At 34.8% G+C, this 58,837-nt stretch overlaps 2 protein-coding genes across 3 annotated transcripts; both read right to left on the minus strand.

Annotated features, from left to right (window-relative positions):
- Positions 1 to 1,863: 1,863 nt before the first annotated feature.
- Positions 1,864 to 41,715, minus strand: LOC124364942 (cyclin-D1-binding protein 1 homolog). 2 transcript variants are annotated; one of them, XM_046820781.1, is made up of 6 exons: positions 41,279 to 41,697; positions 37,345 to 37,407; positions 35,399 to 35,657; positions 31,191 to 31,338; positions 14,663 to 14,956; positions 1,864 to 2,188 (listed from the first exon to the last, which is right to left on the minus strand). In XM_046820781.1, the coding sequence occupies exons 1-6, from the start codon at positions 41,343 to 41,345 to the stop codon at positions 1,994 to 1,996; spliced, it is 1,026 nt and encodes a 341-aa protein (XP_046676737.1). In that variant the 5' UTR covers positions 41,346 to 41,697; the 3' UTR covers positions 1,864 to 1,993. The 2 variants fall into 2 exon arrangements, with proteins under 2 accessions (XP_046676737.1, XP_046676736.1); XM_046820780.1 differs by lacking the exons at positions 1,864 to 2,188; positions 14,663 to 14,956 and adding an exon at positions 22,707 to 24,485 and having other exon boundaries at positions 41,279 to 41,715.
- Positions 41,716 to 46,926: 5,211 nt separating this feature from the next.
- LOC124365270 lies at positions 46,927 to 57,828 on the minus strand. Its single transcript, XM_046821233.1, has 5 exons — positions 57,521 to 57,828; positions 51,216 to 51,332; positions 49,995 to 50,243; positions 48,640 to 48,831; positions 46,927 to 47,032 (listed from the first exon to the last, which is right to left on the minus strand). The coding sequence occupies exons 1-5, from the start codon at positions 57,759 to 57,761 to the stop codon at positions 46,935 to 46,937; spliced, it is 897 nt and encodes a 298-aa protein (XP_046677189.1). The 5' UTR covers positions 57,762 to 57,828; the 3' UTR covers positions 46,927 to 46,934.
- Between the last annotated feature and the right edge of the window lie 1,009 nt (positions 57,829 to 58,837).

Raw genomic sequence — 58,837 nt, forward strand, 5'->3', positions numbered from 1 at the left:
TAACCCCTCTAAAACTACCCAATTAGGGTTTGGGAGAAGAACAGGACAAATTAATTGCTCACCAGAAGTTAACTTGGTTGAACAAACCAAATTCCTCGGAATTACAATTGACTCAAGCTTATCCTGGACACCCCATATTGACCAGCTATGCAATAGACTTAACTCAAGCCTATATGCACTCAAACAGGTTAAAGAAATTGGTGATCTGACTACAGCACGTACTGCCTATTTTGCTCTATTTGAGGCACATATAAGATACGGTCTAGCTGTATGGGGAGGGACATCAAATGCTAACATGACCAGAATTCTAATCCTTCAAAAAAAAGCAATAAGAATCCTTGCAAACCTTCATTTCCGGGAAAGCTGCAGAGAGGTCTTTGCAACATTAAAGATCTTGACAGTGACCGCTCTCTACATACAAGAAGTTATTTTATATGTTGACAGAGAAAACCTATCAAGGCTTGAAGACCTGCACTACTACAACACCCGCAACTCAACTATGTATCCACTGCCCATTCACCACTTAGCACAGTATGAAAAAAAACCATCCTACATAGGAAGAAAGCTGAGCAACTGTCTACCGATAGAAATAAGAACGAAGAAGGGGAAACAGCTAAAGACTGAACTCCATAAACTGCTCTCACACCAGGCCATCTACACACTTGAAGAATTTTACCAAATAACCAATCCTGGACATTAATATTCTACTCTAAATGTTTGATGTCACCAATTAGGTTTATTAATTTTTGACACTATCTCTGTACTTGATGTATATGAATAAAGAACATTTTGACTTTGACTTTGACTATAACAACAGAGCTGAAAATAAATTTTAGTTTATAAACAGCTGATTACGTCATCCGTCCACTTGCTATAACTATTGAAAAAACAATCTCTGCTGATAGGAAAGATTCTGATGTTTGCAATGGTGCCCGAATCACTTTGATACGAGTTTACATACTATAATAAATGAAATAGTGACTCCATGAATGGTGGTGGTAATCGCAGATTGCCAACCACCGCAGGACTGTCACCGACGAATAGTTGTTGATTGCCAACACTAGTGTTAACAATGTCAAACAATGAACGCTCCTCCCCCTCACTTCAGAAGAGAAGACGGCCTTACCCGGAGTCGACCTGACTACAGCAAAAAAACTTGCAGTACTCACTACGCCGCCGTGACCTTAAACGGTCTGTACCACCAGCAATCGAAAACACATTCATCCCAAGTAAGGTAACGTTCAAATACAGTTTAGTTCTCATTTCATGGCATCATAAATACTGTATAGTGAGTAAATTTAATTTAATGAGATTTTATTTCGACTACTCACTCTAAAAGTATATGTGGGATCTGTGTACTTTAAAACTGTTTTGGCTTATAAACATTTGTTATTTTAGTTATATAACACTTAAATATTTTGCACACTTGCCATTTATAATATTTCCTGTCAAAAAAGTTACTCCCATTCTAAAAAAATTTTTTTTATATTTGTAAGAGCGTCAATAAAACTCATATTATTTTTGTTAAAAAAAAGACATGAGAGACAATTTTTTAAATAAGAGCCTTTTCTCTCTATGGTCCCATAGTTCATGTGCTTGCAGTGAACTCCTGCCATTCCTTCTGAACATACTTATCAGTTGTATCTGTAGCTAAGCTATGCCATCATTGAACGTATTTAACATGTATAAAATTATTGAATTGCCAGTCACCTGTAAAATACATAAATTAGCTTGTATTTTATATGAGTATTTTTAAATGAAATAAATATTTAGTTCGGTATTAGTAGGGTTTCCGATTTAAATATTTAAGTTCAACTTTAAGGATATACAGGATACTTTAGGTGAAAACTGGTAACAATCTTCTTAGAAGTAAATAACTTTATTTACAAGTACTTTTTCCAGTTTCGTACAAATTGTAAAGGTATTAGCAACATTTGTAAAGGGTTTAAATTGAAAAATAAAAACACAAAACTTTCATTTCCTGACCTAGAGCTTATGTAGGTTCCGTTGTAAGTGTAAGATTGCTAAGTTGTGGCAAAAGGCCTGCAACACTGGGGTCCAGCTTCTTGTGGTTGTGGCTGATGAAAAGTAGGAGTTTGTTGATAACATCTTTGTTGATCGCTTGCTTGAAGTGAAAGTTTTCCACAGTCATCAACATATTGCGGAGCAGTGCTGCCAACTTTCCTGCCTAAGAATAAATACTTTGTTATTGTACTATTACAGTATATATAATTATATTTGATTATAAATTGATAGAAAACTTTCAACCTTTTTATTTAAATATCACTAACAGTTCAATAAAGAGAATTTCCAATATTTTCTTTCTTTATTTTTAATTTTCTCAACACTCGTAAAAACTCGTCATAAGCTACCTAGTTTTATTTTGTAAATAGATAATTTAATTTAAATTCACAGGAAAAACCACGAAAACACAATCTGTTACTAGATAAAGCAAACAGAATCTATCTACTTATGTAAATCAATAATAACATTGTTCTGGAACTTAAAATATTATAAAATTTTGAGGATTTTAAGATTTAAAAATACCTATAGGGTTATGTACATTATGTATATACAATTTTCAAAATGCAAACTTAAAAATTAAATATGCTTCCACTTTGAAAAAGTCTTCTAAATTAACTAAGACAATAATGTTTAACTTTCTAAATATGTTATAAATAATCTTTTTGCCATCAGTAAAATCAATATTCCTCATTTTAGTCTTAGAATTGTCACACATTAGATTCTTTAACTTTCAAGAAAATTTAATCAAGCAATGTGATTTGCAAAATTAAAAAACAACAAATGTTAACAAAGTTTGAATGTGTACTTCTATCAAAATAATTAAAATCATATTAAATTTAACTATTTAAAACAGTAACTAACAAAAATATATAAAAGCAAAATTATTCTTCATTTTTTAAACTTCAATATACTATTGAAGCTTGTGCAGACTTGATCAAATCCAATAATTCTAAAGTCTTATTACAATTTTTAAATACCAGAATACAGAATACAGAAAGCTTTATTCATGATCATCAAGAACAGAATAGTTGTCAATCAATAATAAAAATAATAAGTTATGAAACATAACATTGAAAGAAAAGAACAAAAATTAACAACAAAAACATTACAAGTCAGGTACCTAATTTATAGCACTAAGTTTCGAGGATTGAGGCCTACTGTCTTCCTCAGGGGTAAGAAACTGAGTACATGGAATATGATTAACCAAAATGCGGTTATCCTATAAGAATGAATTTTTTAAATTAGTTACTATTCAGATAAAATAATTTTAAAACCGAAATCTGCTAACAGAAAAGTTTTTATAAATCCTTTTATGCATTATTAGAAAATGAAAAATTCTGTTTGACAACAAAACGTTTTTTAAGTGTGTTATGGAAGTGAACAAGTCATAAATAAGTACACTCCTAGAAGCCAGACTTTTTGTCTGCTGTAACAATGTTCCTGAACATGTGCTGAAATATTGTTTTATTTTAACAAATAAATATGTACTATTTTTTAAACTTTCCAATGTACTTAGATTGAAGATTCAAGAATATTGTTGTAGTGTGGAATATCATTAACTTGTTTCGCTTTATCAATTAAAAACATTTTCAGACTAAAAAGTGAGTACTGACTGTATGCGCATACATGTGCGATGTCACTGCTCAGTGTTTAAAATTCATACTGTAAGCAAGTTTTTAATGGTTTTTTACCTTATCCAAAATTTCAATTATATGGAACAGGCTTGGTATGTTACGTTTTTGTGGTTAATTACGGAAAATCGGGTCCCTAGTATACAGTATTATCCAACCCCTCTTGAACAGGCTACTTAATCATACATTAGTTAATCAGGAGTTAATCATGCATTTAGAATCACTATATCGATCTTAAGGTTCATTTCCACTATGCCTCTGGTTCTTTGCAAAATTCCTTTTGCAACAAGTGACTTGAGGTTTGCTCCATACACCTTGTCACTGTGTTTTCACTACCTATTTAGAATTTAGTACAATTCTGCCTGAGCAATATGTATGAGCCGCTGTAACCATAATCATTTAAGCCAGAACAGAAGAAGGAAAAGAATTATACCTTATTATTGCCTATCAAAATATAATTATACCTTAATATATTTTGGAATCAATAATAAATACTAGGCGGAAGAGTGTTAAATGAAATTCATGATCTTGATAGAGGCCAAATAAAAAAAATTTCACAAGGATGTCAATCAGCAATTTTTTGCTTTATAGGTGTATTCCACCCTCACGGGTCAAATCATGCAAGCCATCACTATGAACAGCATCCCAGTTGATAGAGGAGAACTTTACGCCTAATGCTAACTGGGCGTCATCCTGGGAATCATTCGATGGACGGAACAAGTTCTTGATATCCGATCCTACGAAAGCAGCGGGTGGCTTGGAAATTCCTCAAAAGGGATGGGTTTTATTGAATCGTTTTTGAACTGGGGTTGGGAGAAGCAATCACTGGAAATTTAAGTGGGGTATTACTGACGACCAGACATGTGATTGTGGCGCAAACTCTCAGACAATGGAGCACATTGTAAACGACTGCCCTTTGCGATTGTTTTCTGGTGGTCTGGCTGGTCTAAGTGGTTTAGAGGATGGGTCTCTAAACTGGCTCAGTAATTTGGATTTAGCTTTGTGACGGGAGATCTTAGTATTATTTTTAATTTATGACTCAAGAACTTTATTCTTACGTACTTTTTAATAATTGTAATTTTTAATTTATTTATTTATGGATAGCTGCCTTTGTCCCCCATACGAGATATATATATATATATGTATATATATATATATATACCCTCATGAAGCATTTGTGGGAGATTTTGCATTTTTTATAAAATAAAGTTTTGTGATTATGCAATTTGCATTTTATGATCATGACTCCTGGAATCCAAAACCACCATAACCCGACAATGTATATATATAGTATCAGACTAAACTTGACACAGATACCAAGGTATTTGCACATAGCATGGATGAGTTTATTAGCCAATCTTAACCAAAAAAAGGTTTCAAAAGGTCAGCTTTAAGCCATTGTGCAAATATTTTAACATGACTATTTCTCAACATATACAGAAATTGGCACGTTAAAAAAATATTAAGTAATTTTAAACAACTTTTTTATTCAAGCTTATTTTTTAATATCTCAAGATGTGATTTTTCAAATTTAGCAAATGGAATGGTTACCTATAAGTTGATATGTATCATAGAGCAAAACAAAATAGTTTTTGATGCTCAGTTTATTTTCAACAATGTTAGTATTTAGAGATTTTAATATTTTGTGTAGTTTTGAGATAACAGTACCAGAAAAGTTCGGAAAGTATACAATATAATTGATTGTAAATCTAACGTACGGGTTTTATAAAAATATATATGCTGATCTTTGTCTTATATGGTTAAAATAATAATAGGTTTCTAAATATTATCTGTAAATAAATATCATTTGTACTACAAGTGTTGTACAAATGAAATGTCTAAACTAGTAATACATTAGTTTGACATTTTTAGATGACTGCCATACATGAAATTTGCTTTTCTTATGTCTAGGTCAGAAGGGATATTTTTTATCAAAACCAAGATGATGTCAAAGTGCTGTTACATATTTCATTTGTTTACGATAGAAATATGACTTTAGACCCTTGATTTTATTGACTGCGCTTTGATAATACAAACATCAACGTATATGTAGGTATCAACTGTATGCACATAAATGTTTATTAAATAAATGATAATGTATATATCAAAGGAAGTTTCTGAGTTACATCTCAGTATTTTATCCAATTTTTAATAATCAACCTGCGTTGCTCACCATAATTATGGTCTTTTATGGTAATCATTAGTATGTCTGTGATTTTTTACATACTCTATTCCCTATTATTGATCGATAAAAAATAAACAATGTACTAAATGAGAAGTACTATGCGGCTACTTCCGGTGAACTATGCAACTACTTTTAAGGCATCCAGCATTGCAAATGCAGGTGCATGAAATGAGGCGTAGCAGAGACGAACCTTAACCTATCTATTCATTTACGATTAAGATTGTTATTTAAAAAATGTTGATGCATATCTAAGTACACATTACACCAAGCATGTCTAGTCCTGATCCAGAATGGATTTCATAATAATTAACTGAAAATATTAATAATTCCATAATTTCCCTTGACATTTCTTCTCAAGCCATGAAATTAAAATAAAGTTGAAAAGAAAATAGTTTATAATGGGCTAATTTATATAATATGCAAAGTAAGTTTGTATGGATTGGTAAAATAGGCAGATTGATGAGAAACAATGATTGATTGGATGGTATATTGATAAAACAATGGACCAGTGAGTTTAAGTGGTTTGTAGGAAGTCAATTGTAGGATAAGAGATAGAAAGAAACCCTTATGTGATCTTCAAAACTAGTTATGGTATCAGCATAATTTGGCACAATTTTATCTGATGTGTGGACTATCTGTACAGAAATTCACATTTATACTACTTTACTGCCTTAATTTTAATGGACTTTGAGTAAAGTATAAGGATTTTAGTTTTGAAGACAGTTTTATAATTCTGCATGTAGTCAGACAAATATTACAGTACAACAACAGGATGTATTGATGATATTAATAAATATTTCTATGCAGTAAATTGATGTCAGTCTTTTTTTTTGTCTTTGGATGGCAGTTTTGAATCCAACGTATTTTGCTAGTGCTAATAATTAAGCTGATCTTCTTAGTTTCATTGGTGTTCAAGTGCTCTAATGTTGGATTTATCTCTTCATTTTAATCGAGTGAGTGCAACAATATTATAATCTTTAAATATGCTTTGCTAAATATTTCACTATTGATTAAATTAAAACAACCTATCTCACTAACATTGAATGTGCAGGATAGCAGACGATTACAAATTGTTGCTTAAATTGTCTTCTTCTTTTATAGTCATAGACTGTGAAATATAGAGTGTATATTAGCCCAGCACGTCTTTTATGCATGATGCCTACAGTTTGCAATTCGTATGAACTGTGCATGTAAGCTACTTTATCACCGTGTTGCCTGCATGTTGTCTTACATATTTTCTAGATTCAATTTTCTAGGTGTTCAATTCTGAGGTGGACTGAGTAGCTTCAAATTGAACGTCAACTCATTATAAACTGTAGAATAATATTGACACGTATAAATATCCTCAAATAATAAGGTGGGATATATTGGTCTATACAAGATGTCCTTTATTCCGAATAAGCAAACTTGCACTGTTTGCATGAAAACAGTCCTTGATACTGAGAAAGGTTTACAGTGCGATCATAAATGTGATCAATGGTTTCATGCCATGTGCACTGATGTCACAGAGTCCGAATATAATAAATTAGCTAACGACAGCCGTCGAAAATGGAACTGTGGTCGTGCGGATTGCATTGTTGCTGACCAACACCCCACTTCCCTGCTTATCTCTCAGATGGGTGAGATCTTGAAAAGATTGGATAATCTTTCTGGTGTTCCTGCGGATATCACATCCATAAAGAGTGATATCTCTGCTATTAATGCTACCATTTCTTCACTTGAACCACGTATCTCTGATGTGGAGAAACGGGTGGAATCTATGGAAAAGGAGGTAAATTCCTTGCGTTCCATCAAGTCGCAATCTGTGACTGTTGAAGCTATCTTGGAAGAAACAGCTGATCGTACCCGTCGGGCTCACAATGTGCTTGTGTACGGGGCTTCGGAAAGCGATAGTAAGAAATCTGACTTGAGAATCAAATATGACAATGATTTGGCCACCATTCTGATTAAGAAGTTTTGCCATTCGAATGGCCCTCATCATTTCAGAACTACTCGCCTGGGAGGTGCATCTTCTAAGAAACCTAGACCACTCAAAATAATTTTCGAGAATGTTGGCAATGTCACGGAACTTATGAAGAATTTCAACAAGGATGATCTAGACCAGATGTTGTCCGATATCAGCATTTCCCGTGACAGAACTCTTGCCGAAAGGCAGTTCCTGAATAATCTACGAGAGGAGCTCAAAAGCAGAGTGGATGCTGGTGAACCCAACCTCACAATAAAGTACCGCAATGGTGTACCCAAAATTGTTAATGAGGCTCCAAAAAACTAAATTACACTAAGCGCAATGACCTCTCTATCTATTACCAAAATGTAAATGGATTGCGCTCTAAATTACATGTCTTACGGGAAGCGATTGCAACTTGTGTATATGATGTATTAGTATTGACTGAGACCAACCTTCATGAAGATATTGGAAATGAGGAATTGGGTCTGTCAAACTATTCTATCTTCCGTAAGGATCGTTCGGCCAACACCAGTGACAAGTCGTCAGGAGGGGGTGTCCTTGTTGCAGTCGAGTCCTCTATCAGAGCTACCGAAATACACCCTTCAGCTCAGGGTATTGAAACTTTGTTTATTTCCATCAAATCGTCTCTCTCTTCTCGATTGCTAATCAGCGGTGTATATATACCTCCGCAACAGCCTGCCAATTCCTATGCTCAGTATGCCGACATGGTAGATGAGGTGATTGCTTCCGAGCTTGACCATGAGGACATTGTTCTAGTGGGAGATTTCAATTCCCCTGAAACAAACTGGCTGGATCCTAAGCTTGTGGGGGCTACTAGGGCTTCACAATTTATTATCGATATTGCTTCTACTCACCACTTGGCTCAGGTCAACAGAATATCTAATGCCCGAGGAGTACTTCTTGATCTTGTTTTTAGTTCTCGTTTCCTCCATATGGTGCCAGCTCCTGATCCCCTTTTACCAGTTGAGAATGCCCACCCGGCACTTAGTACCACTATCAATTTTAGAGCTGATTGTAATCATGCCGGTGAGATAACCATCCCTGATTTCCGTAGATGCAACTTGATTGATATCTTCAGGAGGCTTAGCATAAGTATTGGAACCACCTATTTTGATATTGACAATCCTAATGAGTACTTTGACCAATATGTTGATGGCATACACAGGGTCGTACTTGAATCCACCCCATTAAAGACTATTGGTAGACGGAGGTTTCCTTGTTGGTTTTCAGCTGACCTGAGACATCTTGTGGTTAAAAAGAAGATACTTCATAAGATCTATAAAAGTAGCCTTGGACTCAATGATTATAATGAATTTTGCAAGGTTAGAAATCAATGCAAAGCCCTCAGTAGAAAGTGTTATTCTGACTATATAGGCCACATCAATTCTGCAATTCCCACCAACGTTAAGTCTTTCTGGGCTTTTGTGAATAACATGAAGACAAATATTCAGAGTGTAGATGAATATTTTTACGAAGGCAGAAAAGAATCTTCTCCTAAATCAGTATGCAATCTGTTTGCTGCCTTTTTTTCTTCTGTCTTTTCTTCCTCTGATTTGCCACCTTCGCCATTAAACATTGAGTCACCTTTTCATATTTCTACCTGTGTTCTCAGACAAGAAGATGTGAACGCCAAGCTAGCGTCTCTTGATCCTTACAAAGGACCTGGACCTGATGAAATTCCATCTAGTGTTCTAAGATATTGTCATGATTTGCTTGCTCCTCAGCTGACAGTCTTGTTCAACCGTTTGCTTGAACTGGGAATATTCCCGGAGAGGTTGAAATCTAGCTTCATTGTCCCTATCCACAAGTCCTCTGATCTTAAAAACATAAGCAATTACCGTCCTATTGCAATCCAATCAGCTGTTGGGAAGGTATTCGAAAGCTTAGTGTTGGACCAGTTGTCTTTTACATTCAAGAGTATAATTTCGAAGGAGCAACATGGCTTTTTGCCTGGAAGGTCCACTTCAACTAACCTTATTCTATACGAAGATTACATCATCTCAGCATTTAGTGACGGACTACAGGTTGACAGTGCATACATTGATTTTGCTAAAGCCTTTGATAGTGTCAACCATGATCACTTGATTTATAAACTCAGAACCTATGGCATAGATGGCTCCTTGTTGAAATGGTTTAACTCCTACCTTATTAACAGGAAACTTGTGGTTAAGTTTGCGGGTGCATTATCTGAACCCTTTCTGGCCAAATCAGGTGTACCCCAGGGATCCCATCTCGGACCCTTTATGTTTAACATCTTTATTAACGACATTGTTAGTGCAATTGGTCTTAAGTGTTTATTATTTGCTGATGACATCAAGGTTTTCTCTGCAATTACGGGTCCAAATGACTGTCAGCAACTTCAGGATGGTCTCGACAGGATTGAAAAGTGGTGCTCCCTGAATTGCATGAGGTTGAATGTAAGCAAGTGTGCAGTTGTTACATTTCATCGTTCAGCTGACCCTGTTATGATCGAGTATAAGCTGTGTGGTACTGTGTTACCAAGAAAAACTCAAGTAAAGGACCTTGGTGTAATTTTCTCGGCTGATTTACGGCCGGACAAACACATTGACCATATTTGCAACAGAGCCTCTAGAACACTAGGCTTCATAATCCGCACTTCTAGAAATGGCCTTAGCACTAGAGCCTTGATGTCCTTGTACACTGCACTTATCCGCTCCATCCTGGAATATTGCTGTGTTGTTTGGGCCCCTTATCAAGTTGATGATACAGATCGATTAGAGAAGATCCAGAGACGCTTTTTGCGGATAATAGGAGTTAGGCTGGGCTATGATTATATGGCAGCACCTGTTGACACAATAGCAGAGTCTCTTGGGCTGTTGTCCCTTTCTGTGCGAAGACAACTTGCTGATGCTGTCTTCCTGCGTAAACTTCTCACCGGGCAGGTTGACTGTGATGATCTTCTTTCAAGGATTAGTTTCCGCATCCCTGGATCAACCAGATCTCGAGACTTGTTTTTTCGTCACCAGTATTCCACATCCTACGCCTACCATAGTTGTCTGCCTAGACTCCAAAGAAGAGGAAATGCACTGTCTTCGGGGCTGGGATATGATTTCTTCTTTGATTCTGAATCAGCATTAAGAAGACTTTTTAAGTTATAAACTACTTACTAATATTTATTCTTACTTGTTATTGTGTACCAATTAGTCTTGATCATATGTTTACCATATCATGCACTTATTAACATTATTTATTGCGTCCAGTTCACATCTAAGTTTGTGATTTGTAGATTAATTGGTCATTGTTGTTGCTTATATAGTTATTATTAAATATTGTCATATGTTATGTTATTGTTTAAATTATTTATATTGTTGTTAACTTATTTATTTTTATCACTGTTAAATTTATCACACACATCAAATTATTGAATTTTTATCTATTTATTATTGTTAAAATATCATTATTATTGTTATTATTATTATTATTGTTGTTATTGTTTCTAACTTATTTATTTATACATTGTTAAATTTGATGCTTTTTTTCTGTTAGTGTAACAACATAAGTAGATTGGTTGAGCAGTGTATATTGTTAGTTGCTTTTTGTTATTATTTAATTTACTCGTTATTGTTATGGATTTTAGTTGTTTTTGATATTCTTATCAATGTATCTGTCACTTATTTAGACTATCTTGGTAAATTCTCATTGATATAATATAATTATTAAGTAAGTAGTCAAGTATTCTTGAGTCTATAATTTGTTATTGAATGGAAATGGTGTAACCGTTGATACAATAAATAAAAACAAATAAAAACAGTAATTGACAAATTTCAGTTATGTTGGATATACCAAGTGTTTAGCACTAGTTTGCATCATGTAAATGGAAAATTTCATAAAGTAAGCAATCAATTGTGAACAACCACTTCCAACAGGATTTCTTCTAGCTAGTTATTTTTTTTATATAGAGTCACAAAGTAACCAAGTTCTAGAGAGTATGGGATATATGAATTATTTTGGAACTGTTACATTCTTCAGTTTTGCTATCAAAACTCCAAGGGAATGAGCTGTTTATTATTAGAAAAATTATTTATGAGTTATCCATTGTTTTCTTAGGAATTGTTTTAATCAGGCCCACAACGATGCACCTTAGACATCTGTAATAGCGTTGATAATTTTTTTTTAATATTCAAAGAAAGTTCTTTTGGAGCTTTCCAAAAACAGTCTTTATAACTTTTTTCAGTAGAAGAAACAGTGTTTGCCTTTTTGTGTGCACTCTCAAACAGCCAATTGTTTTAGCTGTTCTATTTATTGGTTTCTGATGGTATAATAGGGGATCAAATCTACCAAGACAAACCTTGGGGAACAATGTCCACCTAGTAAACTTATCCTGAACTTCACAGACAAAATATGGGTATGAAATTCAGGAATCAGCAAAACAAGCCTTAAAGTGCCTTCCTGAAGGTCATCCCAAAAGTTTGATATAACAGCAGACACCCTCAATAATATTCCTGATTGTCTTGAGTATAAATCAGCACCAGTAAGCACTATGAATTACATAAACTGAAAATTATAATTTGATTTGTGGGTAGATAAGCAGCAGAATAATCTAATTTTTAAAATGAACACATATAACTAACTACGGAAAATCATCACACTAAGTACCTAAAACTTTCAGCACCATAACTCCTTTTCTGCCTAATTCTTCATATTGACTCTAAGTGTTTCCACTCCAGTTCCGCTCTTCCACTTCAATCCACTTTGCTCCAACATACGACCAACTGATTGGCATTGCCTGTCTAATTTTTCATAGTTATTTGAGTTTGTCAGGCTAAAAAAACGAAACATGCAACCCTGCGTAACAACTGGCCAGTTACTGACTAAATTTGGAGAGTAGAAGAATAATAAAGCATAGGCAATGTTTCCCATCCAAATCTAACAATAGTAGTAGAGGATACTATTAGCAGGTGAATGCCTGGTCCGTAACCTCAAAAACTCTGAAAAATCCCCTCCAATTATAACAATTCAACCATAGGAAAAAAAAACTACAAAAGAAAATTTCAAATACATAAGAAAAGAAAATTACTTGCTCTTAAAAGACATGGGTAAGTCTCTTTCATTTGGCTGCTCGAATCCTAAATTTGGAACCATCTTCCCGTGTCATTACAAATTTATTGTTGCGTTTCTCCTTTTGTGACCAACTCTTGTCATCCAACTCTGCCAAATGCTGATGTAAATATTTCGATATTTCAAAAGGCTTTTGAAAGTAGGCTCTCCTGTATCTCATGCTATGATGATTGGAAGTTTGAATTGTTGTCTCGTTGTTGAGATTGTGCTTTTGTGACCAGCTACATCATCCAACTCTTCGGTAAGCTTTTTTAATTTGACCGCTCTAATCCTAAATTTAGAACCATCCTCGCGTGTCACTACACATTTCTTGTTGCGTTTGTCCTTTTTTGACAAGTTCTCGACATCCGACTTTACCAAACACTCATGAAGATGTTTTGGTACTTCAAAAGATCTTTGATTGTTGGGTCCACTGGATGTCATGCCATGAGGGTTGGAATGTTGAACTGTTTACTCCTTGTTGAGTTCGGATGTTTAAACAGCCAAAAAATTCAATGACCAAAATTATGAATCTCAAACTAGATGAATATAACACAATTGGATCCTGCCTAATCTAGTAAAGAAATCTTAATTACTTCAGAGTACTATCTAGTCCTTATTATATTGAAATTTCAAATGAAGTGAGTAAAATTTAGGAAAAGTATAATTATATGATGAAGTCAATGCCAAATGCTGCCTATACCGAATTAATACAACATTCAAAACCTAATAGACTGTTAGTCCAGCTCAGAAAGAACCTCTCATTAATATTTCTCAGCTTAAAATGCATTACAAAAAAAATAATTTACAAAAACCAATTCTTGGAAGATATTTTCCTACTTGCAGATAATATATTCGACAGAACAGCTTTAATATAGTGTGGGTAGATCAACTTGCTGGTTAGGTTAGCAAGGGTTTATTAGACACAGGAGGATCCAGTATTGTTTTTAGGTTGTAACTTGTTAAAGCACAACATGTAAAAGAAATTATAACCCACATACACATAAATTATAATCATAAAATTCTATAAAAACAAATTATAGGTAAAAAATACATAAAATCTTCAAAATACACAAAGTATAAAAAAGTGTTAAATTATGCCAACAATAAGAACTTGATGACATTGTACATGTAATAAACTGTGAACAGGCATAAACTTGTGATAAATAACCAAAGAATGTCTCCACAAAACAAAATACTCTTTCCAACCACTCTTATTGTGCTTCTACAACTCAAGACATATATCTGCCACAGCCATCATGTTAAACTACTATACAATAACTGCCAAGCTATAATATATTTAGTTAACACAACAGCAGTTGATGCTGAAAATGGAAAAACATTCAAAATCTGTGTGGGATAATACTGAATAAAATTTACCACAGGCAACCACTGCTGATATATAAGTGTGATTTAAAAAAAATAACACTCTCCTGAAGTAGTCATGAAAATATAACTCACATGAAAACTTATCTCATCATTTGAGGTAAAATTACTATTCACAATTTCAAAAAATATATTCTGATAAGATAATAATGAGTATTACAACATTTCCAAAGTGACAAAATGTATTATGTAGTATTATGAGACATTGGCTCCGTAATATTAAGCAATCAACATTTTTATTGCCATAAAATAAAGATCACTGACAAAGTCTGAGAGCTTTCATTATAAATGTGCAGCTTAAACCTCCCTAACAAATTAGTTTGTTGACTTATGTGAGTAACATAGTCTGTCTCACAGGGTGCATTTGTTAATAAAATGTCCCATTAAGATCTAAAGCAAGAAACTTACATTTTCAAGAGCTTTAGGAACATCGATAGGTTGATACAGTTCAGAGACAAAGTCATCCAGTACAGGACTGATGGTGCGGGATGCAGTGGCTGTAGCATCTAACTCTGCACAGTTCTGAGGGGTAGAGCATGAGCCACAATCGCCCACCGCTTTGTGCACCCTCTGAAGGCAGACCTGTGTCACCTTCACCAACCCAACAGCCTTTGTGACCAAGTCCCTCTCAGAGTTCGTCCATAGTTCGGAATTATAAACGTCACCCAGCTCGCTCATCATCTCACAGTTCTCCTCGATCGTCTAAAACAAAAGTTACATTACAGATGTGTATAATGCTATCAGTAGTTTAAAAAATAGTAAGAGTTTAGATATTTATTTATGGTCTCAATGCCCCTCTAATTAAGTTAGCCTCTAACTACATTGCTGTGGTGCTGACCTACTTGTTTAATCTTTGCATTGTCAACAATTAACTTTCCAAGACTATTTAAATTAAATAAGGTGGTTCCTGTACATAACAAAGGCCCAATGGATTCTAATGTTAATTATAGACCTATTTCCATAATTCCTGTAATAGCTAAGGTTTTTGAAATGTTACTTCACAAGCAAATTGTACATTATATGGAAGAAAATAATGTGTTTTCAGAGAGGCAGTTTGGTTTTAGAAAAAACCGAAGCACCATTGATGCTATTCAGGATTTTGTAAATAATTGTCTTGAAGACATTGAAGATAAGAATAGTGATATTTGTAGATCTTTTGATCTGTCAAAAGCCTTTGACACTGTTGACGATACCATCTTAGTTTCTAAGCTTCACTACATGGTTTTGACACTAGTGTAGACTTTTTTATATCTTACCTTAGTGAATGTTATCAGTCAGTTTACTATAATGGTTGTTTTTCTGAAACTTTGCCAGTCCTTCAAGGTGTGCCGCAGGGATCCATTTTGGGTCCTTCTCTTTTTATTCTTTACGTGAATGACCAACCTGACAATATAAATGGCCGAGGCATTGGTAGATACATGTTTGCTGATGACCTAGGTCTCAATGTTTTTAGTAAACTTAAAGTTGAAAATCAGATGTTATTGGACAATATGACTGGTGAAATAGTGAACTGGTGTACAGCAAATAAATTATGTTTAAATCCCGATAAGATTTGTTGACCTGATTTTTGACATTGGTAAAAATGGGCAAGATATTACATCCACCAAGTTCTTGGGCATAAATATACAAGACAATCTAAAATAGTCTACACATACCGATCATGTTGCAACCCGAGTAGCTAAGGGTTTGTTCCTGTTAAGAGTCTTAAGAAATAATGTTTCCTGTGATGTATTGTTAAGTGTTTACTATGCCCATATTTTTAGTCACCTCAACTATGGAATCTCTATATGGGGTAATTCTACATCTGCTAAAAGGCTCTTCGTTTTACAAAACAGGCCATTAGAATTATAAGTAACATTTCTAGTCAAGAGCAGTGTAAACCCTTTTTTAAGAAACTTGGCGTACTAAAATTGCAATCCATGTATATTTTATCCATTTTATGATTGTTGGAAGCAATTTAGATAGATTTAAGGAATTAGCTGCAGTTCATAATCATGATACAAGAAACAAGCATCGCAAGTGTATCTTTAGTTTAACTCAGAAAAGTTTCCAATACCAAGGGATTAAATTTTATAATGTACTACCTAATTTTATTCAAACTATGCCTGTCAATTTGTTCAAGAAACACATAAAACAAATTTTTATAAAGAACTGTATCTACAATGTAGAAGACTTTTTAGATATAGACGACTTTTTAAATTAAGCATGATGTAGTTTATCGACATCTTATTTGATTATGTTTTTACCATTGTTACACTTTTTATTAATGTTTTTGACATAAAAGATTGCATATTGTCTAACTGTGATATAAGTTCATTAATGTAAATTGTAAACTTTGTTACTTAAAACAATTATTATATTTGTTTTTAACTTTTTTATTTATTTATAAATGTGTTTAAGCCGTAATTGTAATGGTTTGAATTTTAAATGTTAGTGTTGAAGGTCTTTGTTTTACTGTTGGTACTTAATTGGTTTTTCCTGTTTTTGTGTATTTCTATTTGATAACTTGTGTATTTTAGTTGATAACTTTTTTTATTTTTAACTTTAGAATAATGTTTATCTTTAGATTACAAATATATCACCCACCTAAAAGAACATAATTGTATTGTAATATAGTTTTTATTTATATTACTTGTTTACTATGTTCATGACAACGTCTATTGTACACTTGTGTATTTTAATGACAGTAAAGCTTCTTGATTCTTGATCAACCTTGTGTAGGTATGCAACAGTAAACTGGATTACTGATTTAAATAACCTTCCTTTGTGAAATACAAGAATGGCTTTTCGTGAAAATGTCTATCCACACAATGTGTTTACATGGCCAAATCAATGTTCATCCAAAAAATAAACTGGCATGCAAATGAATGTATGAATGTATTTATTCCATATCTTTTTCTTTAATTTCAACTTTCATTCACAGTAGATATTTTAGTAAAAGCTATGATCCGTCAACAAAAAATGTTCTAAAATTGCCTGTTAGTGATTTAGATTTAATTTTTAACATTTAATGTATATGCCATTAAATGAACACAATTACACAAATGTCACCTCTAAAAAATTTGTTGTCTAAAAATGGTGGAATACTTCATATTTAGAAAAATTACAATATAATACATAAGAGATCAAAATAAATAGACCAAAATGCATATTGTATTCGTGTATGTATGTGTAAAACTATTAATATTAATCCATGCTGTTTTAATTTTTTTATATAGCCCACTTTTTTGGATTCATCCCTTTAAATAAACTCTGATATTAACTCTAAATCTGGCAATTCAAATTTTTAATAGGGGTGTTTTTATATAATTTCTTAATAAATAATGTATACACTCAAATCATCAAGTATAGCTTATTATATGTTAACCCATGAGGTTGTCTGGGACAGCCTCTGTCCCAGTACACTAGGGTAGTTGATTAGAACATGGAACCCCTGATGTTCTGTGCTGTTATCTTATCTTATCTTTATTTATTTATTTTTTTTTTTTTTTTGTTCTCTTAGGACAAGAAGCTTATAAATTGCACTTAGTCCTGTAAGAACCTTTGCGCTGCTTCCGGAGTGATAGGATATTCAGGATGGGTAAGGTTAGGGAGTAGGGGCCGCCTCCTATCGAGATCCATGAGGAAAGAATTAGGGCACTACATCTCAAAGTCATCCCAGAAGAAGGGGAGGCCAGCTCTGAACCAGCCTCTCCAGTCAAAGTAGGCAGGGGGTGGCACACCCTTGTTGAGGTTAACAAGAACCTCTGAGGTAAGGGAACAAACCCCACCAACTCCAACAGTCATCTTCCACAGTAGACTAGACCTATCGAATTGCCCATGAACCCCAGAATCTCAACATTTGCGGTTAGTGATGTGCCGCTACTGGACATCCATAAGGTTGCCCAGATTGAAGTGGCACATCGGTTTTTGCTGTGCCCAGTGGTGGGTTCAACTGGTAGGTATAAACCAGCCAGAAGTGATCCCTGCTGGGTATCTCTTTATTTATTTACTCAATAGCCACTTAACCTATTTACATCAATTTTTCACCATTTGCTTAGTAAGAGTTACATTAAAAAAAAGTAAAAAACATTGAAAATTGTGATTTTGTACATATACAGATTTTTGTTGTAATATTTTTATGATCTGTTACATAAATAACTTGATTTATTATTGAAAATTGACTTATTATTTTCCCAATTCCTACACCACAGCCAACTAAGATTTAATATTTAATAAACATTTAATTCTGTTTATTTTACAACAGGACAGCAATTTTTTCTTAAAAAACAATAATGTCAAATTAAAGGTTATTGATAATTGATTAATTGAAAAATATATGTGATTGGCTCAAAATATTGGTAATTTAGTTTTCTACAAGGAATGGCCACTTCAAACCAATCAACTATGTAATAAGTGAGCTAGATATGCAATTAACTGGAATAATGCGTGGAGCGTGACCACGAAATCCCGCTGGCTAGCCGGGTCTGTACAGTGCCGTTACTCACGGGTGGCCCAAGTCAAATAATACAGATGCCAAAAGGTTAAAATAAAAATGGAAAAATAAAATATGAAGTATTTATGTTAGTGTTGTTTTATAATACAGCTGTAGCATTTATAAACAAAAACATTTTTATACATAATGTGAGGTAGCAAAAAGTTGCCATATATTGTTTGTTACAGTATTTACACAATTTTTTTGAATAAAAAGTTTAGGATCTTGGATCTGCGGATCTAATCCCTAGGGAAACTTCAATTATAAAATAAATTATCTATCCTCTTGGACGATAGCACACACCCAATCAAAATTTTCTTGAGTAACAGCAGAATGTGACCTTTCTAAATGTTCATCATCTTGAGGCAAATTACAGCCCCTTCGAAATTCCAAATAGTACCTTGAAATTCTAGCATAGGATGTTGCTTCAGAACCTAATGCAACTTAGAGCCATTTGATGCTCTCCTCTTTAAAATGCAAATCTACTTTAAAATTTTTAAAAATCACAGCCACAAAATTGATCTTTCCAAACATACGGCACAAGTACACTGATGAACCAAAGTTGCTGTCAGGTACTGACAGGTTTTCTTATCAGATAAGAATGATAAGACTACTGCAATATGCACTGTCTGCCGTAACCCTCGTATTAACTTCAACTCTAATCAATACATGACTGTAACCATTACGTCATTTGACTCAGATTTAATCAAATTTATTTATTCAGTGTTAAATAATGATTAGGTGAAGTGAAAATACAAATAAAAATTTATTAACCAGTGAATTTTTTCAAAGGAAAGGTAAAGAAAAATTTTGAACAGCTATTTATGTATATAATGTTTTTATTTCAACAATAATAATTCCTCCAAGAGTGCATTTAGCAAATAAAATACAGAAATTAAATTACTCAAATTTTACAGCCTTTATTTAAGCACTTCTGGGTTATTATTGTTAGAAATTTTTATTAGAAGTGAAAAATCAACTTCTCAATGAGTTAAAACCAAAATCTTTTGGAACTAAAATTTTATCAGTATTACACTCTTTTATGAAATTACAATTATACTCATACAAATCTCTTATAGTAAAATCTCCAGAAATATGCTTACACAGCCCTGAATCTTAACCCTGAATTTAAACTTATTATTGCCTGTAGTAAACATTTGCCGTCTATCCAACTCTAAACCCGTATTACTATATTTGACTACCCAAGACCTTTAAAATGATATGTTACAACACTAAAAGTGCTGTTTGAAAATTTTAAGTTATTCCCCACCTCCCCTTCCCCTGAACATAAAAAATTTGAAAACTATCATCATTAGTTTAGCCCTTTGTAGTTAGTAAAGAGTGCTATAAACAGAATTCACATATCTAAAATAACAACAACAAAAAATTAGAGAGGGTGCAACTTACTTTTCAATCACACTGTATGATAGAAATATTAGGAAGAGTTCACAGCCTGTTCAGTGCTGTCACCAAGCAGTCAACAGTACACCTATGAATTCACAGTTTCTAGACATGGCATGTTTGTGATACTTCTATTTATGGTTGTAAAAACTCGTTATTGCATGATAATAGTTCAACTGGGTAATTATTATTTTTTTTTTTTTTTTTTTTTTTTTGAGGGAGAGGCAGGAAAAATGTAACGCATGTGGCCAGCCTGTAGTGTGGGACTCCCCTAAAACGGGTTTACCCACTAAAAAACCTCCTCTACTCTTTAGGATTCTAACCTGGGATTGTTTATCACATTACTTCAGGCTAGGCCTAAATTTGGCTTAAGCCCGTGGGGCTCGCTCCTTATCCAGCCGCTCTGTCAAGGGATCTGGGCCACTTCGCGGTCCAGATCGGGTTTCTTTTCCAGGAGGATGCCCCGGACCAACTGTGACAAACAATCCCAGTTCCCCTCATCCTCCATTATCTTTCCGCAGACCGTATCCACTGAAAAAAACCCCGAGTTTTCTTGTGGCCTCCAGGCGGGGCCTTTCCCAACCCGGACAGCGGAAGCCGTAACCTGTCAGGAACTGCGTGAGGTAGTAGTTCACCTCGCCATGCCGCCTTTCGACCCATGGTTGAACCTGCTCGATGAGTCGCGCAGTCCATCGTCCTCGGGTTTCGTGCTCCCAGCTGTGTTGCCACTGCTGGAAGGTTCGGGCACGCTCTTCGGATCTTGCTGCGTCCTTGCCGATCTCGCCTTCCTCTCCCCTGCCAAGAGCTTGACAGGGATGACTCCGGCAACCACCAGGACGGCAGGCTCGGATACTGTCCGATAGGCGGAACACACCCGGAGCGCAGGTTGACGCTGAACCCGGGCGAGTCGCAACCTATAACATTCCTTGGTAAGAGCATCTGCCCACACACCTCTGCCCCATAAAGGAGCACGGACTGGACTGCGGACATCAATAACCGTCTTTTGCTGGACCGAGGACCCCTGACATTGGCCATCAGCTTACTAAGATAAGAGACCACCTTAGCAGCCTTGTCCGCCGAACGGAAGACCTGGTCTCTCCAGCTTAACTTGTTGTCCACCATGACTCCCGAGGTACTTGGCGGCACGCGTTGACTGGACCACTTCCCTTCCCACTCGCAGCGGGAAGACGGTGTCAATTCTCTTCTTTGTGAGAATCACGATCTCTGTCTTGCTCAGAGCAAGCGAAAGACCGTGATCGGACATCCAGGCGTTGACCACTCGCATGACCTGGTTCAACTTTAACTGGGCCAGCTCAACGTTGCGTGCGGCGATGAGAGAGCCGCAACGTCATCGGCGTACCCAAGTAAGACAGTTTCCTCTGGCATCTCGGATCTCAGGAGGCTGTCATAAGCGATATTCCAGAGATCCGGGCCGAGTATTGAACCCTGCACGGCACCAGAGGTGACTTCCACCGTCCGCGCTCCGTCTCGAGTGTCGTATATCAGACGCCTAGAACGGAGGTAGTCCTCGATTAGCCGCAACAGATACGTTGGAATGCGGAAGGTGTCACGAAGTGCATCCAACATATCGACCCATCTCGCCGAGTTGAAGGCATTCTTGACATCAAGCGTAACAAGAAGCACTACTCGGCGGGTAATTAGTGTGGGGTTGGTGTCATAAAAATAAGCAAATGTGTGTCTTCAAAACAAATATTTAACTTACATATTTACAAAATCCAAAAGTAGCAATTTGATTTGTAGGAAGTTAAACCATAACAGTTTTAAAAACACAAGTTCTTCACATAAAAAGCTTCTATCATCAAAATGTAATGCAAATTTAAATTTAAATTAAACTTATTCTTTTATATAATGAAAGGATAATTAGACCTACAGATTACATAGTAATAAGTTTTTTAGTATAATTCACGGAGAATCTTTCTAAAAATGGAACATTAACATTTTTGTGGTCTGGAACTTTAATTAAACGGATATTGTTCAGAGATGTTTTGTTTTCACCTATGAAGAAACTTAATACACATTTCAAATAGCAACTCTTGCCTCCTTTAAAACCAGGTTTTTTAATAAGAGCTTAAATCTGCAATGTTCTGCTGAAAATGGATGGTTAAGATGCTTCATCAGCTGTCTATTACTCATACGGATCTTTCACAACATGACTATTTAGCTTTACATCAGTTAAGTGATGTATTCTATTCATTTTGCTTGAAATTTCATTTTAAGTTGACACTCATGATTAAATGTTGTGTTAATAGGATGTTGTAATTTAGCAAGTTTTATAGCACATATGTTACATCTATATAATAATAATAGTTCAGATTGTTTTCTTGACTATAATAATCAGCCAAATTATCTGGCCTGACTCCTGGATCTGAGGTTGCCAGTGATCTAAGATTACTCTTATTTACATGAGTTTGTTTGGCTTTTCATTACAAACATCTCAGTAATGCTCTGGTTCTGCAAAAATTTTGGAATGCTGAAATCATCCATTATTGCTATTGTCATTATTTTCTTGTCATTACATCTATGAAAAATGGCGACATGTCAAATAATGATGCTTAATTCACTTGAAAACAATTTAATATACAAAATACAGGTAGTTAAATAGAGCACTACAATCAAGTCTTTCAATGATTCTTACAGTAAATTTGTCCATTCCCAGCAAAACATTCACACAGTTTTGTTCATCTCTCCTGTAAATCTTCCAGTTTTCATTAAACAGTCCTGGATTTCTAGGAACAATATTTTTTTTTAACTGCAGGATTGAGCAGTTTGATATATAAATTTAAAACATATAACAATTTTATGAGTGATTGCAAGTAATATACTGTGCACTTTTTATAAAGAATTCCCTCCTTTGAATTGTTGAGGACCTCAGTTTTAGGATATCTCAACTCTCGGTTGCTTCTGTGGAGGCTCCCAATTGGCTCAAACAACTGGATCCCTCCCACTGGATACTCTCCCCTCCCACCGGGTACTCTCTTCCGTGAGTCCAAAGTGTTATAGAAGTATTCAACACTTCTTTCTGTTGTGCATAAATGTTCAGTTTTTGTACTTATACTCAGTCTGTAATCTTGACAAATGCTTCCTCCAAACATCACTGTACTTATGTGAAATGCTTATGTTACAGAGTGAAATACTTCTTTGATCTGTCAGCATCTATGGTGCAAAAATATTTGTAATACTGCTTGAAGCATGATCCAACTGCCAATATTGATGTGACAAAAATATTTTCTTGATAATATGCAACCTATTCAATCGTTTAAGCAATTTTGATCTTTTTTTCCTCCAGTAACTTTTTTTATTTATGTTCATTTCAGGGGTAATATGGTGGTTTTTACATTTCCGGTAGGCTGCAGTAGCATTCATTAGTTCTGCCTCTAGTGTTTGTATATTAGGAGATTCTTTTTGCCTAATTTTTTTGTCCACCCATTCTCTAAAATCTATATAACCAAATACACTATGATCAATAATGGAAATATTTTGGTTTCGATTTAAATTTGACCAGTTATTAATTTGGCCACTGAATACACTTTGTTTAGGCGTCACTTTTAAATTTTCCCTTTTAATTTCACTTACATTTCTTGACGGTAACTTGTCTTCATTTTTTGTTGACTCGTTGATATTGAATGTACAATTTTTATCAGAGAGAATTTGATTAAGTATATCAGGTTCAGAGTCCAAAACCTTCTTTATGCTTAGCAGTTCTGAAAGTTTCTGTTTCAAATCAGCATATTTATCTGATTTTTGAGTATCTGTCATGTCTTTGAATATTACATTAACAGATTGGTTTTCCAACTGCTGAATAACAATACAAATTTCATCAATTTCAGATTGTAAAACTGATGAGTCAATGGGTTTATTTAAAGCAACCTGATTGGTAACCCACTTTTCAAAAGCACTGCAATTGCTTTCACAAGAAGAATATACATTACAAGGTGCTTCAACTAAATGTGAATCCAATATATTACATGTTCTATCTGAAGTAGCTGAAGTATCTTCATCACTGTGAGATGTTGAAAGTCCAGAATTATCATTTTTGTTCTCTTCAGAACAGCGCAGAGAATCTTCAATTGCAGTTTTAACCTCCCCTTCTTTATCAGTCCTATTTCTGTCCTCCAAAGACTCACTAGCATAAAGGGATTTGGTTGACTCTAAAAGGTATTTTTTTGTCCATCCACATTCTACAAATTTATTTTTGGGTGAAATACTAGAATTTAAAAGAGTATTGTTTGCTTTATTTAACTGAGTCTCTTCTAAATTTCTCAGTTCTACTTCAGTGTTTATAGATTTTTCATTAGAGAGTGTTTCGATTGCCAGTGCATGGTCTGAGGTATTCACCTGGAACAGAAATATTTCTCCTCATGACAATGTTCTTGATGTTATTGAGTATTAAAAATTAATACTAAGATTCCAAATATGTTTTGGTGTTTCTTTAGAATTTAAGGCTTCCTTGAGTCATTTCTTTTTTTTTAGTTATTTTCTAATCCATATCTACTGATATCTTTTTTTTCAAATCCTTCCGACTTATTAATAATTCTGAAAAACTGAAATCTCTTGTAGGAGAATTGATGTTTTGTTTTAATTTAAATTTGACATTCGTTTTATTTTCAAATTGAAGAATCAAGAATTTTATTTTCCATTAAGTAAGCAAGTTACAATAGGCATCATCACATATAAAACAAAGTTAGATTACAGGATATCACAGTCCATATACTATTCAATAGTATAAAATGCCTTACGCTTGACTCTTAAGCCACTTGGCTACCGTAGAACTATATTTTTTACTTGGAAGTGATCTATCATTTTATTGTACATCAAAATCTTGTTGACATTTAAAACTATTGAAATATTTATTCAATCTAAATACTAGGTTTAATAAGGTTTTACTTTAGTTTTGTATTGTAGTTATGTATAGAATTATGATAATTAAATTTGTCAATACTTTCTTTTATATAGTTTAAATTAAAGTTAATATAAATACAAGTGAGAGTCATAATATTAAGTTGTTGCCAAATGGTTTTACATGAGTCAGATTTGGATAGTCCACTTATTATTCTTAGAGTTTTCTCTTGACAAATAAAGGCCCTTTGGCTGAACTGGAATTACCCCAAAGTCGTATTCCTTAGAATGAGAATATCTCTAATTTACAATCATCAAGATTGAAAATTGTGTCACTTGATACAATATAAATGTAATGATAGTTTTAGTTTTGAACTTGCTGTGCATGGTAAAATTCAGCCAGTCCAGAAATTCACTTATGGTGTAGAACGGTCTTTGGAACAACCCGCCTTGAAGTCTTTCTTTTGGGTGAGGTGACCGGGTCAGCTCTCTTGATCACATCAGAAAAACTTGCCTCCAGCGTATGAAGGCTTCGATTGGAAACAATGACTGTGGTGAATAGACAGAACAAAACCTCTCACATTTCTCGTCTGGTAAGCGTGAGTGTCCTGATGGCGCTGCAGTTGTTTTGAGGATGCAAGGCAGATCATTTCCAGCAGATAGACATTGGTAACTGTCAAGATTTTCTATTTTAAAAACATCCCTGCAACTGTCCCTCCAGTCAAAACCAGCCAGTATTCTGATAACCTTTTCTGAGTGATCAGAACACGCTCCATGCAGAATTCACAGTAGCATGACACAAGACGATGTATTTCTAAGATGGTACTCGAACAGAGAGTTGTAAGCTGTTCTCACCGCATCCTCTGTGCCAACATACTTATGAATGGTTGCTATTACTCGTTTAATTGCAATGAGGGCACAGTTTATCAACATGATCCATTCACGATAAACAACAACACCTAGGTGTTCCACTGTATTTACAGAGTCAAGATTTGGAATGCTTACAATCCCTCTTTCATGTTGCCTAAGATCATTACTTTGGTCTTTGATTCATTAAAAACAAGGTCATTCGCTGTGCAGTACTCAACAGCAACATTTAATTCCCATATTTTTCTGTTTTTTTCCCATATTTTTCCCATATAATTCTCTTCTTTTTATTTTGGTAAGAACAGAAAGCCACTTGAAGAACAGTTATACATCCCTGTATAACTGTTCTTCAAGTGGCTCTCTGTTCTTACCAAAATAAAAAGAACCGTGTCATCGGCATACAAAATATCGGCATCGTAATATGATGTCACTGTAGGGTCCCACGTACGCCCGGCAGCCAGGTGTAAACAGGACAAACAGACCAAGCCCCAGGACAGATACCTGTGGTACACCTCTGTTTACAGGGAGTCTGTTAGATTTATGCAAAACATTGATCCCTTTCATGCTCTGCTTGAGCTCAACAAGTTAGTCTCGATCTCTTCAGTAGCTTACAAACCACGACAGAGCTGTGTCTTTAATGCCCAGGAATTCAAGCTTTGTCAAGACAATTGTGTGGTCCAAGCAGTAGAAGACCTTCTAAAACTTTCCTCTTCTTCAATCCTATCTCTCATTTATTCTACAAGTACAGTTGAAATAGACTTTTTTGGGTAAAATCCATATTGCCCTGAAAAAAGTACGTTATTTGACTGTTCTTACCAGTATTATTTTCTCAATCAACTTGTAAAATGTAGGTACCAACGAAATGGGTCTGTACTTTTCTATCTTGTGTCTGCTGCCCTTTTTATTTAAGGGTGCAACTTTAGAGGTCTTCATGTTACCCGGAAATAGACACCGACCAAGGCAAACATGTAGCAACAGAATCAAAAATTTGTCATGGCAGTAATTTAGGATTACTGATGAGAAGTCATCTAGGCCAGCAGATACGGGGTCTGTATAATAAGTAACCGGACTGACTTCAGGAAATTTTTTATTGGCAAAATATATATACAATTTTTCTTTAGAAATCTTTAAAGTAGTCTCCATTGGAGTCGATAACACGCTGATACCGTATTTTCCAATCCCTGAACGCTCCCTGGAAGTCGACAACCTCGATGTTGTCTAGAGCCCTCGTCGTAGCATGTTTTCCAGAGTCCCGAACCGCGTCCCCTTAAGGTGTCTCTTGATCTTAGGGAACAGAAAGAAGTCCGGTGGTGCCATATCCGGGCTGTACGGAGGCTGTGGCAACGTTGCCCTCGACTGTTTTGCCAACTGTTTGGTGACGAGCAGGCAGGTGTGCGACGGTGCATTGTTGTGATGGAGAATCCACGAATCGGCAATCTCCGGACGGACTCGGTGAACCCGGGCAGTTAGTCGACGGAGCACCTCTCTGTAGTACTGGCCGTTTAAAGTTTGACCGGGTGGCACAAACTCTTTGTGAACAATGCCTTTCACGTCAAAGAAAGCAATGAGCTTCACCTTCAAGCAAGCAAGAAAGCAAGAAGTCGACTTCACCTTCGATTTGCTCATGCGCGCTTTTTTCGGTCGTGGTGATGCCGGTGTGTGCCACTCTGAACTCTGCCGCTTCGTCTCAGGATCGTATTCAAAAACCCACGTCTCGTCTCCTGTAATAACGTGGTTGAAAAACTGTGGTTCGGTTTGCAGTCGATCAAGGATTTCCGAAGCGACAGCAACACGACGCTTCTTTTGCTCACCAGTCAGGTGTTTGGGTACCAGCTTCGCGCAGATCTTCCTCATGCCCAGACCGTTCTTAATAATGTTTTGAACGGTCATCTTATCAATTCTGACCTCATCTGCGATAGCCCGAATGCTCAGACGACGATCACTGTTCAACACATCACGCACTTTTTGCACATTTGTGTCCATGTGACTCGTTGATGGAGGAGAGATGCGCTGTTTGTCATGGACATCATCGCGGCCCTCCTGGAAATTTTTGTGCTACTGAAACACCTGAGTTCTGGACATAGCATCCTCACTGTAAGCCTCTTGAATCATTTGAAGAGTTTCCGTGGCCGTTTTCTTGAGTTTGACACAAAATTTAATGCTAAAACGTTGCTCGATCGTACTCTGCATTTTCACTCCGACGGGGTAACTGAACATGCACTCCGCTCTCGCTCGATACTAACTCTCCAAGCGCTTGGAGGCAACTGCTGCAGCCCGGTTCCCTTTCACTAGACCCCCCCACCACCACTACAGCACCAGATACCGGTTAGCAGACGCTTTGACGGAGCGGGGCAGGTTCAGTCCGGTTACTTATTATACAGACCCTGTATATTGCTTTCCATTAAACAAATAATCCCGAGTAGCTCTCTCTCAGATGTTGGCGCCCTTGAAGATGTAGGACTTTGCATCTCCCAGTCCCTGAGCTCACAGTGATGTTCACCCTCTCCCAGATTTTCCTTCAATGTCCCCTCCATAATATTGGTGAAGTAGAAGTTAAATTGGTTGGAAATACCTAAATGGTTCTTCAAAGAAAATATTACATACTCCGTCTTATTTTCAATTATTAATGTGACCAAAATCATTCACAAGAATTAAGAACAAAAAGGATCCCACTACTGAGCACTGTGGCACTCCTGCTGTAAGATTTAAAAATTTTTATTTTTTAAACAAACCAGTTGCTTTTTCCCTTTTAAATAACATACCAATAATTGTAATTCTTTGTTCGAAATTCCATATTTTGACTTTTTAAACAACAAAGGATGAGAGATGGTGTCAAAGGCTTTACTCAAAAATATTAGACTTGAAACAACAACAAGTTTATCCTCAAAACCATCGAGAATAAATTTGACTGTTGCTTCTATTGCATTTACAGTGGAACATTTAGGTTTAAAACCAAATTGGAAAGTATGCAGTAAATTATTATTTACAAAATATTCATGAAGCTGTGCTACCATACAATATTAAATTATTTTACTTAAAATAAGCAAAATTGTAATGGGCTGATAGCTTTCTGGATTTGAAACATCTCCTTTTTCATAAATGGGTGTAATTTTAGGAACTTTGAGACAACATGGAAAATTTTCTTGGGTTAAAACTAAGTTGATTAAATAAGTGAGTGTTACCACAATTACATCAATTATATTTTTCAGGGCATAATTTGAGAGACCATAGACAACTCCACTATGGGAATTACTCATTTTGTTTACAGCAGATTGAACTTTTGTTTCATCAATCAATTTCTATTTAAAACTATATTTTTGATGTGACTGAGAAGAGTTTGACCAATAAATCAGAGCAACTTTTATTATTTACACCAATATAAAAAAACAATCATTTAAATTATGAGGCAAGAATAACAGGTATTTCTAGTTCTGTAACTGGGTACTGATAACACTCAGTTTTTGCAACCTTCCAAGCAGCTTTAAATTGATTTTTTTATTTTTTTTTATTTTGAAATAAATTTATTATTAGATACAATTTGTGCCTCAATGATAGCTTCCTTATAAGGTTTATTAAAATTCTTAAGATTTTCCTTATTCATAAATCAAAGGTATTCTTCACTCTGTCATATAAAGCTAAAATTTGATTTCTCATATTATTCAACTCAGCAGTAAACCAGTTCATCTGGTTAGACTTCTTAGGTTTACTTTTTTAATTAACAAAAACTGTGTTTCTCTGTATATTTTATGATTTCGCTGGACTGACCAAAAGGACTCTTGAAAGTTATTATTACGATGTCTGAGAAATGATACAAATTCTTTTAATGAGTTATTTGTATATGAACTGTAGATATGGAACAGTCCTAAATAATAAATATTTATAAATACATTTGAATGGTCTCGTTCAAAACAATAGGTCTTGTTTTTATTTATTGCTTACATTAATTCTACTAATAGGGATCAGATTTAACACTAGAAATGGCAATGGTACTCTGTATTAGCAGCTCTATTTCAATAGCCACACGTATGTCTCTTATAATGTATCCCATTTCATAGCTGTTAGTCCAAATGAGAACATTATGTCAATTTATTCACAAATATTTGCAGAACATTATAATAACAATAACCTATTGTTTCCATGTAAATAATTTTTTTAAACAAAATTTTTAAAAAATATATTTTTTGGAAATTATTTTTGTAAATATTTTATTGGGCAACTGCCCTACTGTAAATGTATAACTTATTCTATAACATAATCTTATGACTGCATTTATAAGTATGTAAGTATGACAGATAAAAAAAAGTGAAATATTAAATTTGAATCCTACTATATTTACATATGGACAGTAAATACAAGTTTCATCTTTGACTCAATGTCACTGGATTCCACCCTGTGTTTTGCTACCTCCCCGTCAAACAGTTCTAGCAGGGTTCGAGCAGACGGTAGCTCTCAGGGTGAACTCCACAATTACATCCCGGCCAAAAAAATTTCTTTTTCAAGTTTTATACTCACATATGGCACACAAGCAACAGTTCGTCTTAAGGAGTTTTGTGAGTTAATGATCAGGGCTAAGGACATCACCAGGAGGAACAACAACTTCTCTGACTCGCACAATTGTGAGAGAGCACTTACTAGGAAATCATGTGTGCTTCATGGTCTACCTGTCAGGTTTACCTCAAAGTCAGAATACATTTAATCATCACTAGAAATAGGATGCTCCAAAACAAGCTATTTAAGATCACTTGATCGGTCACTAAAGTTTTCACCCATAATGAACAACTAAAACTATAACCTAAGAAAGCTAAACCACAGTAACAACACTAAAATACTATAAAATTCATTTTTAACAAATACAATTGAATTTGTAACTCCAAACACAAAACCCAGCACTTGTTACAGTTTCACAATAACATGGCTGATACGTATTACATTCACGTCAGAGAATTGCTATCCATAGAGAACGATGTTTTTATGGCAAACAAGGAAGACGATAATAGAAGTAAAAATAATTAATCAGTACTATAGTTAATGCTCTGTCAAAATATACGGTTATTCTAAAAGTAACATCCAATTCAACGTAACTATTTGAATTTGGTGCCAAGGACAAAACGCGCATGTCCTCTGAATGTCAAGCGCCGCCATTAGTGTTGTTACTGTGTGCTGTTTATAATGTCAGTTCACAATGTTTAAGACAATTGATTAGCCTGCCGATTGTGAAGAAAGTTGACAGTGATTTAACTTCACTATGGGGAAAATTTGATTGTTTTAACCTGAAGAAAAGAATCACTTGTAAGTTTAAACACACCTACTCACTAACAATGCAAAAATCGTACTTACCGTGGTTAGCTCCTCTTGTGCATCTACTGCCAGGCCTAGCTCTCCATCTATCACTCCTAGTGTGGCCAGCAAGTTGTTCCGTGGCAATGTCTCTACAGCAGCACATGCCTCCCAGAATGTTCCAGTCAATGTCAGTCGCTCCTTAGCCCTGTTATTGACAAACTGTTAATCTCTTTTTGTTCAAAACTTATAACGACAGAAGAAGTATTTCAGGCACCCACTGTTGTAATTAAAAGTTGATTTTTTTACTTATTTCAACAAGATTTAGAATTATTTGTTAACTTGTTATCCAGGTAGATTTACAATAGTAGTTGGCTACTCATCATTGATAATCATAACGATTATGTTTTAGTTCCCTCAAAAGATGTGGCACAACTTTAGTTTTTTAATTAGAACCATGTGAAATTAAAGAGAACTTCATACCTCTCCCTTCTGATAGAAAGTGATAACAACAAAGACGCACTCAAAGAGATTGGATGTTGTACCTTAAATCTACAGATTTTGTAATGTATGTACATTCCCTGCTATTTTAACCCAATGAAAAACAAACATCTTTTTCAACACGTTTTAATGACTGGAAAAAATCCCCTTGACTTAGTTCAGCAACACAAACTACAGTGGTTAAGTTGTAATTTTTTATCTTTAAGAGGACAAACGTTTCTTCAACAAAACCAACAATTAGGACTTTCTAGAAATGGTCTTTATTTACATTTTAATTTTTTTTTTAAAGGAGAGCCCTATCCCCTTTAACCCTCTCCCGCTCGCAAGGCATGAATCGGCACGGCCACAATATAGCCACTGCAGCCTAAACGGCACAGATCGGCACGCACTGCTTTATCTACTAGAGCCGATAAGTGCTGCTCTCAAGTAGCAATAGTTTGTACTACTACTACGGGTTGTTTGCTATCAGGAGACCATTTACTTTACTTTTATAGTAGATTTATTCCATTATTTTGCTATTTATATTAGTTGTGCGGAAACAATGGCGGGTTGTAGTCGTACACTTTGTGACAGTGAAATCGATCTCGTTATTAGTAGTGATTGCGACGATTCAAGTGAGTGTAGTGATGTACCAGAGCTTTGTGAAGTGGTTAGTGGCGTTGAGGATGTAGTTCGGAGTGATCACAGTGGCAGGGGCAGTGACGGCGAGCCAGACAATGACCTTCACCAAATAGCTGCGCAACAAACAACCCGGGCGCCCAGCTGTGCCCCCTCCCTGGTCTCGTACAATCAACTTCATTGAACCAATATATAGTAAAATAATTAATATATATAATTATAGTTAATTACAATGACAGAACGTATGTAAGTTGAGACGCCGCGTATTTTGACCGAGCCCGACCGGCAGAGCGAATTAATTGAGGTTAGAAGCACCGTGAGCGCCTGGAAACAATGGGAGCGGGAGAGGGTTAAAGTCCTATTCTGCCAATCCTCAAGAGCCACTGGCCTGTGAGAGGATCTTACCAGACAGAATAGGAAGGAGAGTCGATACAATACAAGGTCAATTGTACTGACAAAAAACACACCGGTCAAAGACAGGATTTTAACCTGCACTATCTCTAATTTAGATTCAAAGTTCGACCTCTTACACATCTCAGCCTTCGGAATTCCCAGGCTTATTTAGTCTGCCTTGAATTTATTTAAATGAGTTTGACCCCTTTTAAGTTCAACATTTGGCTAAATATGGTAACATAAGACAAAGAAACATTTAGTCAGCTGTAATATATGTAATTTAGTGAATTTATAGGCATAATGAGCAAGCACTGTTACTTATGAAAGGAATCAACCTTACTTGCTTTATCTCCCTTCTCATTGAATATAAACTTAATGCTTCTAATATAGGTCAACTAGCTGTAGTGATGAATTATGTTCCAGTTACCAGTGTATGTACCAATGAATACCTTACAGAATTATTACCAGGTGTCACTCATAAATCTGGAGGTCTAGAGGAGGTAACTTGAAAATTATTTAAAGAACTCAAACTAAATAATGGTCGAGGACAAAGCTAAGACAATGCATCAAACGTGTTGGGTATATACTCAGGTCTTCAGGCAAGAATACAAAGCAAAATTAAAACTGCTGATTTTTTTGCCATGTGCTGCCAATTCTTTAAATCCACTAGGATGGTTTGATGCAGATAAAGCATGTTCTGATCTTTTTTTGTACAAGGGCTCAATTTCTTTTCTGGGTTATGTGGTTTACGGATTGTCGTCATGACGGCACATTGGAAGGGGTATTTTCTGATTTGATGCCTACTAAACTCATTCAATTAATAACAGTTCTGTGTATTCCTACCTAAAAGTGCATATACATCGATACATAGATTCTTACAGGTTAATGACTCAGTTTATTCTCCCATAAACAGAAGTAAAACACGTAATAACGAGAAGTAGATAAGGACAGAGTGGCCTACTTCTCACCGACATTTAACATTTTTTTTATAAAAAAGGAGAAACCCTTTTAACCCTCTAAGTGGCAAGCGACGTCTGAGACGTTCTATTTACACCGCCGTGACGTGGCAAGCAACGTCTTAGAAGTCGCTTCACATTGCCGCTTATTGCTAGGCAACCGATAATTATTTTTACGCCTAGTTTGCACAGTTGCGTTCAGCACTAAATTTCAAATACATTTCATATAGTATCATCAACATCACGATGAAATAATCAATGGTACTTACTGAAATAATCCTAAGTTTTCTCCCGCGGTCTGTGGCAAAACTAGCTGAGTAGGCCTACGTGACTGTTTCGTTTCTCTTGGCTTGTACATATAGCTATATATTTTCTTTATTATTATAACATTGTCTATCTTTTTGGTTTGTAATAAATTTGGCATTGTTTTTACGATCTTGTGTTAGTTTGTTTATTCACTGTTTCCTAGTACCAAATTTCATTTTCAAGTTTGATCACAAACAAAAAACTAAAAATAATAATTTACTGTAATAAACTGATCTGGTAGATCTGTAGAAAAACTCTTTCTCTTCAAAATAAAATATAGTATGCAAAGATTCTACAGCATTTAGGTTGTTTTTTACCAGCTTCAACAAAACATCTTTTTTTGCTATTTTGCAAAAAAAAAATTATTTTTTATTTTTTCATTTATTTTATTTATTTTTTTTTTAATTTTCAAAACTTTTTCCTTTGGTATTTGTAGGTAATTATTGTTTCTACCTTTGGTATATAATGGATTTTCTGTAACTATGTTTTTATTGTTTTTTACAAAGTGTCAAAGTTACAATTTTAGTTCGGTCAATCAATATTTTTTTGGTTTTTTTACATGATAAGTCCAATTCAGGTTTCAAGAAATCATTTTATTTTGTCATAATATGAAAATTCAACTCTTTTTGAAGAATTCAGTATGCAACATGACTAGGTTAGAGTAAAAAATATATTTTTGGTGAATTTCTAAAAAAATACTCTGCAAAGTGGCCAAAAAGAGCTTGCCACTGTGGAAGTTTACCATTGCCACTTCTAGGGTTAAGCCTTATTCTGCCCGTCCTCATAGGCCACTGGCCTGTGCGAGGATCTTATCAACCAGAATAACGGTGAGGAGCCAATACAGTACAAGGTTAATGGTACTGATGAAAATTGCAATGGTCACAGACGGATTTCAATCCTGCGCTATATCTAACTTAGACAAGTCCAACACTCGACTATTGCCACTCCCAGATTTCCATTGCTTCCTTTTAGGTGGCAGAAAACAAGAACCAATCGTCATAATGACATGTAATTTTAACAGTAAGTCAAATAAAGTTTGTTCTTTCTTATATTGTAGTTTTTTTAGGTAAGAAAAACTTCCAAAAATAGTGGCCTCCAGATAGTACCAAAGCACCAGAATAAGTTTACAAATGTAAAAAAATGTATAACTGCAATAATTTTTCTTATAAAACTATAAAATATACAATTTACCTCTAAAATTGCAAAGAGAATTTAATAATAAAGAACAGACTTATCACCTTTCAATTTAGTGAAAATCTTACTCAGATCTCATAAAAATAAACATTTTTCTGGACATCAACCAAATTTCCATTTTTGCTTTATCTTTTTTAGATTAGGTTATCTGTCAATCATAAGACAGTAAAATTTTGCAAATCATATAATAATTTCCTTTTCTCAAAAAATTAAAATGAATATATTTAATGAAAACCCTTATATGTATTTGCAAAGAGTGAAGTCCAAGAAGAAGTAGGATTTATTACAAAAATATCTCACCCTTTCTCAGAGAGATCAGAAAGTGAGCGCACAACAGCAAGGAGTGCAGCAACAATATCGATCATGACCGATGTGACGGCCTGGTAGACTGTTGCCCCCACTTCTTCTGGGAGTACAAGGTACAGGTCTCTCATCACTGTGTAGGACTGAACCAGGTCCTGCAGCATGGCTGCCAAGTTACCACTTGCAGGATAGGGCTGCTGACCACAAGCAAACCCGATTTTTGTCACCTCATTTGATAGTCCCTGCACAGCTGCTCCTGCATAACAAATTAATATACCAGTAAGTATACATATCTGAGTATAGCTACAGTACACATACCTTCTAAGATCCCCAAAAACACTAATTTGCGAAGTAACTTATAACTCATTTAAGATAGTTCACTAACCATATCATATTCCACACTATCTACGGTACTTTAAAATGAAATTTTTTGTACTTCCATTGGCGGTTATAACATTTTTTGTGCATACTCAACTTTGTTGTATATTTCATTTCTGTAAGACATTGAAAAGCAAAAACTATTCAAATGTCAAACAAACCGACTACTGTTACCTTTGTAAGCTGTTACATGAATGAATGAACACAAGTAAAGTGTTAGTTATATTTATTTTATAAAGATTAGTTTTAAAAGTAGGCTTGGACGTTTTCTAATTCTGCATTCAAAAACTGAACATTTTGTAAATGATAAAATAATATATTTGTTGTATTCATTGTATTTAAGAGAAAATGAAAACCATCCTTACAATATACTTATTTTTAATTTATTATCACCAAACTTTCACTAATAAAATATTGAAAATCAACTTTATTGCATCTGTGTTTATTTACCTATCTGTATGAATACTTATGTAGTTTTGTTTTAATTTCTGCATAAATGGTATGTCAAAAAGCATGCCACCTAGGGCATTGGGTACTTTGGGATTATACCGACCACACCCAGACATGAATCGTTATTTGACATTTTGCTTCTACTGATTACTAGATTAGCGTAGAACAATATTTCGTCAATATAAAACAGGAATTGTCTTATCGCAAACCCCTCCCCATCCTCAGACAGAGGTCAAAGTCGAGCGGTCTAGTAGATAACGTGATTGCAGAGTCTGGCCGCCCGTTCAGCTGGTTCGTCGCTTTGTTGTACTTCCGTGTTTTACCTCTACATTTCTCCAAACACAAAAATTCAACAAAAACAAACATTACCAAAGTAAAACTAAACTCTTTATTGAAAAAAACACTCAAAACTTGTTTTTATTCTTGATCACATTCCGCCACCCAAAATGCGAGTGCCTCCGGCCATCAGCGCGGGTTTCGGCAGCACCTTCGGTGCTGCCCCGCGCTGATGTCAAGGAAAAGAAAAACATCCCTCGAGATAGTACCTATCAGTAAAATATCAAATTCTAGAGGGGCTGATCAGAAATATAAATTGAATTGTAATGGAAAGGCAATTATGTACAGTGCAAATCATGTGATGAAGCGCGGCCTGCCGTAATCGGGATTCTCGAGAAAGATAAGATAACAGCGACAAAAATACCGATCACAATACCTGGAAATGCTTGTAAGTTTGTAATTTTTCAATTAAAGAGTTGTTTTTTCTTTCTATCATGTCTATTTCTATAAATTTATATTTTTGTGTTCTTCATACTGGTGTGGTCAGTACAATCCCAAAGTACCGGGCATTGTTTTTATGGAGTTTTCAGAAACAAGAAATGAATACATTGAAACCAAATGTAATACAAAAATTGTACGGATTAAAAAAACCTGTAAAGTATAAAATTAAGGGGCAAAGTGTAAGTAAAATCTTATACCCTATACAAAACATAAAGATTATGAGTTTTTTAATGTTATTGGTTAGACAAATTTTAAAGCCATTGGAATTCAAATTGGAATAATTCTAATTAATAATAATAAGATTAATTAATAATCATTTTTACACTTCTCCAACTCACCAAACTGACTCCAAAAGTATGAGAGATTAAAAGAATCAAGTTCAATTTTCTCCAACTCATTACCTAAAACAGATTCAATAGCAATCAAAATTATTATTTCAGTAAAACAATTTAAATTAGATTATTTATTTGTCAATATTATGTTAAACACAAAAAGCAATAAAAACTAGACAAAAAAACAGGGAATATAGAGATTCAGCCATTCTCACTCATCTCAACATCTGACAAGAAAATGTTGTAACTTGAGCTTTGAATGGATTCTTTTAAAATTAAAAAAATAATAAATTAAATATACATTATAACCATAAATTAAAAAAGGTTTGATTTTTGTCGATTATTGCATCAATATGATGACAAACTGTTTTTAATGACTCTCCAGTAAACAGTGAGCTGCAGTGGTTGGTGGATTTTTAACATAGAGCCCTCTTTTACAGCCCCTCTGTCATTCTAATCCTTGATAACACAATCCTGAGTAGTGGAGTAGGTGCTTGATATTCGAATTGTACACAAGTCTCCTGTGATATTATTATTTTTGTAAAATTTTTTTCATTTTAAAGTAAAGTGTACAAGTTTTAACATGAATAATGAATATTCATTGTGTATATTATATATACACATTAAATTTGTATAAGTGGCAATAGCCTTCTTTAATTTCAATAAACATTGAATCGCAAAAAGTACTTGCTATGCCGGGTAGTAATATATATATATATATATATATATATATATTTTAGTTTGCTTATTCAAACGCATATGTGTCAGATACGGCCAAATACAAAATAATTGAATCGGAAAAAGTAAGTGCTCTGTGGTGTAATGGTAGCACATTCACCCGGCAAGTGAGAGATCCGGGTTCGACTCTCAGCGGAGCAAGTACTTATTGTGATTCAATGTTTATTGAAATTAAATAAGGCTATTGCCATTTATACAATTTAATGTATATATATACATATATTACTTGAAAATTGTTTATTTAACCACAAGGTTTATTACAAAAAAAAATATTGATAATGTTTTATAAATACAAGTGTATATTTGGTCCAACTATGAACGTTATTGTTACATTAAATTATTTTTACAATTCTTATTTAGATTGAGTTGAGTTTAAGAAATTTATTTATACTAGTAACATAATCTTTATGATAACCTAATCTAAACCTACTTATATTGCATAATAACATTCCATAGCATAATAGTCTATTTCCATTTATAGGCTCATTGCTTGCACGAAATCGCCTCGGTTGTTACTGGTTACTGAGTAACCTAATACTAGAAAATCGTTATGGGAACAAGAAATCATCAGCCCAGATGGAACTAACCATATGTAGTGATCACAAGTACAAAGCCGATGTACATGTTTTATTTGTGCCACGTGTCAGACACATTTATACTTTAAAATAGTAAAAAGGAAATAAATGTGACACTGGTTTGTCTGTTACATTTTATAATATACATAGGCTACATAATTTTTTATTTATCATAAAATTATTAGGTACTTTTGTATTATCCGGAGGCCACTATTCTTGGACGAGTTTTACTTATCAGGGACCAAAATATACTTCATTATTTGTTACTAGTACTTTTCTTGTTTTATAATGAGAATCGAATAATACCTGAAGAATCAACTTCCTGTCGCCAAATCACCTATATGAGCGACCTTTTAAGTAGGCCTAGACGCACAAATCACCTGCTACTTACAAACAATTGTTGTTTTATTTTAGTTTTTGTTTTCATTGATTGTTGTGGGTTTGCTTAATCTATAATTAAATCATGAATAATTATCTTCACCTCTGGGATTTACCTCCAATTGACGAGGAAAGATTTTTTACTGGCAGAAAACATGTGGCTATCGGGAGTAACGACACTAGTTAGTGATGTATTTTACTTAATTCTCACGAACATCGCTTCTTTTTGGGAGGCATAATACAATAACTGTATTTCTTAATGACTTGTAAATTTCAAAATAGGTTACAATTTACAGCTGGAGGCATTCATGATCAGACCAATTAGAATTTAATTTTTTACTGATAGGTACAACCTCAAGCAATTTTTCTCGCATGTCGTCATCTAGTTTTCCCATACCCTGCGGTGATTGCCAGAGGTACTTGTGTCAGGCTGATATGAACTTTTATTCTTAGAAGGTCTAAATTAACAAAAGCGTCTTTCATTTGTGTTAAATTCCCCTGATATCAACATTATTTGGGTAGACTTTAATAAGCGGCCTCCACTCATTATTCTATTGCTATTATGGAATGGTTCAATATTGTTTCTATCCAAAGGATTAATTCCATATTACAATTTATTTAACTTAGCATATGATTTAAACTTATTAGTTATAGTAATTTTAATGTTAATAATAAACAACAAGAAATAACGGGTAGGGTACGATAAGCGGACCCAGTTTTTTATATCGAAATTGGCAAACGATATTACTTAATCATAACCATCGATATAATCAATCGATACTGATTAATTATTTTTAACCATTAACTTAAATAATCTACATAAACAGCTGTAAACACGGGTACGGTCCAATAAGCGGACCCGGTTTTTTTATATCGAAGAATATAATCATCGATACCTAATATTCGCATATCGAATCATAGACTATCAATCGATATAAAAGTAATTTTAACAATCATATGTTTAAATTAAAATGTGAATTTAATGATAACAAATAATAAATGAACATAACCAAAATCAGGGAAACTCATAACTTTAACTAAATGAAACAGAACGAAAACGTTTTTTACTAAAGTTGTGTCCACCATTACCTTCTTTTTTTGCATCTGAAGACGACCATGTTAGCTCCTCTGACAGTTACATTTGTTACCTTTCCACAAATATCACATAATGGATTCTTAGGTACTAACCCAACATCCTGAAGCCATAAAAAACATGTTTTATCGTCTTTTAAAGCAATTTCGTGAAGCTTCCTAAGATTGACGGCCATTTTAATACACAATGTTACGTGAAATTTAAAATATTACCTTAATTGTATTATTTGAAAGTGTTTACAGCTGTTCATATAGATTATTTAAGTTGTTAAAAATAATTCATCAGTATCGATTGATTATATCGATGGTTATGATTAATTAAGTAATATCGTTTGCCAATTTCGATATAAAAAACCGGGTCCGCTTATTGGACCCTACCCGTAAACACTTTCAAAAAATACTCGTAATGTAATATTTCAATTATTTAGGTTATAAGTAACATTTTATTATTAAAAATGACAGTCAATTTTAGAAAACTAAACGACATTGCTTTGAAAGATGATGACATGTTTTTTGTGATTTCAACATGTTGGACTCATACCGAAAACCCTATTATGTGAAATTTGTGGAAAAGAAACAACTGTAACTGTGAGAGGAGCAAATTTGGTTGTCTTCAGTTTTCCTAATTTTGAGTAATTTGAGCACTGTAAATATTAACTTAAATTCATATTTTAATTTAAAACATACGATTGTTATTGAGGACTATAGACACTTTTATATCGATTGATAGTGTAGGATTTGAGATGTGAATATTAGGTATCGATGATTACATTCTTCGATATAAAAAACCGGGTCCATTTATCGTACCCTACCCAAAATAACTTTGTTCCAGAAGATGACAGCTGTAAGTTAGATTAATAATGCAAAACTTGTATTTTGCCATTCTACCATTAGTTCATATTTAACTTACCAGCATCACTAATACCTAATGTGCAATAAGGTAACCTAAAAAGAAGATGCAGTAAGCTTATTGGTTTCTCTTAATTCAAAGCTAGCCTAACTTTTTCCTCATGACAAGTGTAGCATAGAACCATACTCAAGCAGCCTAATGCCAAAAAATAGTCTACAACGAACATGTAATTACTGAGTTAGAATAATAAATACATTTTTATACTTATCAAGTGATAATAGAAACAAATTTAATAGTTATTACTTACTTTGTAGTTTATCTAAGTCGAATTTAATCCTCTCACTCAGAGCGTCAACCAAATTGTTAGTTGACATTGTAAGTTTTATACGCAATTAACAATCAGTAGACGTTCTTTACACGTTCTTCTGAATTGAATTAAAAATATGATAATTTATTTTTCACATCAACATTTGCCTCAGCATGCTTGTTGATTTTCATTGAAGCGTAATAAAGTGACCTTACAATAATAGTTACTACTAAATCTATTGAATTCCAATAATTCATTTAGTAAAGATTACAGAATAAATAATTTGCAAGCCCAAATTCAAAGAAATGAAACTAAATACAATATAAGCAGTTCCAATTACACTGTCTAACTAAATAAATACATAAATGTGTGTGTATCTGACACTAGCGACTAGCGACTAGACTGACAATGTAGTTTGGCTTTGACATGACTACACGAAGTCAATTACAGACCGTATTGATGCACGATTGCGAGTCTCGATTGTTTCGATCGAACGGTCATTTTGTATGCTTATGACAATAGTTGTTTCAAAACAATAAAAAAAAAACTCAAAATTATTTGACTACGTCTCCCTTTTGTAATGAAAGCACTGAAGAAAAATATTCACTTTGCTGGATCGGAAGTACAGCAGCTCAAATTAAGCAACTATTCGAGGTAAAATAATGTTCTTTTAAAAAATGAAGTGGTATTTCTATTAAATACAAATTGCCCAGGTCTGAACCTTGAATCAAGAGCTGATTTAAAACAAATAGCGAATTTTGCAGCAGCAGCAGCACCTTGTCCTTCAAAACTAATGGTATCTTTCGAAGTGCTCATTCGAAATGTATAGCATCTCTAAAACTAACAACTGGAAAATTTCAACATCTTGTAATCGCACAGCACTAAGGTATTACAGTATCAGGCCATTATAATCTCTCTCTGGTCCTTATTATGAGCGGCTACTCCAGTGGCTATTGAATTGCGTGTGCGTTTTATCAAAGACTGCAGCATGAAGTCAATGGTTCTTTATAGACATAGACGCCGCCGTTTACTTGGGCGTTTTGTTTAAATTGACCGCACCGATTCATGTAATTTTGTGGATAGTGACTGACTAGCAAATGATGGGATAAATAAATTTCACAATTCGATTTCAAATTTCTAGTGCAATTTCCAATAAGCCTACTCTACAACTAGGAATTCAAATAAGCATTAAAATTATTAGATTTATTCGGGTCGTCTAACGTGCAGAAAACTTCTTACGACTACATATTCTTTTCTACGCACCATTTGATTTTATTCTCAATATTACTTATTATTATTTTCTTAGCATTGTCTATAATTTCAACTAAGAAATATAATAACTCAAAAACTGTTTTAAAGTTAAGACATTACCATTTCGCATTGGCATCTATTCTGATTAGTCCATTTTCGGCTGAGATGTACGGTCGGATCAATGGCACATGCCGGTGGCAGACAAACTGGCATGCTGGGAAGCGATGTCAGAATAATCATAGGTTAGATTTGTACATTTAAGAAACCTCAGTGTTGATTAAAAAAGTCATACCACTAACTGCCATATGAATGAATTGAATTAATAGATTGAATAAATGATAGATGTTTCCATTTACATATATTATACCTAGATATGAAAAGCCAGATTTTGAATGAAGTGCTTTTATAGTTCTAGCCCAATTCAATCACGTTTCTATCGTTTCACTGATTTGCCACAGTAAACTAATTGTAATTGTTGGAACATGGAGTGCTGGACGTTTGCTGAGTGGGATGTGCTTTAGAATGTCCAATGCATGTCTGCACAGACAGCACAGTCAATTATTGTTAACATTACATACAATTATTGTTAACAGTTGTGTGGACATTATTCTTTCGTATTTATTGCACCAATCATGCCAAGGAAGGTATTCTCCCTAAAGAGCGCAAATATATTAACTGATATTATCTGCTCCCCAGGAGGATGCACTTTTGACTATATTCTACCTTTGTACAGCACAAATCGATGTGTCACTTCCGTCTGGGCAACCCCACGATTGACTCATCACTAACCGCAAACATAAAGACATTGGGATAAAAGATATTGATAGGTTTAGTCTGTTGTAAAGGATGACTGTTGGAGTGGACCTTACCTAACCTAGACATGTATTATGTAGTCATGGTAAGTATATTATGTCATTATCGACCAAACAATTTAAAGACTTTTATAAAAAAATTTCTTCTTATTGAAAAGGATTCAACTTTGAGAATCTTAGTAATGTAAAAATTAAATAAGGTCTATTGGCCATTCTCATGCTGCAAAAAATACATAAAATATTAAAAATACACAAAGTATGAAAAAGTGTTAAATTATGCCAACAATACCAACTTAGTGACATTGTACATGTAATAAACTGTGCACCACCTTCCCTGCCCACTTTGACTGGAGGAGGCTGGAACATAGTTAGCGCATAGCCCCTCCTCGTCTTCCAAGGCGACAACTTGTATATATAGCCTGATATTCCTCCTAACAGAATCTCGAGAGGAGAAGGCCCCTACCACCAACTTTAGTATCAATATTTTCTTGAAAATCCTATGCGAATGCAATGAGTTACCTCAGCTTCTTGCCTTATACGAGGAAAACATCATGTGCTGCTATAAGTAAGGTAATGTTTTCACCAACTTTCAAAGTGGACCATTTCCTAATAGCATCACTCTCAAATCATGTTTCTTCTGTGTAGGATGAAGAAAGCTCCAGATTATGAAGAACTTCAGCAAGATATTTTGACCTGAAAGTATGATGCATCTTAACATCCATCCCTATTTGTATTGGACATAATAAACAAACCTCTAGGATGAATTTCTTGTATAATGGTCTGACCGACTACACCTATTTTAACAGAGCATCCATACCAACACCTTTGATGATAGAGATTTTGAATTATTGTAGATTAATGTAGATCAAAAAATGTTCTGCTATGAAGTCAGTTAGAAATAAAATCAATTACCTCTAGTCATTTCAAGCGATTTGACATTATGTTTAATTAGTTTTCTGCAGCTTCTGTCAGATGATTCTCTGCATATCTGTATCACAATCCTTTGATATTTTGTGATAATTTCAAAGAATTTCATTATATGTATCGTGCATTGTCACTATACCTTTTTGTTTCCGAGAGGGGGAAAAAATCTCTTCGGATTTCCCATTGGGTCCGCACAATGGGGGTCTGTGGTGATTCCACTAAAAAAACCTCCCTCTATAATTCTACACCTCTTCATCTTGGTACCACCTTTCAGTATTTCTTCATGGTGAGAGGACAGTCATCTGCTTACCTTCTTTGTCTTAGGCCTCTTCTTATTTCAGCTCTTAAATTTACATTTACATGCCTCTCATCTTCTTCTTTTCTTCTCATTACCACTCCCTGGTAGTCAGCTACTGTGCGCCAGTTGTCTTCACTCTCCACCATCAGTGCCACCATACTCTCCACTGTAAGAGCTCTTCCCAGATTCTTCTCGACTCCTTTCCGCTGGTACCTCCACCGTGGACATACAAACACAGTATGAAGAGTAGTGTCGCACTCTCCGCAGTACGCACAGGCATCTGTGTCGCTCAGAGCAAAGCGTCTCTTATAGTAGCCAAAGCACCCATGTCCGCTCAGTACCTGGGTTAGATAATAACTGCACTGTCCATGAGTTCTGCTGATCCAAGGTCTAATGTCAGGGATTAGTCTCTTTGTCCCTGCTGCCTTTCCAGTGTCTTGTGACCACGCTTCCTGCCACTGTCTGGTGTAATGCTCTTCTTCCTGCAGAACTCCTGTCCACTTCGCTATCCTTTTTTCTACCTGGAGCTTGATAGGCACTGTTCCAGATATCACGAGAGCTGCTTCCGTAGAAACAGTCCGGTATGCACTGCACAACCCGGAGTGCTACTCTCCGTTGTGTCTGTCAAGAACAGCTTCTTTCTACTTTGGTTATGGTCCATAGTTCTCTGCCATATGGGTGCTGCATACAGTATCACTGAGTGCGCCACCGAGCCAAGCGCTTTCCTTACACTGGATTGTGGGCCACCTTTGTTTGGCATAAGCCTGCTAAGTGCCACAGCAGCCTTCTGCGCTTTGGCTGTAACCATTTCTATATGTGCGGCCATTCTGCAGTTCCGCTCAAAGACTACCCCCAAGTACTTAACACTATCTTTAGTCTCTACCACGGATCTTCCCACATGAATCAGAATCAGAATCAGAATCAGAATACTTTATTCGTGAACATAAAGTACAGAATAGGCGTCAAAACATTACAGAGATTTAAGGTTACACATGAAAGGTTACATTTCTTAGACTCCTTCTTGTGTTCAATAGAACAGCCTCAGTTTTCTCATGCGCAAGCTGCAGTCCTTTCTCGCCAATGAGTATTGTGAGTCTACGCAATGCCGTCTCTGTATCCCAGATTAACTCCATCTCTGATCTTGCCTTGATTAGTAGAGCGGTATCATCTGCGTAACCCACCAGGAGTACATTGTCCGGAAACTGAGCCCTCAGTACTGAGTCGTAGTAGATGTTCCACAGATGAGGCCCCACTACAGAGCCCTGAGGGACCCCAGAGGTCATCTCCATAACCTATCCTGCTCCGACTATTATCTTTCGGCCTGAAAAGTAATTTTTGTATGATTTTCCTCAGGTAGGTTGAGATTCCTCTGTTTCTCAATTCTTCTAGTATTCCTGCCCATGGAGCAATGTTGAAGGCATTCTTTATATCCAAGGTCACAAGAAGATATAGCTCTCTATGTTGACTTGCTCTTCCTTTGATGTCATCAATCAGGTTAATGACTTGCTGCAGTGCATCTTCCGTCGATCTCCCTTTTCTGAACCCAAATTGATTGTCTGCCAGTCCAACCTTTTCATATACCTCTGTGAGCAGTCACCCTACCAAGAGGTGTTCCAGGAGCTTGCTGTTTGCATCAAGCATACAGAGGGGTCTGTACTTCATCTCCCCATTTTCACCTCGTTTCTTCTCTATCAACACCAACCTAGCTGTCTTCCAGTCACTCAAGAACTGCCCTTTGGCCAGTAGGTCGTTCATGGCGTCCAATACAGTTTGGGGGTATGACTCTGCCGTGATCTTGACGATTTCAGGAGGATGCCTTTCCGGCTTTTTTCCTGCAGCAGTCTTCAGTTCTTCTTCAGTGAAAGGGTGATTCTCTGCTTTTCCTTTTCCACTACATATTCTTTGCCACTTTCACTTCTCAAGAATTTGTTTATTATCATTGTCTTCAAAGTATTAACTGGTACAAAGAAATGCTTGATATTAACCTTTATTCAAGCAGTATTCACAAGGAATACTTTTCCCAATGTGACAACTGGCACTAACAAATTTGTAATAGACACAGATTAATTTTCCACGGTCTGATTTGGGATGTGTTAGTAAGCAATAATTTTTTTATATACATGCATTTGAAAAACCTTCTATTGCTGTTTCTCTAAAGTTGGAGGTATGATTTCTTTAATTTGCTTAACTTAATCAGTGTCTTAAAGGTAAACACACACACACACACACACACACACACACACACACACACACACACACACACACACACACACACACACACACACACACACACACACACACACACACACACACACACACACACACACACACACATACAAGTACAAAACGTTATATTTGGTTAAAAAAAAGTTTATTCCATATCCATGTACTGATGGGAACATTTCTGGAAGTTCATCCTTTGCTTCTCCCTGTTAAAATCTGCTTCAGCCTGGCATTTCTGCTTCCATTCTGAAATAATACAAGTTTCTATCAGAATAGCAAAAATTACCTATAATAGCTGCTAGAATAAAAGAAAACTTCTAATATTAAAATAAGTCAAATGTGAGTACCTTATTTTACATGGAGAAAACTTTATTATGTTTCACTATTTTTTTACTTTCTTATTTTTTACTTTATTAAATATTAATTCTGATAAAATAATTGATACTATTTCTATATATAACATGTTGGAAGTACTGTACTAAAGAGGGTTTTCAATTAAAAATAGAGACATAAATCATGTTGGACTTCAATTACCTATATGCTTCTTCTTCTCCTAAGGGGCAGTCTATTTCCTTGCACACAAGCCTCAAGAGCTTTTGGACACCGCGGAAGTGTACCATGAGGCCAACCAGTTTACGGTTTCAGCAGTTCTATAAACCGCCAAAAACCTACGGAAATTCACCGTCTTTGTTCAAACTACTAAAGATGGTGTAGCGTTCCCTTGATATTGCAGGACACTCAAAGAACAGGTGTTTAGCAGTTTCCTCCTGCTGGTCATACATTCTACAGAGCGGATTCTCCTGGACTCTGTGGAGATGCTTCCTCAGGTGACCAAGTCCACAGCCCGAGAAGACACCAATCTTCTTTCAATCTACAATCTACTAAGGATGAGAGAAGCATATGAGGGAAGGTGACTGTAAGACCATTCTGCTTATCCTCAGACTCTGATGCAGTCTCCATCTTCTCTCGTGTTCAGTGTGAACCTACTTCGAGACAGCCCCAAAGGATTAACAACTAAAAATATCACAGAACAGTTGAGGCCTTATCATGTTGGCAACTTGGCTAGGGCATCAGCTCTTCCATTTCCAGAAACCCCCTTTTGACCAGGAACCCAACAAACAGTCATATAGTTAATTCTGTTAAGGGACGAAACGATATAATAGCAATCCCAGACAAGTTTGGAGTTGAACACACAAGAGCCTAACATCTTTAATGCAGCCTGGCTATCTGTGAAAATGCGCTGACACTAAAGTTTGAATATAGTGAAATATTGGTAATACAACATAATATATTTTTTGGCTTGCAATATCAAAGTTGCTACCTCTTACAATGAACAACATGATCAATCCATCAATCATTTGTAAATCATCAATCCATTAATCATTTTTAAAGGATTTGTAATTTAATTTAAATTAATATTAATGAATTTTCAAATGTATTCTCCTTTGTTTTGAATGGATAAAATTTGTAATAATATAATTATATGCTTTAGCATATTTAAAGGTGTTTTTATGACTCCGCCAGAGTTTAGTAGTTATGTCATGGTATGCTATCCAGAGCTATAAACATTCTCTCTTATCCTGGGTTCCTTCCTAACTCTGCCAGGATGACTTGGGAAACCCAATAAGTATAAGTTTCTTGAAAAGAAAGTGTACCTCGGTTGAGCGGAATACCCACTATGACTTGGGCTTCACAGATTAGAACTTACTACCACCCAGTTTTGACATTTAAAGTTTGAAAACTAGTCAAATTGAATACTGATCTGTGCATTTGATATTCAATTCCATAAAACTATTTTCCATCAGGATATTCAATGTATGAATAAATTAAAAGTAAAAGAGAATAAACGCAACTGTTGCTCCTGACATGGAGACATGGGTCTGGTGTAATGACTTCCAGCTCGCAGAGGAAGGGCAGCTTGATCCTGCAGTCGACGACACGCCAACTTCGACGGGAGTCTAGCACCACACAGTCCTCGACAGGTCGACGTGCACGGGGGTGACCTGGTGCCCACCCTCGGAAGTGGAAACAGTTCAGAGGCTCATCTATCTCAGTCAACAAAATAGTTGTCATTACAAGTTATGTTTTAGATTGTAGAGTTTATAAATTTGTTTTCTTTAATTGAGAAGAAAGATGAAATTTTCTGATTTTACTAAGCGCTGCAACGTTACGTTCAATAAACTGATTTTAGCAATTAATTGTTTTTCTTCAATCTTTTTCCCAGTAATAAATAGTATACGGAAAATTATTTTTTTTTGACATCCATCATTATTCCACTAATAAATAATTCAAATTATTTTGTATAATTTATTATAATATCATATAAAACATTAATTTGTTCATTAAAAACTTCCTCACAATTTTCTTTAAGGTAAACACTAAAAACCTTTAATTTACCAATCAAAACCTATTATATAGCTAGCAAATATAGATAGACAAACAGTTTGCATTTTAATGAGTATGAAATGAGTGAAGAAAAAGAGTTGAAGATAATGCTGAAAAAATGATCACGCATAGAAATTAATTGGTCTGAACAGTCTCAAACATTGACGCATTATTTATATTATATTTACATATCACTTAAGTATGGCTTATTTCAGCAACATGGTTTATGATATGCTCATCATCTGGTTGTGGGAGGTTATTTCTTGAGTAGGTCACCACTTTAGAGGAGCTAGGTGATTTACAGCTGATAATTATTTAGTTAATAATTAATAATTATAGTCCACCAATAATTATTTACAAAACTCTTTATGACTATGACATTACTGTGCATATGTACATATTGGACATCTATATATGATTATTGCACCTGTATTTTTTACATACAGTGTTTACTTCTGAACACAATCAATACCACTACAAATAACTCTGTTTATGTGACTTTATGTATATTTTAAACTTTTTTTGGCAAATACGAAAATGATATTGGTGGTAGATTATGGATGTGCATTCAACATCGGTAAAAACAGTCATTGGCAGTAAGAAGGTTAAAGATACTGGACTGAGGACTTTGAACTTGAACTAAAGCACATAATCACATAATATGGGTTCAAAACTTCTTATAGACAGAATCCCCTCCAAAGCCCTAAAACATTTTCAAAATGTACATATAACAGCAATTAATTAATACACAAGCAATTTATTGTTTTACAATACAACTTCAGTTCATCATAATATTGTGCAATATTTGTACAACTTGAATTACCTGCAACAGTAACAAAAAAGCCTTCTTGTTCTTGATCATGCATGCCAACGTAAGCAAAGTGCAAGCTTTTGGACCGGCCCAAGGAAGCTACCAGGGCTGATAAGTGATTGGTACGTTCTGAAGAGGTTACACTAGCCAGCTGTCCACCAAACCATTCACACGTGGATAGTGCCTCAGAAAAGTTGGCTGGCTTGGAGTTAAGATGGAATAACCCCACCATAGGTACACAGGTCACATTGATTTCCAGATCTACAGAAAATTAAATTATTTAATTTCTATTGATTTTTATTTTAGATTTTAGATTTATATATATATATATAAAATACCTATAAATAAAACATTGAAGCTTGAATCTAAAAGGAAAATATAAGTGTTAGCGTTATACAATAAAATTACATGAAAGTAATAAATTTGTAAATATTCATTATAAATAATTGCAATTGTTTAATTTAGCTCCATTTCACCTTCCGCTTAGTTCAATGTCTGAAATCTGACACTGTCACATACTTAACTCCAGGAATCTGGAGTCCACGTCTGAAAAATAGTTGGCGACAAAGAAAATCGCAACAAACTCTTGGCATCATTTCGATATCAGAGACACCTAGGCAACAAAAGAGATCTGTCTGTCATGTGGAAATTCCAGGAGCCATACAGTGTAATCCAGATGCAGAGGTGTTCTCATTGACTCATCAGGGGCAATGAGAATCAACTCTTCCAACAAAGCTACGTTATATGTCGATTTAATCGAAAACTCGATTTCTCCACCTTGCTTTGGGATCGTGTGTCTAAAACATTGTACTGCACTCAATTGTGTACCTGATGAGACAATGAGAATACCTCTTCATCTGAATTATATTAGATGGTTGCTAGGAAACCAGACAGTCCTCTTTTCTGTTCTAGGTATCTGATGTGGAAATGATGCAAAGTTCGTTTAGAACTTTTGTCACCGAATTTGTTTTTACCTCTTCAGACATGGTCTCCAGATTCCTGGAGCCAAGTCTGTGATAATGTTAGGATTCAGAAGCTGCATTAAGTGGAAGGTGAAATGCATCTAAACTCAATATTCGACATAAGACTCCAAGAGGTATCACAAAAAATAAAATTAATATTGGAAAATGTGTAATAATTTATTTACTAATAATATAATTTAAAGCTTTAAATACCTATTCCAAGAATCTTCATCATATAACATTGTTGAACCATCGTACAAAAATACCTTACCAATATCAGTATATATGCTGTAGTAATCATAATCTATGTCTTCATGAAGAAGTGATGGATCAAATTCAGGGCAGTCATATATGAGGCAGGTATCCTGATTTTCATCTTCTAAGTCATCTAAAATCAACATATTTTCATTGATTTTGATATTAACATAAATTCTAAATTTAACATCTGTACTGCTTTTAACCCATCTAACAATCTAAGAACTAATTAATCATATTAAAACCACAAAAAAAACAAACAAGAATGTGATTCATAAAATTAATTGTGGAAGCAAAAATATTTACATTGGACAAATAGCCAGACATGTATAAACAAAAACAAAAGAACATGATTATGATTATAAAAAAGTAAACAACAATATCTAAATCGTAGAACATGCTATAAAGGAAAATCATCATATAAATTTAGAAGCAATTGTAGTTTTTAAAGAATATTTATGAAAGAAAACAAGATATCTCCAAAAGAAACAAAAATAAAAGTGTATGTATGACAGTTTTAAAAGATGAATCTCGTATTTCTCAAGCTTCCGTAAATTTAAGATAATGATATTTTCCTACCTTTGTTAAAAGAAGAAATCCAGTAAAAAAATATTAATTGTAAACAATATTTTCCCACAAAATCTGTATATATTAACTTAATTAAACATATAGTGTTATCATAATACTATTTATAATACAACGGTTAGGATTAAATTAATATACTCTTTCAATTAATAACTTGTGTTTGCACCAATGCATTTTTGATAGAAATATTTGCAAATTCAGAGAGCAGTGGAGCAGAGCCCTGCAAACAAACACATGTTATTAATTTTTTTATCTCATTTAAGCCTCAGCATCAGCTGTGCCGGCTTCAAAGTTAACTGTGTGTTTTTTTTTTTTTTTTTTTTTTTTTTACATTATTGGACCTCCCTGGGATTTATTTGAACCCGTGATCTCTTGGTTAGAGAGCCAAGACTATAACCATTAGTCTACGGAGGAATGTTATTAATTCAAAGAGTACGGTATATTGTTTTAATCTGAACTGTTCTATATAAACATTGTATTATGATAACACTATATACTTAATTAAGTTATCTATAATCTTGAATTTATTTCCATTTATAGACTTCAAAGCATACAGTAAGCTTGATGCTAACAACACTTCTTATTTCAATGTTTTCTGTAATCACTGTTAAGCCCAGTGCCTAAATAAAAAATTATAAATTTCAGTAACAATTACTTTTAACTTAACATTTTAGCAAATATTAAGTATATGGTACTTGATGAGTAGTATAGGACAGATATCAAAGGCAAAGTTAATATCCAACTTTTACAACAGATTTAAAGACTGTTATAAAATCCACCAAATTGGTTGCTTTTTGACAGAAGTAGGCCTCTCAGAACTGCATATATTAACTATTGGAATGGCTAAAGTAAATGATAATAATTCAAGACAGTATAGTAACTCTGCATGTCATTAATTAAGCAATTTACCTCTGTAAATATCTTACTTCAAAATAGGCAGTTACAAGTATAAAATCCTGTGAGCAAAAACTAAATAAATAGGTTCTCATTTATGATAGACAAGCATTTTGATAGGAAACAATTTACATGACAATTATTTCAAAATACTAGTGAATATATATCCTCTGAAAAGTTATAGATCCAGCTCTAATGTATTTTCTAAAATATACAACTATCACAATAAAATAACTGTCACTCACTGTCAAGTTCAAATAGCAGAAGGATTTTGAGATGGAAAGCAAAAGAATACACTGTTCGATGGATGTTGATTCCAAAAAGAAACAAGCTCATGGCTCTGACAGCTAGAAGATTGTCATCTGATATATTGATTAATGCTTTGAAGTATACTAAAGTCAATAATCTGAGGGAGAAGCTAGCTGATCTGAACATGGGTGTAAATTACTTACCCTACTAGTGTTTGTAAGATTATTACTAGATATGTATACTGAGTTTTAAAAGCATAAATTTAATTTATATTCATTATAGTAGTGTAATATGTTTATGAATAAACATTGCAACACTCTTCAGCTTATGGTCTTCATTGTGTGTCCAGTACACAATAGCATTAAAGGCTACTCACTTGGAGAGGTTTGGAGGTCCTATCATATTTGACACTGAGCCAAAAAAAGTTAGGAATCAGTATTTTAATTTCCCACTATATCCTCATGGCCTAGAACCCAATAAATGGTAAAGCTGTTGATACACAAGAGGGAAAAATAACCTGATAACAATTTCAAATACATTTTGAGTCAAACACACAGTATTAAAATGCATAAAAAGCTGCCTGGCTATCAGTGAAAGTATGTATTGTATAGCCTGTATAATCCAGATGAATGTTCTCACAAACAAACATACCACCATAGTAGTGACCTATGCAAGCAAAGTGATGGGGGAGAGGGGTTTCCAAGTAAAAAATATACCCAATAGTAACAACCAACTCCTTTCAAGCTCTCACTCCACAGGATTCCAGTGCCTGTGTAACTTTATTTACAGCCATCAGTAAACCATTCAAGCTCTACTGGTGGAAAGGATTTGTTTCCCTTTGAACAAGTCTTCCTGAGTGATATCCTTATTCTGATGAATTTGTGAAAAGACACGTTCTTTAGAATGTGATCAAAGATTTTGTGTGATATATCACCTCCCTCTATTGTCATGCTAATGTTACAGTATCCACTGATGCAGCCAGAGGCCAAAAAATGTCCTTCTTACTGAGAATATACACCCTAATCCAACATGGCCACCATCACCTTAATCACCTCATTTTTGGCCACCAAATTACAATTTTGAACATTACAATAAAACAATAGGGCTGATCGCAGATAAGAGACATAATAGACAATACTGACATCTGTGTGCCCATATGATTATCACACATCTGCATTGATAATTCTATCCAGATGTGCTGCCCAATTGAAATCATCATCCAGACATAATTGCAGAGCCGTATTATAAAAAAAGACATAATGCCTTCCCACTGAGGCATCCTAGTGAGGGCAACAGCAGCAGCCTTGGCTGGATCATCTACATTAAGGCCAACCTTATTGCATCAGTTTTATTGCATCATTAGATTCAGAGCCCATTGATTAGTTTAGTGACCACAATATCAAACTTACCAGTCAAAGGATGACAATATAATCTTTGTAGTCCTGAATATGAAAACATCACTGTTGTCTAGTAAACCAGTACAGGTTTTAAAACCCAGGTTTTAAGTAAGAAGAGAGACGACACCCTGAAGGCAACCTCTGGTTGTCTTTGCACTGACCATTACCTCAAGAAAGGATGTGGTAACTATCTCCAGGACAGAGGAATATACAGGGTGGAGCGCGGTAATTTGCTTTTTTGCACTGCAGGCTGTGGCGGCACTGTTGGTCGAAGAGAGGGGAGAGTGGACGTGGCTTATAGTGGCTGACGGGGAGATTTGTATTCCCCCGCGTTCCAGTTGCCATCATGCAGTGGACACGAGAGGAGAGGGCCGTTTTGTGTTGAAGCGTATTTTTCAAATGCCCACTCGATCATTACAGTGCAGCGTGCTTTTCGTTTACGATTCGACGTTCCCCCACGCGGACGTGTTCCTGGTCGGCAATCAATTGTAAATTGGGTAACTGCATTCATAACAGCAGGGAATGTGTCATGTGTACGAAGGGGACCTCAAAGAAGGATTACAACACCGGAAAACATCGATAGAGTTAGAGAAGGAGTACTGCAATCTCCAAAACGCTCTGTTCGGAAGCAATCACTTGCTCTTGGCATTTCAAGACGTTCTCTCCACCGGATTCTTCATGATGAACTGAGATTTCACCCGTATAAAATATGCGTGGTCCATCAATTGTCAGCAAGGGACTATTTGACACGGCGTACTTCTTGTGAAGACATGCTTGCAACTATACCGCGTGAAGCAATTGTGTTCTTTTCTGATGAGGCACATTTTCACCTCAGTGGGTGTGTCAACAAGCAAAACATGCGCTACTGGAGTGAAACAAACCCCAGAGAAGTCCACCAGAGACCTCTGCATTCGGACCGCGTCACTGTGTGATGCGCCATATCACGAGTAGGCATTATTGGCCCTTACTTTTTTCAGGATAACCGTCGTGCCATAACTGTGAACTCCGAACGGTACATGACTATGATACAGGATTTTTTTCAGCCGGCTCTTGAGGCAATGCAATTAGAGGATACATGGTTCCAACAGGATAGTGCCACTGCACACACAGCGAGGGTTACCATGAATTGTTTGAGGCAAATGTTTCCTAGACGGCTTATCTCTTTGAGGGGTGATGTGAACTGGTCGGCACGCTCACCAGACTTAGCCCCATGCGATTTTTTCCTTTGGGGTTACCTGAAGTCGAAGGTGTATATCAACCGTCCCAACACCTTGGAAGACCTAAGGAACAATATTGAGGCTGAAATTGCCAGAATACCAGTCGACATGCTTGTTAGAGTTAATGAAAACTTCAGAAAACGTATGTAGCAGTGTGTGGATGCCGAAGGTCGACATTTGCCAGATACATTATTTAAAACCATGTAATTTAAAAATTCCCTTACTGTTCAATATAATTAAAATAAAAAATAATTTTTTCTAAGGTTCATAATTTTTTTATTTCATTTCCAAATCAGCAAATTACCGCGCTCCACCCTGTACGTAAGAGATATGACAGATACACTGAACAGTCTAATGAAAAATGTGGGTATTCAACACCCACTCTGAGCAAACTGATCTAACTCTTTTCCAAGGTAATTTACAAGAACCAAATAAACCTAATTTTGGTTGTCCACTTAATTTTTATGAAGTTCAAGTTTCATTGAAGCTGGATTGTCATTAAGAAAGATACAATCTGAAAAGCAGTTAATCTCTTGAGACTCAGGACCATCAATAAAAGTGACTTTATAATCCGTCAGGTAATCTGAAAATCTTTGTAATCGGGATCTTCTTCTAATAGCTTTTGAAACCTTGCACTGTACTTATAAATGTAGATTTCATTGCAGAATTTCTTTAAGGCTGGTTTCATAATAGCCTTACCATATACTAAAAAAAAAACAAAAAAAGTGTTTAACTCCATAGGGTAATTATCTTTTATAAATTGTAAACTCATCATAAATATATTTTATTGTAAACCATCATTCTTAAAAACATGTTTAGTAATCATTCTTAAAATCAGTAAAAACTATAAGTTTAGTTAAATCAGTGTCCACAAGTCAAAGCACTCCTGATACAGTTCTACTTGTCCTCCTCAATGTGGCTAGTTCAGATTCTTCCATGCTGCCTTGGACGTTTTCCTGTTAAAACAGGACAGCTCTCCTTATTTGAGTTTACAAAAACTGATGTTAATTCGTCAACAGATAAATCAAATTATTGAGATATATTATTAATCCTGCTCTTGTTATTAAATGATTCAATTCCTCAGATACTCCTTATTATATCCTATATATTATATCCTATAAGGCAACAGTTTCTAACTTTAGTTTCCTCAATCAATTGGCATAATTAGAGAAGGATAGGCCATCATATACAGACCAGCTAGCTATTTTCCCTATTTATTATTCCGTCCAACATTAAAGTTTACCATGCACTATATTAAATAAAGTATATACTTTATCATCAACTGGAAATGAATGTTTTACAGGAGCATAATAATTTCTAGACATTATTACATTATTTTAATTTTATAGATATCGTGTTTAGTAAATGCATGTTCCTTGTACAATTATATTGTATATAAGTAATCCATATATGAATCCACGGTAGATAATGCAATAACCAGTTATTACAATATAAAAACATACTAAATGCAATACTACTACATTAAGATCCACAGTGTATAAAAATATAGTTCAGAAAAAATGCATGTATTAATGATACGGTTTTAAATACTAAATCAACATTAAAAAAGTTGAACTTCGTGTGTAAAGTAAATATTTAAAGTACTAAACTGTTATTTATTTTAACACCTCCAAATCACTAAAGAGTTATCTGCTACTTTTCATGTTCAGGTTATTTGATTTCAACTAATAAATCTGAATTACCCTAGCAGGCCAACCATAAAAACCACATTTCCAATTTTCTTTTCAAATTCACCTTTGTTAAAGAGAAAAATAATTGAATAATTTTGATGCAATGAAATTTACTGTAAGAAATTTTTAATTATTTTAATTCTTCTGGGTAACCTGTGGTGTTACTTAGGTATTAATTGTGCTAATAAGAAATCATTTATTTAAAAAAATCACAAAACAACTGGATTTTACCTAATAATTTTGACACATTAATCTATGATTTTAGTAAGCCTTAATCCTGAATCTTACTAGGATCCACAAAGTTGAGAGCCAGCCCTCTTTGGGTGGCTGCTAAGCGCTCACAGTCTGCGAAGGTGGCCAACCTGCCACTAGCGATCACGGCAGCCTGGGAAAGAGAGCAAGTCCGTACTAACTGGAATTTTGGCTGCGGAGATAGCAGCACTTGGCTGCAACGCAGAAGACCTTCTGACACACAGAGGGCTACAGCTAGGAAGACTACTGAGTGTATGATAACCGTGACATGTGACATATTGTGTCACTCAGATGGACAGTTGACACAACAGGATGTGCTATATATTCCAGTTGTAAACCATTCACTGTGAACTGTGGTGTAATTGTGAAGGAAAATTGGACCCATCAAATGTTACATGGACTGCAATGCATTGTTTGAATTCTATTGTTCAAAATGATGGATTTTAGTGGATCATGTATTAACAATATTGATTTGTTATAACATTAAAGAGTATAAAACATATTGACTTTCATTAAAATTATTTTAATAAATTAATTTTAACTATGAATGAATGCAACTGTACCAAGTAAAAATGAGTCTAACACATTTATGGCATTGTGTACTACCAATCTTTGGAGAGTGCATCATGTACGGTACTACCAGTAGTATACAATCTTATTCTCTTCTCCCTGTCTGCAAATACTTAGTAGACAATGTCATATGTTACCTGTGGTGCAAGATACAATGATTGTTATTTACTGTATTAAGGATGCATGCACTTTACGGCAGTTGAATAAATTATATAACTAATCATTCATGAATGTTTTTATTTATGAAAATACAGCGCTGTATTTAAAAAAAAACAATATGACAGTCAGATTTATTATTAAAAAATAATGAAAGGCATTATTTATTTTGTAATCTCAAAATTTAATCTGTATACAAATTGCGTGCAATTTTTAGAGAAACTTACTCTAACATACGTATGGTGTCTGAAGAGGTTCCACTTTGTCAAGCATGAAAATTATCAGGAATAATCAGCTAATTGAAACTATTGGTTAGTGGTGACCATTTTATTGCTAGAAACGCGTCTCTATTCTTTATATTGGTTTTGTGTTTTTTGGATAGTAGTAATGAAATAATATTCAAAATAGAATGAACCAAGTTATTAATGAGAGAAAATTCAGGAACAAATAGTGATATTTTTAGTTTATTACTTATTTATTCAGAATTTCAAAACAATATTTATTATGTGACTTTTCTTCAAGGACACCCTATATGCTTAAAAACACAATCTCACTATGATAAATTAATGTGTTTTAATTATGTGAATAAATTGTGTGATTTGCTTAAATTAGTGCTATTTAACACGG

Source organism: Homalodisca vitripennis, chromosome 6, assembly GCF_021130785.1.
Source record: "Homalodisca vitripennis isolate AUS2020 chromosome 6, UT_GWSS_2.1, whole genome shotgun sequence".
Classification (NCBI taxonomy): Eukaryota; Metazoa; Arthropoda; class Insecta; order Hemiptera; family Cicadellidae; genus Homalodisca; species Homalodisca vitripennis.

What these genes read in the sequence shown, in the direction of transcription:
- LOC124364942 (XM_046820780.1), bottom strand. Translation starts at nt 41,345, where the DNA reads ATGTCAACTAACAATTTGGTTGACGCTCTGAGTGAGAGGATTAAATTC. An exon ending in ATACTTTTGGAGTCAGTTTG is followed by an intron (nt 35,658 to 37,344) that starts GTGAGTTGGAGA and finishes TTTGTTATGCAG; the next exon opens with GAGCAGCTGTGCAGGGACTA. An exon ending in TCTGATCTCTCTGAGAAAGG is followed by an intron (nt 31,339 to 35,398) that starts GTGAGATATTTT and finishes TGTCAATAACAG; the next exon opens with GGCTAAGGAGCGACTGACAT.
- LOC124365270 (XM_046821233.1), bottom strand. Translation starts at nt 57,761, where the DNA reads ATGTCACATGTCACGGTTATCATACACTCAGTAGTCTTCCTAGCTGTA. An exon ending in TCTCAACTTTGTGGATCCTA is followed by an intron (nt 51,333 to 57,520) that starts GTAAGATTCAGG and finishes TGTTGATTTTAG; the next exon opens with ATGACTTAGAAGATGAAAAT. An exon ending in CAGCATATATACTGATATTG is followed by an intron (nt 50,244 to 51,215) that starts GTAAGGTATTTT and finishes AATTTTCTGTAG; the next exon opens with ATCTGGAAATCAATGTGACC.